Source organism: Rattus norvegicus, chromosome 7, assembly GCF_021556685.1.
Source record: "Rattus norvegicus strain SHRSP/BbbUtx chromosome 7, alternate assembly SHRSP_T2T, whole genome shotgun sequence".
Lineage (NCBI taxonomy): Eukaryota > Metazoa > Chordata > Mammalia > Rodentia > Muridae > Rattus > Rattus norvegicus.
Genome location: NC_141540.1, coordinates 98,463,342 through 98,535,430, shown reverse-complemented (window position 1 = coordinate 98,535,430; position 72,089 = coordinate 98,463,342). Strand labels below are relative to the sequence as shown.

At 39.0% G+C, this 72,089-nt stretch overlaps 1 long non-coding RNA gene and 1 pseudogene across 3 annotated transcripts; both read left to right on the top strand.

Moving 5' to 3' along the window:
- Window positions 1-20,567: 20,567 nt before the first annotated feature.
- On the top strand, window positions 20,568-39,020 carry LOC134479732 (uncharacterized). 2 transcript variants are annotated; one of them, XR_015625521.1, is made up of 3 exons: window positions 20,568-20,751; window positions 21,141-21,214; window positions 26,419-27,494. It is a non-coding gene; the product is annotated as an uncharacterized LOC134479732 (long non-coding RNA). The 2 variants fall into 2 exon arrangements; XR_015625522.1 differs by lacking the exon at window positions 26,419-27,494 and adding an exon at window positions 38,349-39,020 and having other exon boundaries at window positions 20,572-20,751.
- Window positions 39,021-46,137: 7,117 nt separating this feature from the next.
- On the top strand, window positions 46,138-47,143 carry Slc25a5l1 (solute carrier family 25 member 5 like 1; annotated as a pseudogene). The gene has a single exon (XR_015626150.1). The product of XR_015626150.1 is annotated as a solute carrier family 25 member 5 like 1 (transcript).
- Window positions 47,144-72,089: the final 24,946 nt, after the last annotated feature.

Here is a 72,089-nt window from a genome sequence, read left to right as displayed (position 1 = left end):
TCCCAAACCCTGTGGGGGGGCGGAGAGAGAGAGAGAGAGAGAGAGAGAGAGAGAGAGAGAGAGAGAGAGAGAGAGAGAGAGAGAGAGAGCTCATCTCCCAGATGTGTGGGAACTCCTGAGACTTCAGGGCAGGGGAGACCTCCAGTACTGCCCACCTTCGCCCACATCCCTGGCTCAAGAGGAATCTGTATAGGGCCTCTGGGAACAGGAAGATAGGGGCAGTCAAGCTGCAGGAGCCCTGCAGTCCAGACTGCACTTGGACCTGATGGGACCAGGTCAAACAGCTCTCTGCACCCAAATCCTGTAGGAGGGAGAGCTAGACATTCAGAGGGACAGACACACCTGGGAAACCAGAGGAGACTACTCTCTGCCCACATTTCTGAATCTGGAGGAAAATGCCTAGCACCATCTGGGCCTCCTATGCACAGGGACCCTGGAGAAGGAGGGGCATGCCCTTCTGGTTGCTGCCCTCATGGAGAGCTGAAACCTAGCCCCGAGGAGCGACTTCATGCCCGAGACCAGAGGTAAGACCAACTTTTCTGCTCCAAGTGACCTGCCTCATGGACTCAGGACACACGCCCATAGGAACAGCTGAAAGCCAGTGGACAGGAACGACTACATGCCTGAAAGCAGAACACTGTTCTGCTTAACTGGCTGAGAGAAAACAGGAAAACAGGTCTACAACACTCCTGCCACACAGGCCTATAGGACGGTCAAGCCACTGTCAGAAATAGCAGAACAACATTAACACCAGAGACAACCTGATGGCGAGAGGCAAGCACAAGAACCCAAGCAACAGAAACCAAGACTACATGGTATCTTTGGAGCCCAATTCTCCCACCAAAGCAAACACTGAATATCCAAACACACCAGAAAAGTGAGATCTAGATTTAAAATCACATTTCATCATGATGGAGGACTTCAAGAAAGACATAAAGTACTCTCTTAGAGAAATGCAGGAAAACAGAAGTGAACAAGTAGAAGCCCTTAGAGAGGAAACACAAAAATCCCTGAAAGAATTACAGGAAAACACAATCAAACAGGTGAAGGAATTGAAAATGGAAATAGAAACAATAAAGAAAGCACAAAGGGAGACAACCCTGGATATAGAAAACCAAAGGAAGAGACAAGGAGCCATAGATACAAGCATCACCAACAGAATACAAGAAATAGAAGAGAATCTCAGGAGCAGAAGATTCCATAGAAATCATCGACACAATTGTCACAGATAATGTAAAATGGAAAAAGCTACTGGCCCAAAATATACAGGAAATCCAAGAAGAGTCAGCAGCTGGGTGAGCCAACTAGGCCTGTAACACTGCCATATCACCAGGTCATGCCTGCTGGGGACTGGGATCATATCTGTGGTACATGTTACCACCAAAGACCATGCAGGCATCTGAGTTCTGTACTGCAGCCTGAAGCCACTTTAATGTCTGTAGGTCATGCTGATGCTGGGGTCATATTGGTGCAAGCGGCCTTCACTGCTACCCAGGATCATGGAGATGTCCTGGTCCTTGCTGCTGCATAGGGCTAAACACAGCCTGGGTCTTTGTTAACATCCGTGATCTGAGTTACTGCCAAAGGCCTGCCATGCTTCCAAAGTCTGTGCTATTACCTGAAGCCATGTCAGTGTCCATCGCCTGTGCTGCTGATGGGGCCATATTAATCTGAATGGCCAGGGCTGGCCCCTGAGGTAATGATGATGTGCTGGACTGTGCTGCCATTGAGGGCCATATTTGGGTTGAAGGCCCTACTATATCCAGGATCTCTGTTGATTTCAATGCTACAGCGATTGATTGGCTGGCCTGAAGGGAAATTATTTTGTTTGTGCTTTGCTTTTTGCTTGTTTGGGGGTGAGTGGTCACACTGGGGGTACTTGGAGGCACTGGGAAGGAATTGTGATCAAGGTCCATGATGTAGCACTCCCAGAGACTCTGTAGAGGTGTTTAGTAGAGAGAATAATAAAAGAGAAGACCACTGAACAATTTCAAACTTTAAATGACAACGCTTTCTAATCTAGTTCATTATATTCACAAAGCTAGAATTTGTAAGTGATGGTCAAAAAATATTCTATGATAAACAGAGACTAAAAGAACTCTTGACCACCAAGATACTATTATAGAAGATGGCAAAACTAATCTTCAAAGTTGAAATGAAGATAAACACACCAATGGAGTCACAGGAAAGAATAAATTGATTTCAATAGATGAGCAAGAAAAGATTAGAACAATAACAAGCACTGAAAAATAATTAATACTTATCTTTCAATAATGATTATGAATATTAGTGCCTTCAATTTATCTATTATCATTGCCTGATTTGATTCAGAAGCTTACATTTATATTTTGATTATATGAAACATTATTATAGTAATTCTCTTGAACTCTGTCTAAAAGAGAATATAAGTAAGAATAAGAGTAGAGAAGAGAAAATAGATGAAGGAAAGTAGATTGTGAGGGGAGGGACTTTGTAATATTGTTAAGATACAGAGTTTGTACATTATTGAAGCTGCAGAAAATATGTAGAATGTAGAAACCTAAAAAATATATAGAGTAGGTGATGGGAAGACAGAAAAATAAAATAAAAATGAGAGGGAAATATACTTTATATAAGAAAAATATTAAAGAGTACAGTGTAGATTAGATACAGAAACAGACAATCATAAAATCTAATTGGATAATATGTAAATTAAAATAAAATATTTAAATATTGATTCAATAGTCAACATGAACTAATAAAAAGGCAAAGAGAGATAAAAATAAAATGAAATATTATAGTATTGGACAATATTTTTATTACAGCAGCAATCAGTATCATTTCTCTCCATAAGTAGTTTTACTAATTAAACTTAATGCTGTGAAAAATCTGTGTTCTATGTTCAAACCTTCTGACTAGCTAGATCGGTATGCAATGTGAACTTCAACTATGTTGCCTAGGGTACCAGATTTCTGCCCCGGCATCACCAAGTATCCTTCATCAAATGTTACTGCCTCCACCAGGCTCCCATCTTCTGAATTTGATGAATATCCCACTATCTTCTCAGGGATTTCAAAGTCCTGGATTCAGATTTGGCTAAGCCCACACCTGTGTTTTCCTTTATAGCTGGGTATTGTGGCCTTAGCAAGCTTCAGGCTGCCTTTCACTCAGCATCCACGGTCTTAGTTTGAATATGTATGCTCTGAGTTTCAGCTCACATGAGTTCATGTAATCTTAGTGAGTAGAAGGATGGGTATCTATATTTCCTCTGTGGAGCTCCTATAGCATAATGGGTTAGCACACTGTGCAGATAAGAAGCTTAGTTGCAAGATTTCTCCCATTCAGTTTGGCATGACCATTGGTATCATTCTTGTCAGCTCACATTTGGGTAGTCATGTTGGTGAGACTTTATAGGTTTAGTTTCTGATATTGATAGAAGATACAGGCCTTCAATCCTACATAAGGAACTATAGTTAATTGGGAGAAGGAGAGGTAGCTTTCCCCTGGGAAAGCCCCACATAATAATTGTCCAGTACCAAATATTTAGCTGTGAAAACATACACACAAAGTAACACCATATGGAGTGAACAGATTGTACTTAAGAAGGTAGGCATCCAGTAGCAGTCAGTGAGAAAAGGGGCCATGAAATTGAAGGCAGAATGAATAGGTGTGTGTAGGAAAACTTAGAGGGAGGAAGGGGGGGAGAAATATTGTAATTAGATAACAACCTCAATAAAAGCAAGTGAAAAGTTTAATTGTAGGTTTTTACTCTTTCTGACGAAACAGCTCGATTTTAGTTTCAGATTCTGTTCCTTCCTTGACTCTGTGCAGTAGGCAATGGTTATGTAAAGTAATGTATTAGTAACTTGTCTTGTTGTTGCATTGAACTTCTGACTGAAAGCAATTTAAGGAAAGATTTTGTATTTTGCCTTACACTTGAGGGTGTACAGTCATTGCGGCAGGAAAAGTATGATGTCAGGAGCAGGATACAATAGGTCGCATCTTGTGCACAGTCACAAAACAGATACTGATGAACACTGTTGAAAAGCCAGCTTTCTCCTTTTTTATGCAGTTGAGAACTTCAAACAAGGGACCTGATCCACCCACATTTAGGATGGTTTTCCACTTCAATAAACCTAATATGAGTTAATAACCAAGATACACCATCACAAGTCCACCTTTTAACTTCTTACCTAAACTTACTACTTTCATCTATAAGCTTCCACTCTGTGTCTCCATAGCCTTATGGCTAGATCACCATAAAAATACATTCATTAAAATTTCAAGAGTTTCCTGTTATCTTTAATAATTCAACACTCTTTTAAAATCTAACATTTAATTTCCATCTAAAGCTCAAGGCAATGTCTTAACTGTGAAATCCTATAAAATTAAAAAGAATACCTATAGTATACAATGACATGGAATAAATATTCCCATTTCAAAAGGTAAGAGGGAGACATACCAAGGAATGGTGGAACAGTTAGACCAAATTAAGACCAAAAATCCAGGGGGACAAACACTAATTTTTTATTTATTATTATTATTATTATTATTATTATTATTATTATTATTATTATTATGCTGAGGACGGAACCCAGGGCCTTGCGCTTGCGAGGCAAGCGCTCTACCACTGAACTAAACCCCCAACCTCAGACACTAATTTTTATTAGCTTTATTTTTGGCATCTGGGACTCACTGTGGAAACATCTGGGTTCCACGGGGGTTGGGTAGCCTTGCCTCTGTTTTTATTGCCTAACACACACACATACAGCCTTTCCCTAGAGCTGGATCTTCTGTGTGCATGAACCTTTTCTTTTCAGAAATCCCATGGGTATAAAATTTCCAACATCCCTGAGTCTCCATTTTAACTTAGACTTCATCTTTCAGATTCATAAAGTGGTCACTTCAAGGAGTTTACACTACCTGAAGGAGCTGTAAACCTTCCCCATATTATCTGGCTTCAGTGACTCTCTTGGATTGTAGAATATGACTCCATAATCCCTCATTCTTGCAACCTTTCATGCTTCCAAGTCCCACTGCCAGCTAGTTATGAAATTTTGCCCAATTGGTCCACAATTTCAGCAGCCTTTGCGTGTTGACTCCAGGAGGACTCTTCCTTAGGCAATTGATTTAAAGAGGACAAAACCCTTTCAGTGAAATTCTTAGTTTAAAATTTCATCTTTCAAACTAATTTGAATATTAGTAAGTATAAGTATTAGGTGCATGGGTTCTTCTTCTTCAGACTTTATTATTGCCCTAGTATAGAGCAGAATGTATAATTTCAGCAATTACAACTTCTATTTGTCAGGAGTGCTGACTACAACTTTAAGCTCTTTTGATCCCTTTCCTTGAAAAAAACTCTACAATATAATAGTATATATTAATGATATTTACATAATAATGCTTTACTAATTACTTTTATTCAGTGTAAGAAGTGGCGAGTAATAGCAACACCACAACTTTAAGACTGTTTATCACTGAAATTGCCTCTACCAATCACAAGGAAAAATATGTGGATTGCTGGCACTGGGTAATTTTGCAACTTGTAACTATGTTATCCAAAAATATTTTTATCAGTTTCTGGTTAATAAGTATCAGCTCTGAGCCTCTTCATTGTTCTCTTACACAGCAAGTATACTCATAATTACATGGAAATAAATTTGACCAAAAAGGAAGGACTGAGTCTTAGGGACTGATACAGTTTTTAGGGACTGTATTAATTCATTTAACCTTTCATAAAACCAACAAAATTGCATGGATTAAGCAATGGACGTTTATTTTTCAAAGTTCTCAAGGTTTGGAAGCCCAAGATGTGGGGTGTTGGATGACTTAGTTTCTGCTGAGAGGTTTCTGTATTGCAGAAGCCACCATTTTGTCTTGTGTCCATATATGATAGAGAAAGATCGTTCTTTTGCCTTGGTTTTATAGGGTGACATTACTAATATATTAGGGTTTTGTGACTTTTTTTTTTCTTTTTAACTTAACTGTCTCCTAGTATATTGATTTTTGGATTAATAAAATTGAAAGTTAGGGCTTCAACAGAAGAATTTAGAGAGGCATGATTTAATCCATAACATGGACACATATTAGTTGAAGACTAGACATTATAGAAATGATCTACACTAGCTAAAACTATCCTCAACAATAAAAGGACTTCAGGGGGAATCACTATCCCTGAACTCAAGCAGTATTACAGAGCAATAGTGATAAAAACTGCATGGTATTGGTACAGAGACAGACAGATAGACCAATGGAATAGAATTGAAGACCCAGAAATGAACCCATACACCTATGGTCACTTGAATTTTGACAAAGGAGCCAAAACCATCCAATGGAAAAGAGATAGCATTTTCAGCAAATGGTGCTGGTTCAACTGGAGGTCAACATGTAGAAAAATGAAGATCAATCCATGCTTATCACCCTGTACAAAGCTTAAGTCCAAGTGGATCAAGGACCTCTACATCAAACCAGACACACTCAAACTAATAGAAGAAAAACTAGGGAAGCATCTGGAACACATGGGCACTGGAAAAAATTTCCTGAACAAAACACCAATGGCTTATGCTCTAAGATCAAGAATCGACAAATGGGATCTCATAAAACTGCAAAGCTTCTGTAAGGCAAAGGACACTGTGGTTAGGACAAAACGGCAACCAACAGATTGGGAAAAGATCTTTACCAATCCTACAACAGATAGAGGCCTTATATCCAAAATATACAAAGAACTCAAGAAGTTAGACCGCAGGGAGACAAATAACCCTATCAAAAAATGGGGTTCAGAGCTAAACAAAGAATTTACGGTTGAGGAATGCCGAATGGCTGAGAAACACCTAAAGAAATGTTCAACATCTTTAGTCATAAGGGAAATGCAAATCAAAACAACCCTGAGATTTCACCTCACACCAGTGAGAATGGCTAAGATCAAAAACTCAGGTGACAGCAGATGCTGGAGAGGATGCGGAGAAAGAGGAACACTCCTCCATTGTTGGTGGGATTGCAAACTGGTACAACCATTCTGGAAATCAGTCTGGAGGTTCCTCAGAAAATTGGACATTGAACTGCCTGAGGATCCAGCTATACCTCTTTTGGGCATATACCCAAAAGATGCCCCAACATATAAAAAAGACACGTGCTCCACTATGTTCATCGCAGCCTTATTTATAATAGCCAGAAGCTGCAAAGAACCCAGATGCCCTTCAACAGAGGAATGGATACAGAAAATGTGGTACATCTACACAATGGAATATTACTCAGCTATCAAAAACAACGGCTTTATGAAATTCGTAGGCAAATGGTTGGAACTGGAAAATATCATCCTGAGTGAGCTAACCCAATCACAGAAAGACATACATGGTATGCACTCACTGATAAGTGGCTATTAGCCCAAATGCTTGAATTACCCTAGATGCCTAGAACAAATGAAACTCAAGACGGATGATCAAAATGTGAATGCTTCACTCCTTCTCTAAAAGGGGAACAAGAATACCCTTGGCAGGGAATAGAGAGGTAAAGATTAAAACAGAGACTGAAGGAACACCCATTCGGAGCCTGCCCCACATGTGGCCCATACATATACAGCCACCCAATTAGACAAGATGGATGAAGCAAAGAAGTGCAGACCGACAGGAGCCGGATGTAGATCGCTCCTGAGAGACACAGCCAGAATACAGCAAATACAGAGGCGAATGCCAGCAGCAAACCACTGAACTGAGAATAGGATCCCCGTTGAAGGAATCAGAGAAAGAACTGGAAGAGCTTGAAGGGGCTCGAGACCCCATATGTACAACAATGCCAAGCAACCAGAGCTTCCAGGGACTAAGCCACTACCTAAAGACTATACATGGACTGACCCTGGACTCTGACCTCATAGGTAGCAATGAATATCCTAGTAAGAGCACCAGTGGAAGGGGAAGCCCTGGGTCCTGCTAAGACTGAACCCCCAGTGAACTAGACTGTTGGGGGGAGGGCGGCAATGGGGGGAGGGTTGGGAGGGGAACACCCATAAGGAAGGGGAGGGGGGAGGGGGATGTTTGCCCGGATACCAAAGAATTATTATTAAGTATTAAATAAATTAAAAAAAAAGAAATGATCTACACAAACTTAGGACAGGAGATTGATACTTCTTTTCTTCTTTTTCTTTATTTCTACTTTTATTTTTCTTGGGTATTTATATATTTACATTTCAAATGTTATCCCCTTTCCCCCTTCTCCCATACCCAATCCTCCTGCTTCTATGAGAATGCTCCCATTCCCACCCACCCACTCTGACCTTAATGCCCTGGCATTTCTCTACACTGGGGAAATGAGCCTTCATAGGACCAAGGGCCTTTCTTCCTATTGATGCTGAACAATGTCATCCTCTACTGCATAAGCATCTGGAGCCATGGGCCCCTCCCTGTGAACTCTTTGGTTGGTGGTTTATTCCCTGGGAGCTCTGGTGGGGTCTGGTTGGTTAAGATTGTTGTTGGATATTTCATTTTGAGTTGTTAGATATGATAACCCCTGATGTGTACCACAGATGTCACAGGACACATTAAATACGTTTTACTTAATTCTTACAACAACTGTTGCCGCATACTCATCATTGTGGGAAACTGATTCTTGATATTTTATTCTAAAATTTCTTCACTATAATTAATTTTACTTGTAAAATAATTGATTCATACAAAGGATGTTTTTCTTTTAAACTCCTTTTCTTATTTTAAGTATGCCTGAATGCTCACTGAGTGAAACCCAGAGTTAATGACTTACCTGTAGTGCTTGGGATGACAGTTCAATGTTTCCAACAGTACTTGAATCTACAGTACACAAACATGACTTTCTACAATAGCTATTTTAATAAGCATGGTCTCTGTTTTCCAGTGTGTGATCAAGCTCAATATGTGATCATAGTGTTTCAGGATTTGAGTAGAATTATTAAATGAAGATGTACCTAAATAGATGGTCATTTTTAACAATATTTGTGTAAATATGAGGCTTAATAATACAGTTCAGGGTTATAAATTTGTATGCTTATTTTTAGAAATATGGAGGATTATGTCTGCCAGCTTTCTCTCTCTCTCTCTCTCTCTCTCTCTCTCTCTCTCTGTCTCTCTCTCTCTGTCTGTCTCGATATTATGGAAAATAGATTCTTCTCTCATATAATACACCCAAATCACAATTTCTCCTTCCTCTTCTCTTCCTAACTCACCCACCTTCTCTATATCCCAGATCACCCCTGACTGTTTTCTTTTCCAAAAAAATCAGGATTCTAAAAGATGACAACCAAATGGGATTAAACAAGACACAATAAGTTGAGGCAAAAGCCCTTATATCCATAGTTGTTGATAGTTCTTAAGGACCAAGACACTATGTACACTTTTAATTGTATAATTTAAATATCTAGTTTTAATTCTGTACTTGTTAGGCAAACACTCTGCACTGGTATGTATTCCCAGCAATTATATTTTCTGTTTAAGGTTTACTTTCTGGTAGTGAGCATTACAAAAGTATTTTTTTTTGTTCTAGATTTTCACAAACACTCCTTAACCCAATATCCTTGACACAATTTAAAGAGTTCAAATGTGTTTCTAGTATAGATAAATATGCTTCTTAAGTAACTTTTCTAGATTTCTCCATCTCCTCAAGGAAGATTTTTTGCCATAGCACATCAAACTAGAGCACAGGATGTTCTGAGGAAAATTTAGCCTTAGTGTAAATTAGAAGACTTCAAAACAGACCTTTCTCTCTGACCAGATTCAGACTTGTCTCAAAGGACCAGGCTTCATAAGCAGTGGAATGGCTACATTTCCACATCTGGGCAACGCATTGCACAGTTCACTCTAGTTCTCCCGCCATGCTGCTTTCTTTGACTTTTGTTCCCTAGTAGAAAGTAACACAAATGATTCTTAGCCTAATTATGTAACTGGGTTCAGTGAGTCAATGGATACCTTTGGGGCTGTTTCAGTTCTTGCCAATGTTTGTACAAACACATATAAGTAGGGCAGAAGATGGATATTTCATTTTGAGGTGTGGTGTAAGCTTTAGTTGACCAGAGACCACAGTTCCTAAGAACGTTAATTTCTTTCAGGGTAGTGGGATGCTGAAATTGTTTTGTTGGGATAGACTAAAGAACTTCCCCTGTGCAGAAAGTATGTGCTATTCTAATCCTTCTCTGTCCAGAAACCAGTCTGATCACTGGGTCAGAGTGCATTTTGGGTAAATGTTGCAGCTCAGGTGAAAGAACACATTCTTCAAATGGAATGTCCTGCCACTTTAATGAATTAATTAGGAAGGTATGCATACAGGGTTTCTAGTTTTACCTCATGACATTTCTCTATTTATTTTCTTTAATTACTTCTGTATTTGTTCTCATCTTTATTTCTTTCCTAAGATTTTTGTCCCAATCTTTCTTTCAGTTTCTCCTGGAAATTCTAATGTTGTTATAGGTGAGGCAGCTTGGAATTGAATTTTGACAGAGATGCCAGAAACAGACTCTGGAGAAAAGTAGATTTTTTTAACAAATGTTCTTTGGCAAATTGAATGTCCACATGCAGAAAGATGCACATTTGTTGTGTATGTATTTTGTATGTGTGTCAGTAGTGTCAGCATATATATATGTATATATATATGCGTGTGTGTATATGTATATGTGTGTGTGTATGTATGTGCATGTGTGGTGTGGAGTACATGTTTTTCTGAGTGTTTGCATGTATCTATACAAGGAAATGTATATATCTATGAGTGTCTGTATACTTATGTGTAATGCATATGTGCATATGAACATGTAGAAATGTGTTTATATATGTGTTTGTGTGCGTGCATGCATTTACACATCTGTCTGAATGGACATGTGTGTATTTATCTTCACACATGTGTATAAGAGTACCTAGAGATGATAACTTTTGCTTTGCTTTTTTTCTGTATTCTATCTTTTTAACATTAGAGACTCTGTCATAATCTGCATCTGACTATTATTGATAAGGAAGCTTGGCTGATACTGGTCCATTGGTCTGGTCTCAGGTTCTATGGTACAGAGGATGGAGATAACCCTGATCATGGACACATACCATCTATCAAGGCAGACATCTCTTTAACTAAGTAATCAGGAAAGACAACCTGCTCTATGTGTAATGACCAGGAAAAAGACTTTCTGAGGGATTTTACATTAATGTTTATGATTTAGTAACATACTTTTTGGCTCCCATAACTGTTCAGGGATCAGACTGAAGGAGGACCACCACCCAGATCCCCATTTGGCACATGTCATTAGTGTTGGGCAGTACAGCATGACAAGCAATTAGGTCTTGACAGCTGCTGAGATGACAAAGCAAGTCACTCAGGAAACTTGGGCATTGGCCACAGAAATCACTGCCACTACAGTGTTCGAAAGACAGATTTCATAGGGATAAATGATAGAAAAAAGCCACACGTTCATCTTGTCTCTTTTCACACCACATACTGTACCTCATTGCCTCACTGCCAAGCAGTGCCAGCAATATGTTCAATATTTGTGTTGTAATCTCTCCCCCTTACCTCTCTCAATTCATTCAACAGATGTTTCCTAAGTACTTGTAATAAAAGCTCTTCACTGAAAACCAGGGAAATATAAATATAAATATAATTACTAGATGTGGAATTTACATTGGAATGCTCATTGTGGGTAGGACTAAGACTGCAAGCTATGAAAGGCTTTGGATATTTAATAGCTCATAAACTAAAGATACAATCTAGCTAAATTGTTTGTTGAAGATTTTGAAGAAGAATAAAATGTAAGTAAATTCTTAATGATAACAACAAGGCACATATCCATGACATGGGTGCCAACTCACAGAGAAACTTGGTATATCCGGGACTATTGAGAACAAAATACTAGACTGTAGAGAGGTAACAACAGTTAAATTAGTCGTCTTTTGATTCATCCTGATGATAAATAGCATCATCAATTTGCAGTGTGGTGGGGTTCCTCTTATGAAAAGGAGAGGTTTTGTTTTATTCTCAACTTTGTGTATATGTGTGTGCTTGTGTAAGTTTATGTGCCAATGTGAGTATAGGTACCCCATGGTTCAGAAGACGGCATCATTATCTAGTAATATACAAGCATGTATTAATAATGAACATTACCTAGATAATATACAAGATATGTGAGACATATGATCACCATTTTTAATCATAATGGAGTCTTTAAGGCAAAGTTCATTAATTAAATGCTTAGTCTAGTCAGATATTATCACAAGTAATGATATATTTGTTGTGTATGTGTGTATATCTAGACCAGCAGTTAACATCTAATGTTTGCTTTTATTGATATTTACGTTATTAATTCAGACATTGTTTCCTGGTGAACCCCATTGCTTCAGCTAGCCTGACTGGTTAATGTACTCGAGGAATCCTATTGTCACCTACCCAGGAATTTGGTATAGAGTATCCCACTGAGCTTAGACTTTAGATGGATGCTGGTATCTGAATTGAGGTCCTCACACTTACACGGAGGGCACGTTGTTGACTAAATAAGATATATCCTTAGCATGCTTTTGAAGTGCTAATTTGCCATAAGTAACCATTAGTAATTAATGCCTATTTAGATTTTAGCTCTTCTGTGCATGAAGTGGTGTCTAATTTCAGGCTTAACTCCCCTCCCCAATAACTAGTACTATTGAGTATACTTTCATTCACCTCATCATTTTCAGACACAGTCTTCAATACCTTTGAGCCAAGAGAAATGTTCATCATTCCACATCTCACTTACACTTGCAGTGTGTGCGTACATAAGATTAAAAGCAAGAATTGTACACAACAATTTCTGTAGACAACAAATTTCAGAATCACACCTTGATTTAATCTGTGTATCTCTTGGCTGGTTTTTAAATGTATTCCAGAATTCCTTGAAAATCTAAAGGGGAACTGGTAATGTAGTTCACCAGATAGAGTGCTTGCCTCACAAGCAAGAAGCCTTGGGTTTGATTGGTAGCCCCTTATAAAACTGGGTATAAAATCTTTTATGCAAAGTTCAACGTTCATCCACTATTATACAGTTTGAAGCTAGTATAGGATATAGGACAACCTAACTTAAAACTGAACAAAACCTAATAAACAGAATTCTTGGAGGAATAAATAACAATAGCAATAACAACTCCATTTTTCATTAAAGAATTTTCAAATACAGACGTTACAAAAGAATAAAGGCTACATGCCCACTGTTTCTTACTGTATCACAGAGTGTTGCTTTATATAAAGAACATGTTTTAGAAGTGTTTGATATCTTAATTGTGTAAGAGTTGTGCATGTGCATGCATGTATGCATCTGTGCATGTGTGCATGCATATGTATGTGCATGCATGTTTGTGTGTGCACACCTACACATCCGCACAGTTGCAAGTGTCATGCCTATACATGAACACATGAGTGAATGTGTGTGTGTGTGTGTGTGTGTGTGTGTGTGTGTGTATCTGCATGGGCACACATGTGTGTATTATCCTGAACTTGGTTCTTCCTTTTAAAACCATCACCGTATTTTACCATTAAGTGGAACCTACTCTAGGGATATGACAAAGGAAGGGAGAAAAATACACAACAATTTAAGTTAGCAGATACAGAGAATCTGGTAGTAGAGTGGATTAAACATGTCCAGTTCTTTTCTGTTTTTTCATTTCTCCTCCCTCCCTTCACCCTTCCTTCCCACTTATGCCTTTCTTTCTTCATTTTTTCTTAATAGTTCCTTTCTCCTTTCTTCTCATCCTTCTCTTCAATTCTTATTGAATACATGCACCATTTTATCTGCAATATTTGGGACAGCAACTCTCATTTTTACCTATAAATAGCATTGTAAGCCCCTGCCTTTTAGTGCTTATTCAGCTATCAAAAACAATGCCTTTATGAAATTCATAGGCAAATGGTTGGAACTGGAAAATATCATCCTGAGTGAGGTAACCCAATCACAGAAAAACACACATGGTATGCACTCATTGATAAGTGGCTATTAGCCCAAATGCTTGAATTACCCTAGATGCCTAGAACACATGAAACTCAAGACAGATGATCAAAATGTGAATGCTTCACTCCTTCTTTAAAAGGGGAACAAGAATACCCTTGGCAGGGAATAGAGAGGCAAAGATTAAAACAGAGGCAGAAGCAACACCCATTCAGAGCCTGCCCCACATGTGGCCCCATACATATCAGCCACCCAATTGTACAGGATGGATGAAGCAAAGAAGTGCAGGCAGACAGGAGGCAGATGTGGATCTCTCCTGAGAGACACAGCCAGAATACAGCAAATACAGAGGCGAATGCCAGCAGCAAACCACTGAACTGAGAACAGGACCCCTGTTGAAGGAATCAGAGAAAGAACTCGAAGAGCTTGAAAGGGCTCGAGACCCCATATGAACAACAATGCCAAGCAACCAGAGCTTCCAGGGACTAAGCCACTACCTAAAGACTATACATGGACTGACCCTGGACTCTGACCTCATAGGTAGCATTGAATATCCTAGTAAGATCACCAGTGTAAGGGGAAGCCCTGGGTCCTGCTAAGACTGAACCCCCAGTGAACGTGATTATTGGGGGGAGGGCGGTAATGGGGGGAGGATGGGGAGGGGAGCACCCATAGGGGAGGGGAGGAGGAGGGGTTAGGGGGATGTTGGCCCGGAGACTGGGAGAGGGAATAACACTCGAAGTGTGGATGGGAAATACTCAAGTTAATAATAAAAAAAAAAAAAAAAAGAAAGAAACCACTGTTCTCAGGGACACCAGTCACTCAGGGAATAGCTAGTGCTTGTGCTCTATTCTTAACTTTCTTTTGACATAAGAAAATAAGAAATTCTCAACAATTCTTATCTATAGGATTTCCCATTACATTAAACATTTAAAACTCAATAAAGGCTTGATACCTGCTTGACTTGACATTTGAGTTGGTAACTTCAACAAGAAAATGCCTCTATCTGGGGTTTAGTAAAAAGAAATCATTCCTCCTTTCCCACATTTGGGTCTCAATAACAAGATAATAAAACAAATAATACAGTCAGTAAACAGAGCACTAGAAAGAGGGGTGTGATGTGTTTTCCCTCTCTCTTGTTTTCATTTCTGCTCATTGTTGATGTGGTGAATATAAAGGGGATTTATGTGTCAAGTTTAAAACACATCTATAGTTTTACTTTATTTTTTTGAGAATTTCCTAAACAACTAGCTGTATTTTTATCACTTCCACCTCTTACTATCCCTCCTCCAATTTCTCTGGTGGTCTCCCTACAGTCTTCTTTCAATTTTATAACATTTCTTTAAAAACATTATTGTTATTACACACACACACACACACACACACACACAGAGAGAGAGAGAGAGAGAGAGAGAGACAGAGACAGAGACAGAGACAGAGACAGAGACAGAGACAGAGAGACAGACAGACAGACAGATAAACACATCCATGTGTGCACACACAATTTACTGAGTCCATCAAGTGTTGCTTGTATATTTAAGGCTGAACTCTCTTGGGATTGCATAGCCCTCTACAGGGCTTGTTCCTGGAAAAGACAGATTCTCCCTCTGTGAGTTGTCATCAAATGCCTGTAGCTTTTGATCTAGAAGGGGGCTAGGTGAGATTTTATCCCTTCACATTGCTGTGCTAGCTAGTGTTGTCATCATGTTAGTCTTGTTTACAGAGTTATACTGTTGAGGTTTCCTGAGTGCAGCTTCCATAGCATACACAGCAGACACTAGACAGTGGCAGATGTCTTGATCCCCTGGCTCTTATACACTTTCTGGTCCACTTTAATCAGGTTCTCTGAGCTTTAGCTATAGGGCTTGTGTTGTATCAATTGGGTTTGGGCACCGCTTGGTCAGTTGTGCTCTTCACTTTGACCATATGAACCTTTGCTATGGTTTCCATCAGCTACAAATAGAAACTTTTTTGAATGAGTATTGAGAGCTCCATTTACTATGGGTATAAGGGTACATATTGGAAAACAGTTTAAAATTATAGTAGTTTTGAAATCTACTTGTGAGCCTTCCTGTAGGTGGAACATTTTTAAATGGATGTTGAAAGATCAAGAGTAGCAAGGCAATAGCATACTACCAACAAAATGTGATTTTCTGTGTCCTTTTTAAAAAAACAATTGTATCTTCAGGTGTGGGGCAACCTGCAAATGAATCATATTATCATCTTAGCATGTGAATGTTGCTCTGGGAACATTCTCTTTATAGTACTCAAGATATTCAGAGATACATGTGTTAACCTGATAACTTCTCAGGCACAGTTTGCTGCCAGAAGAGGCTGCCAAGATACTGTAAGCCATTAGGACTATCTGACTCATAAAACAGCATCGCTTCATATTCTAGAGTGGAAGGATTTAATGTAATTCTGATGAGAAAAGTCTGTGACCAGAATACCTCGTCACATCTGAGCAGCCATCTTTAAATGAAGGTTCATGAAGCCTTTGAAAAAGAACCAGAGGCATTTGACCTTGAAACTAGAAACAGAGATGGATACAAGTCTAGGAATCATGATGCATCTTTGATAACCAGTATAATTCTTGACTCAAGTTTACAGATAAGTGGAACTCTCACTCCTCATCAGAGGAGCTTTGTTTTCCTATACCAGTTCAGTGCAGGAGAAGAGATTAATAAAAGTTATAAGAGTATGCGCACTAGATATATGTGTGGTGTCCTCCAGAAGTCAGAAGAGGGTGTCGGATCCCCTGGGACTGGAGTTTATACAGATGATGGTCAGCTGCCATGTGGAAGTCGGGGTTTGAACTTACACAGAGGTCAGACAGAGCCAAGCCCTCCGTGTCCTCTGCAGGAGCAGCAGGCGCTCTTAACTTCTGAGCTGTCTCTCTAGCCACATTCTGTTGTTTGTGATAGGGTCTCTCGTACCCCAGGTCGGTGTCAAAGTCATCATTAAGTTGAGAGCGATGTTGAGAAGGTAGGGATGATCTTCCAGTCCTAATCTTTATTGTACTTCCTGAGTATAGGTATTAAAGGTATTGGCCACTATATGTAGTTTATGCAGTGTTGAGGATAGAACCCAGGGCTTTACACATACTAGTCAAGTACTGCACCAACCAAGCTTAGCCCTAGCTCCTGCTCCAATTTTCTAGTTCTGGTCAGGCTGGGCTTGACCTCCTTCTGCCCGTGTCTCCTGAGTTCTGATTACAGATGTTTGCCACCACTTGCTTTGCTTTTGTTCTTTGTGCCTCCTATTTTAACTGTCCACTGTGAATGGCCTTGTTCCTGTTGATGACTGAATATGCCTTCCAGCATGTTCTTCATGCTGATAGGTCTTGGGTATGAGTCCCAACCTCACAGATTGAGGGAAGATTGAGGAAGTTGTCTGTCTTAGGGTTTCCATTGCTATGAAGAGACACCATGACCAAATCAACTCTTAGAAAATATTTAATTGGGGCTGGCTTACAATGTCAGAGGTTCAGTTCATTATTGTCATGATGAGAAGCATGGCAGCATCCAGGCAGATGTGGGGCTAGAGGAGGCTAAAGTTCTCCATCTTGATCCAAAGGCAGCCAAGAGAAAACTGCTCTTCCACACTGGATGAAACTTGAGCATAAGACCCTAAAGCCCACCCCTCCAACAAGGCCACACTTATTCCAACAAGGCCACACCTCCTAATAATGTCACTCTCTGTGGGCCAAGCAAACATGAGTCTATGGTGGCCAAACCTATTCAAAGCACCAATGAAGGTAACAGAATTCCATCAATATACCTAAGTAAAGTAACAGTTTTTCAGCTCTTTCAGAATATTCATACTTTTTGTTTGTTTTTTGAGACTCTGTGTGTGTGTGTGAGAGAGGGGGAGAGAGAGAGAGAGAGAGAGAGAGAGAGAGAGAGAGAGAGAGAGAGAGAGAGAGAGAGAGAGAGAGAGAGAAGGGAGAGAGAGAGGGAGATGGAGAGGGAGAGAGAGAGGGAGAGGGAGACGGAGAGGAAAGAGAATGCGTTTATGTCCCATGGTACACAAGTGGAACTCAGATGACAACTTGAAGGAGTTGACTCCTTATCATGCATCTGAGTGATTGAAATTAGGTCATTAGGTTTGATGGGAGGCTGTTTTTTTTTCTTTCTTGAGATTGGGTTTCACTATATAGTGCTCTGGCTGGCCTAGAATGTAGACTAGGTTAGCCTCAAATGCAAAGGTTCTACTGCCTCTGCCTTCTGAGTACTGGGATTATAGGCAAGAACCTCCACACTGGCCCCTAGAGTAAGTATTTAAGGTTAAGTCTGGAGTCCTGAGCTTGTGTGATTCCCCTGCCTCTTGTCTCTTGAATAGCTGGGATGCAGGTAGACTATCATTTTGGTTCTGGATTGGTAAACATGGCAGTTTGGTACACCATCAGAACCAGTGAGGGTGTGTAGGCTAGGGATAAGATTTATCATTGCATCTTCTGATTAAATGGCCTCTGGCTCAATTTGTACAGATTGCATCTAATTCTGGAGGAGGAAAGCCATTTCTCATAGTGGGGGTGTTTTTCTGAATTTCACAGTGAGGCTCACAGCTTCAGACACATGCTTTTCTCTTGATTTCTCGGGTTTGGTGCTGGAGTAGAACCTATTAGGCTCCTGATTTCCTTAATGTAGCTTTAGCATCTGAAGTGGAGCCTTTTGCTTATGCTGGGCTGGAGGGACTGCAAAGATCCAGGACTTTGTTGTTGCCCTGAGGGCTCCAGTGTGTGGATGCTGGGCTGATCACACAATGGGGAAAAAGTGTGAGTCTCATGTGGTAGACATGGAAAGCAGGAGGGTAGATAGGTGAAGAGTACTGGGGCCACAGGAGCGGGTGGGTACATGGTAGGGTGGGTGGCTGGGTGGATGGGGAGTGACTGGCTGATGGTGGGTGGATAGATGGATGTAATGGATTGATGAGTGGGAGGGTAAGAAGATCGGTTATATTGATGAGTGGATGGATGGATGGAGTGTGTGAAGAGGAAAATGGGTTGAGTTGATGAGTGGGCATGTGGAGGGTGATGAAATGCTTCTTGTTCAAATGTGTGAGCTGGAACAACCATTTTTCCTGAAAACCGCTTTCCTTTGGAAAGTACACTATGTTAAAGGTTTCAAAAACCTCAAATAATCTTATGGCTTATATAATACACACACCAGCATCTTAAAGATGGCCAGATGAAAGAGGACAGTTATCCAGTACTGATCTGATTCTAATGCTTTCTCCTCTGGTTGCTCAGGAGCCTCTGGAATCTTCCAGTGAGCTGTAGGATTGGGTGTTTGTTTTCGAATGTAACTCCCTAAACTCCCCAAGCAACAACAAAACTAAAACAGAATGCCATAAAAATTAAGTTGTTGGTTTCTTTTAATTTTTTAAATTAGGCAGTAGTATCTATAGATCATCAGAGAGCAAAAGTAAGCAAAGACACCCAAGCTTTTTGGTACAGTAGATGAGATGGCCTAGGCTTTCCTTGTCAAAGATATAAAAATAATTTATGTCCTAAGTAATCTTTGTGATTTTCAATGGATTTAATCATTGATAATATATTTTATTGCAAAAAGAACCTGTGTACTAGGCACCCAGTGAAACACCTTTCATAACAGATTCAAGTTAAAAACAAGTGCTACCTGTGATGGTTAGTTTTAATGCTCTACTTATTTGGAGGTAGGGCAACCTAAGTGATCCAGAAAGTGCACATCTAGGCATGCTGAGAAGGCATTTCTAGAGACACTGTTTCCAACATAATGAAAGGTTTGAGCCATTCATGAATTTGTACTTTGAACAGACTCTTATGCAGTAGTGGACCTGTGTATTCAGTTGGTATAAATAGGTCTCCAGAGGCATATCTTGGGACTCTATATCTTGTCCTAGATTCTTTCTGTTCTGTCTTCTCTCACGTTCCCAGCTGCCCTGAATCACCCCCACCCCCAGCCCCTTTGCTAAATTCTCCCACCACTCTCATGTTTTCTCCAGGTCCATGAGGTCAAGCAACCATGGACAGAAGCCTCTGAACATGGAAGCCAAAATAATCCTTTATAGCTCTGTGCTGTGTGGGCAGCAGCATATGTGTTGAGGTCATAGAAAAACATTGAGCAGTCAGTTTTCTCGTTTTACTGTAGTTCTGGGGATCAAACAGGTCATTAACATGCACGGCAAGTGCTTTGGCTCTCTCAGCCATCTGTCTAGCCCAGCATTTAAATTAAAAAATTCAGCCTGGTCACTCAATACCTCTGAGATCGACTTCTGCCCCTTGGAAGTAGGTGCGGTCATGATAGTGTTTAGTGATGTAATGTATATGGAGTTCGTATAAGTTATTTTGAGTAATTAGGGGCTCAAAATGTTAATTCTTGGGTTACAGTGGTTATTGTTTTAGGTATCATTGTTATTGTGAGAGCAGTGTATTGACCCATCTCCCAGATAAGTGTGCTTGTAATCATTTTATCATAAAACATGTGTTGTTCAAACATTTTGATAAATAACAGAGAAATACACACAAAAGGAAGTGAGCGATGAGAGACCAAGAGAGAGAAAGAAGCCAGCCATGCAGTTTGGACGAGTCTTGGAGTTCAAATAAGGTAGAAAAATTAACTGAGAGCAATTATTCTGGTTAATGCTTAGAAAGAAATCCCAAGGCATTTGTATTTATCTTACGACTGTGCAGCTCTTTGCACAGTGTCCAGTGCTGTGAAGCAGTCTTTGATTTTACAGAAACAAGCTGAGGTCACAGTCAGTTTCAGAGCCGGATGCCAGTGTTCAAGCTTGGTGCTCTTCTGCCATCTCCTACTCCATGGCTACTTGATTTCCTTCTGCAGTGTTGAGAGTGCACAGAAAGTTTTAGTGAAAAACATAAGGTGAGTGCATTATGGAATCGCCTATGTGAACAACTGCAATCTTCTATCACTTCAGAAGTTCTAATTAAGTAAAAATTGTTTGGCTTTGCCCTTGTTTGAATAAAGAGTAAATTTGTGCCCAATCCTTTTGGGCACATTATTATTGTTCAGGATTGTTGCTAAGATATGAACCATCTCTCTGAGACTGGAAAGCTGACCCTTGATGCAATAGTGTTAAGGCATAGTGCAAGTTACTGCAATCGTGTTGCTTGTGCACACAAGCATGCATGCAGAGGTCACAGGACAACTTTCATGGTCTACCACAGACCTAAAAGCAATGAGACCCTCTAGCCAGCCAAAAATAAAGTTTTCATTCCTTAACATGATTTTTCTCATGCATTTTGTTACAGTAGCAGCAAGCTGACTAACACAGAAGGGATACAAACAAGATATTACAGGAGGAACTGCTAGGCTGCCTGAGAATGTAAGTTCAGTTGCTTGGATTGATCACTCATTAGAAGCTGGTTTCCTTCCTTCTCCCAGATAAGCACTGACCAGGATAGAAGGGGAATATTCTTTCAAGTCCTATCTGTGGCCTGAGCTGGTTAATATTTATCCTGCAACTCATAGTACATTTATTATTTCATCATCCAGTTTGCATGATGTGATGAAGTTTGGCTGAAGCACTTCCCATACAGTGAGAAACGACTTTAGAACCTGGGAATGAGTTTGCTTGGATGCTACTAAGTGATGTCCCATAGTATTGTGACATGTTTGACAATGGACAAAGCCTGAAACTTGTTCTTTCAGATGGAGGAGTGAGGGGAGGAATTCACATCTGGTTTCACTCTTAGGCAGTGCCAATTTGGATACTTTTACTTTATTTTGAAGTTATTTGCCCAGATTTAAAATCCCAGGAGCATGTGTATTATGTGTGCAAATGTGTGTGTGTGTGTGTGTGTGTGTGTGTGTGTGTGTGTGATGGGTGTGTGAGAGATAGTCAGCAGAGAAAATGTGTCTCCCCAGGCTTCACAGATAAAACAGCAACAATGAGATTTGTTTATTTGTTGATGTGTAAAAGACTTCTCAATAGACAGAAAGCCTCTTTTTTTTTGTGGATTGCTCTGTAGATGGCTGCTGAAAACTTATCTATTAGCACTGATTATCATGATTCACACACATACACACACACACACATGGACACACACATACACACACAATTTAAAATGTATATTCACATATGAGAGAAAGTATTTGTCTCATTGAGTCTAGTTTTTCCTCCATTCCCCTTTAATTGGCCCTTTCTTCCTCCTCTTTGCTGCTTCCCTTTTGTATCACTCCCATCACAGAGACTGTTTCAATGTTTAACTGTATCAAGGTTTAACTGTATCAAGGATTAACTGTATCAAGGATTAACTGTATCAAGACTTAACTGGTTTTCAAAACACTGTCTCCTGAATATTGTGTTTTCAATTTTTTTCTCAGGAATATTTATTAACTACATTTTTGCTGAAAAATAAAAATTATGTAAACTTGAAAGTGCAATTTGATATTTGTATATATGAATTCAGTGTGCAGACATGGAATTAACCCAATATAATTAGTCCTCTTGCCTTTCCTGCCATTTCTCATGGTGAGCTACTAGGAATTTAGTTATTTGACTTATATTTCTTTGATGTTTAACTTAAGACAGCTTAAAAATGATTATTTCTGTCAAACACACACACACACACACACACACACACACACGCACGCTGGTTTTTAGTAATTTTATGCCCCCATCCACCATTCCTTTTCTGTCTCTTCTTTCCCAAAGAACTCAAACATCTCTTCTTTCCAAGCTGTTTCCTACACTGATGCCTTTCTCTTTGTGACCTACTGAATTTAATTGAGCATGATTGGACAATTATTTACTTGCGCTCAGATAATTATCAGTGGCTAAATCACATCCTTAGCATCCAGTAAACCCTCAGGGTTGGATAAAGCCTTGTAGGCACTTCTTAACAGATGATGGAGTATGCACGTTCACAGCATTGCACAGCTCTCCTGTAGGTAACCACAGTTGTGGTGAATTTGTGAGTATAAAACTATGCCATGTCCAGAAACTACTGGATCCCCTCATCTTCTGGCTGTTTCTTTCTGTTCTTTCTTCCACTATTCTCCCTGAGCCTTGGAGGGAGTGACCTAAATGCTCTCTTTAGGGTCCAGCACCCCACAGTTCACTTATTCTCTGTACTGTGGCCATCTGTGAGTATCTGTGTTAATTGATGTCCACTGGTAGGTAGAGATCTTCTCTGATGAAAAATGACAACAGCTCTAATCCATAGGCATAAACATTTGTATTTAGGGAGCATTTTCACAACATGTTCATTCTGAACAAAATTGTTAAGACAACTGTTCTAGGACTAAGTTTTACTGGCTGATGTTTTTAAGGTGAAAGAGATAGCAGTCCCCTCTTTGAGGACAAGCTGTTGTATATACTCCAGAGGAGAGAGACAACCAAGAGTACTATAGAGTTATGATGCTTTGGAACCACATCAACAGCCAGCATGGCATGACAAATAAGGATGCAGTGGTGGCGTACATTCCATAGTGGTAGCCAACAGCTCTTTAATTGGACTCAAGGCACAGCATATGAGAGAGAGACCATGTCTGACACTGGGACCCTACTTGACTACTAAGTGTTACTGGAGTCATTTTTACTGATACATAATAAACAACCACTAATTTACTAAACAAGCATAATCCCTTACAGCTGTATGATCATTTGTCTTTATACCTTCCTTGTCACTCTTAATTAGCCTCTCTTTATCTTCATTAACAGACTTAGTTTAATGCATGCAGGAAACTTGGCTGTCCATCAGGAAAATTATATTTACTTTAATTTTTCCCCTGCATGATCCAAACTTCATTGAAGAAGAGTCCATCCAATTGAGAGATCAAATCTCTGTTCCTGGTGATTTCAATTTGCATAAGTGTACTTTTCATTATGGGTTGTATTTATTTATTTGTTGATTGACTCTCAGTAATACTGTATAAGCTTCATGGGAATTCAGACCTTGCTCCGTGTGTTAACCATTAACCTACAGGACACTACTTGACATGTGACAAAGCATGGAGACCTGATCTTAGAGTTTTGATGCTTACATAGTTGTCTGAGGTGCAGTGCATTGTGCCATGGAGGACTTGTTTGCCTCAGACTTTTCTCTGGAGTACAAAGTCCCAGGCTGACCTTTGTGCCCCACATTAAAATTTAGACCCTTTGCCCCAGAACAACTGTCTAAAGCTGCAACGACAGTCATGGGGTTCAGCTGCCACAGCCAGAATGACATTCAAAGACAGAGGGGTAGAAATGATGTAAATATGGTACTCATGTATTAAATTCTCAAATGATAATAATAAAGTTCAGTATAAACACTAAAAGATGATTCAGATAGTCTCTGCCACTGCCTTTTCTTTTATTAAGAGTGCCATAAAAGTCAGCAACATAGAAAAATGTTCAATTTAGTAGCTTTGACCTTTATAATTTACTGTACAGCATAGATCTAAAACATTCTCACATCCTGACACTCAATTTATATACTTACTGAAAAATTTTTCTTCTGTCTTTCAGTTCTAGAAATCAGTGGCCACTGGCATGCTTTATTTTTTTTAACCATTTGACTACTTTCAGTGTTTTATGTGAGGAAATTCATGTAGCATGTATCACCCAGATGCTGATATTTATTTCACTTAGCATTACATCTTGAAGATTTATCCATGTTATAGCATACAGCAAGCAAAATGAAATCTCCAGGAATACATATTTGATTTTAAAAAATTCTATTATATAAGTCATATTTTCTTTATTCTTATACTCCTAGATATCCTATTGTTACACATTTCATACACACATATGTTTTGGTAAAATATCCTACATTCTATCTTCTCCAATTTCTTCCCTTCTTCCTTACCACTTTTCTCTCCCAATCTCATGAGCTCTTTTCTTAAACTCACTGAGTCTACTTACTGCTATCTGGATGTTCATGAGTGTGGGGCCATCTACTGGAGTATGGGTAGCCTCCCAGGATCAGTATTTCTGAAGAAAACTGACCCTCCTCCCAGTAGTCATCAGTTGGTAACAGCTCCTGGGCTGGGGGTAGGAACTAATGAGTTCCTTCCAACCCATGCTTAAAATTTGTGTTGGTTGATCTTGTGCAGGTCTTCTGTATGCTGTTCCAACTGCTGTGAGTTCATGTCTGTACAACAGCCCTGTTATGTCAAACAATACAGATACCTGCTATTTCTGGCTTTTACCATGCTTCTGCTACTCTTTTTTTTTGATTATCCATAAGTCTAAGGGAAAGATGATATAATATAAATGTCTCATTTGAAATTGAGTATTTCATACTCTTCTATTCTTTGTGTGTTGATTAGTTGTGGGCATCTGTATTAATCTACTGCATAAAGAAGTTTCTCTTATGATGGCTGACAGGTACAAAAGTCTACACATATGAATATAAGAACTTAGTGGGTAGTTTATTTACTGTGCATATTTACTAATACCATGTTTTCTTCTGCAACCTATGGCCTAGCAAGCCACAGGTTTTGGCTAACTTAGTGGTACTAGGCATAGTCTTACCTGTAGAATGGGGCATGGGTCCATAATGGTGCATAGGTTTTGTGCTATTGTTTGCACCATTGGGTAAGGCATTTCTGAAGCTTACAGAGTTCACAGCTGAGTACCTTTTATGACTTTTCTACTCTGGTAGTGTGCATAGCATTTTGCAGCATTATAAGTGGTAGCCACTAGGGATGAAGCTTCCAGGTAGTTACCACCTTCATTTCTCCATGTTCTATGACACAAGTATATGGTGCCTTCAGCAATAAAGTCTATACTAAGATTCTGAAAGGTAACTAAGAGAAATGGCGATATATTGAAATATTTTTAGAAGGTTCATTGAACTTCACCCTTCTATAAGTTGAAAAGAGGTAGTATGTATGACCCACGGCTTCTCATTTGATAGCATGTAGTATCTTGGAGAAACATTATTCCACTGCTGGGTAACTTCATTTAGGCTGCTTTGATATATGTACATGTATATATTTCATGAATCTCTACACCAGTAGGTTTCTATATAGCTTTTTCCAAAGACTTTATTGTTTGACTTTTCACAAGACCTTCTTCTGTCTTGACCTCCCATTCCATACCCCATTTAACCCTTCTTGTTCCATTATTTATTTTCTCTACTTTATACCACATTTTTTCTATCTGCTATCCCTTGAATTCCTTTCCCCAACATCCCATTACTAGTTATCTGACATGTATGAATATTCCAACTTAAACAGTATGTGTACAGATCCAAAGGCAGCATATGAGAGAGAGAGAGAGAGAGAGAGAGAGAGAGAGAGAGAGAGAGAGAGAGAAAGAGAGAGAGAGAGAGAGGTAATTTGGCTTTCCAAGTCTTGGTTTTATCCCAGCCATAAAGATTATTTCCAATTTCATTAATTTATCAGAAATTTTCATAATTTCATTTGTTTTTATAGCTAATTAATATTTCCTTATTATATGTACCACATTTCAGTTGTTGGATTATTTCCATTTCTGGATGATTGTAAATAGAGGCTGGCTAGAAGAGCAAGTTGTCTGTAGAAGGTGTGTTATGTCTCTTCAGATAAACTCTGATCTCTTTTTTTTCTTTTTTTCAGAGCTGAGGACTGAACCCAGGGCCTTCTAGGCAAGCGCTCTACCACTGAGCTAAATCCCCAACCCCAACTCTTACCCTGGTTCTATTAGCCCATTGCCTTAGTCATGCATGCTTTAACGCTGAGAGAAAAATCCTTTCATTTTCTCAAGATTTGTAAAAACCTTACCAGTATACTTGGAAAGGCCAATAAAAGATTTGTATCATTATATAGGATCAAAGAGGCCCAATGGACTTTGTTAAATGGTGGCCTTAAATTGCATCCTTTCATGACTGTCTGCCTAGTTTCTCCCGTTTTCCCTGCTCACTTGACTAATTCTCCTCTGAGTAATTTCTCAATAAATGTTTGCCACATACACCTTTTCTTTAGGCTCTACTTACAAGGAGATATCCAAAAGCACAGAGAACTTGTTTGAAACAGCCAAGAAAGATCTCCACTCATTTGTAACTACTTTCCATAGTGATTTATTAAAACTTCCAGTATGTGGTCTGCATAACTTCCTGCTTCACGCATAACTCCAATGCTTCAAATTAGAAGAATAGAAACTATTTGCTTTGGTCACAGACACTTTGTTAATTAGTGCTTGTCAATTACAAGTTTAATATTCTCTAGATTTTTAGAGGAAGAAATCAGGCTAGTTAATTGCTTTAGAATCTTCATTCTTGAATGGAAATATTTTTATGCTTTCCTTGTATATTTTTGTTTGTTTTTAACCATTATATTTCTTTTAAAAGTAATTATAATACTATTAATAGCACTGATATCTTTATGTGATCTACCAATTTGACAATGTACAGATACTTCTATTCAATAATGTTTCTTGTATAGTGGTTATAAGATGACATGAAATGGATTTTTAATTAGCTGACAAAATTAGTTTTTATACTTGTTTGTGTTTTCACATAAATGTTCTTATTCCACAGTTCAATTCACAGAGTTAGATAAAGCAATGAACTCAAAGACATAGAACCTATTATCTTTTCCCACAAGAGACATATGGGCTATTTGAATTCATGAGTTACCAGTTCCGTCTAAAGTCAGTTTTGATATTTCAATTTTCAATTCAATTATACTATGTCTAAAAAATTAGATTAATATACTGCTTTGGGTCAATTTCTATATAATTTTCTAATTTCTTGCCTTCTCTTTCTCACTGTGTTGTACTCAGTCTTCTTTTCATTTACATAGTTACTTCCTGATCTATCCAGCCTTTCTATTCCATTTTTATTCAATCCCCTAACTGTACTGAGGATGCCCCAACATAGATCTCCAAGTAGGTCACACATTTCCCCATCTCCATCACTCCATGTTGTATCTAACTAGAAGTTCCTAAAAGTCTCCTCCCCCCAAATAACCATATTAAAAATGGGGTTCATAGCTAAACAAAGAATTCACACCTGAGGATTGGCGGATGGCTGAGAAACACCTAAAGAAATGTTCAACATCTTTAGTCATAAGGGAAATGCAAATCAAAACACCTGAGATTTCACCTCACACCAGTGAGAATGGCTAAGATCAAAAACTCAGGTGACAGCAAATGCTGGCGAGGATGTGGAGAAAGAGGAACACTCCTCCATTGTTGCTGGGATTGCAGACTGGTAACATTCTGGAAATCAGTCTGGAGGTTCCTCAGAAAATTGGACATTGAACTACCTGAGGACCCAGCTATACCTCTCTTGGGCATATACCCAAAAGATGCCCTAACATATAACAAAGACACATGCTCCACTCTCTTCATAGGAGCCTTATTTATAATAGCCAGAAGCTGGAAAGAACCCAGATGCCCTTCAACAGAGGAATGGATACAGAAAATGTGGTACATCTACACAATGGAATACTACTCAGCTATCAAAATAAATGACTTTATGAAATTCATAGGCAAATGGATGGAACTGGAAAATATCATCCTGAGTGAGGTAACCCAATCACAGAAAAACACACATGGTATACACTCATTGATAAGTGGCTATTAGCCCAAATGCTTAAATTACCCTAGATGCACAGAACACATGAAACTCAAGAAGGGTGATCAAAATGCGAATGTTTCACTCCCTCTTTAAAAGGGGAACAAGAATACCCTTGGCAGGGAATAGGGAGGCAAAGATTAAAACAGAGGCAGAAGGAACACCCATTCAAAACCTGCCCCACACATATACAGCCACCCAATTAGACAAAATGGATGACGCAAAGAATTGCAGGCCGACAGGAACTGGATGTAGATCTCTCCTGAGAGACAGCCAGAATACAGCAAATACATAGGCAAATGCCAGCAGCAAACCACTGAGCTGAGAATGGGACCCCTGTTGAAGGAATCAGATCGATCCATTCTTATCACCCTGTACAAAGCTTAAGTCCAAGTGGATCAAGGACCTCCACATTGAACCAGACACACTCAAACTAATAGAAGAAAAATTGGGGAAGAATCTCAAACACATGGGCACTGGAGAAAATTTCCTGAACAAAATACTAATGGCTTATACTCTAAGATCTAGAATCTAGAAATGGGATCTCATAAAACTACAAAGCTTCTGTAAGGCAAAGGACATTGTTGTTAGGACAAAATGGCAACCAACAGGTGTGCTGTCAAGCTGTTAGTGTATGCTCTCTCCAATTTCTTTTTGGAGATACTTGGGCTATGAGTTTTTCTCTTAGCACTTTTTCATTGTATCCCATAAGTTTGTGTATATTGTACCTTCATTTTCATTAATTACTTTTTTGCTTTTTCTAGGGTACAGTTTCCCTCTGTGCATTGGACTTTTTCATCCATTATCCTTTGTAGGGCTGGATTTGTATAAAGATATTGTGTAAATTTGGTTTTGCCATGGGATATCTTGGTTTCTCCATCTATGTTAATTGAGAGTTTTGCTGGATACAGTAACCTGGGCTAGCATTTGTGTTTTTTGGGGGTCCGTATGACATCTGTCTAAGATCTTCTAGCTTTCATAGTATCTGTTGAGAAGCCTGGTGCAATTCTGATAGGTTTGCCTGTATATGTTGCTTGATCTTTTCCCCTTACTGCTTTTAATATTCTTTCTTTGTTTTGTGTATTTGTTGTTTTGACTATTATGTGATGTGGATTTCTTTTTGGTTCAGTATGTTTGGAGTTCTGTAGGCTTCTGGTATGTTCATGGGCATCTCTTTCTTTAGGTTAAGGAAGTTATTTTCTTCTATACTTTTGTTGAAGATATTTACTGGTCCTTTAAGTTGGGAATTTCCTTCTCTTCTTTACCTATTATTCTTAGGTTTGGCTCTTTCATTTTGCCCAGGATTTCTCGGATGTTTAGGGTTAGGAGCTTTTTTGCTTTCTGCATTTTCTTTGACTGTTGTGTCAATGTTTTCTATGGTATTTTCTGCCACTGAGATTCTCTTGTATTCTGTTGGTGATGCTTGCGTCTATGACTCCTGATCGCTTTCTTAGGTTTTTTATCTCCAGAGTTGTCTCCCTTTGTGATTTCTTTATCGTTTCTATTTCCACTTTTAGATACTAGATGGTTATCTTTGTTTCCTTCACCTATTTGGTTGTGTTTCCTATAATTCTTTAAGGGATTTTTGTGTTTCTTCTTTAAGGGCTTTTGCTTGTTTACCTGTGTTCTCCTATATTTCTTTAAGAGAGTTATGTCCTTCTTAAAGTCCTCTATCATCACGAGATGTGATTTTAAATCCAAATCTTGCTTTTTTGGTGTCTTGGGATATCCAGTATTTCCTGTGGTGGGAGAACTGGGTACTGATGGTGCCAAATAGTCTTGGTTTCTGTTACTTAGGTTCTTGTGATTGCCTCTCAACATCTGGTTATCTCTAATGTTTCTTTGTCTTGCTGTCTCTGACTGTGGCTTGTTCCTACTTTGGGCCTGTGAACCTGTGAGCCTTGTGATCTTTGGAGCGAGAGTGCTCCTGGCACAACTGCTCTCTGATGGCAAATTCTCCTGGCAAGATCTGTGGAACAGCCCCAGCTTTGGGCACAGATGGAGACTGGAAGTGTCCTGTCCCAGATTGGACTGTGGCTCTTGAGTACTGTTCACTCCCAGTGGGTCTCTCTTTGGAGAGTCAATGGAAAGAAAATGGAGTCCCACCTGTTGACTGTGGGCTTAGGAAGGAGAGTGCTCACGGCAGACCAGCTCTCTCCAGGCAGGTTTTGTTTTCTAGGTCTGTAGTGTAGCTTCGGCTCTGTGCACAGATGGATGCCCTTTTCGATCTCTGATACCTTATGTTAGTATTTTCATTGTGTCCTCAATTCCCTGGATGTTTTGGGTTAGGAGCTTTTTGCATTTTGCACTTTGCTTGACTGTTGTGTCAATATTTTCTATGGTATCTTCTGCCTCTGAGATTCTCTCTTTTTTTGTATTCTGTTGGTGATGTTTGCATCTATGACTGACTCCTGATCTCTTTCCTAGGTTTTCTATCTCCAGGGTTGTCTCTTTTTGTGACTTCTTTATTGTTTCTATTTCCATTTTTATATCCTGGATGATTTTGTTCAATTCCTTCACCTGTTTAGTTGTGTTTCCTCGTATTTCTTTAAGGGAATTATGTTTCCTCTTTAAGGGCTTCTACTTATTTACCTGTGTTCTCCTGTATTCCTTTAAGGGAGTTATCTATGTTCTTTTATAAGTTCTCTATCAACATCATGAATGTGACTTTAAATCAGAATCTTGCTTTTCTGCTGTGTTGGAGTAACCAGGACTTTCTGTGTTGTGAGAACTGGGTTCTGATGATAACCCTTCTGGCTTCTGTTACTTATGGTTTTGTGCTTGCTTCTTACCATCTGGCTATCTCTGGTGTTAGCTGGTTTTGCTGTCTCTGACTGGAGCTTTCCCTCCTGTGTGCCTGTAAGCCTGTGAGTCTGTGAGCCTGTGGTCTTAGGTGTGTCAGCATTCGTGGGAGACAAGCTCTCTCTGAGTGGGATTGGGGTACTCTTAGCTGTGATCCTAGATGTGTCAGCACTCCTGGGCACTCTCTGTGGTCTTAGAAATGTCAATATTCCTGGGAGACTTGTTCTCTCAGAATGAGATTGGTGTGCAGATAGTTGTGGCAAAGGGTCAGTTTAGGGATGCAGAACCTGAAGGATTGTGCCCCAGCTGCTCTGTGGTTCTTGGGTCCTGTGGGCTCTGGGCAGTTCCTCCTTGGGTCCAGTATTTGGGCAGCAGTGGTGGTCTCACCTGTGATCTTTTCACTTTCTATGATATCACTAAATTTCTATGTTTGAAATATTTGTACAACATCCTCCCTACACCTCATGTAATCAACCATTGTAGTCTTTTTTCTCACTTCACATTCCTCACACTTTTTCAGATAGTCTCTATTTCTGTGTTATAAAAATGGTAAAGAATTTTAATAAAAAACATTTTATAATCTAGAAATAAAATTTTCTAATCATATAAAAACAATGTGAACATTTTCAGTTTTCTGGAACCTCTGATTTTCTTGCTAGGAACAAACATTGACAGTATGTTTCCAGACTAGCAGAACATCCACCTTTTGGAAAGGGTTGGAGAAAATGTCCATTGTTATTGAAAAGGATAACTACGTAGAAGGTGCATGCTTCTTTGACTCCTCTTTAACCAGAACTACTCTTATTTGTGAAACTTCATAGCAAAGTAATGAGGTCATTTTTAGTGAGGCATGTGAATCATGGAACACTGGTTCAAGGAAACAGAAGTTAGACATTCACTCATCCACTGCCTTCATTTATGTAAGTGCATTGTGGCAGAAAAATTTTATAATTAATTTGCTTATTCATTATAGTAGTGTGAAAACACAAAAGGGTTACAGGTTAAACTGCTAAACTCTAAAAGTATTAAAAAAACACTGGAAAGTCTATGTGACTTTAGGTTTGTGATTTGTTTAAAATCTATAATCCATGAAAAAGGAGGAAGCTAAACTTTCTTTTTATTTATTTTTTATAACTTATAGCAATTTTAAAACTTTAATTATAATATATTTGATGATATTTTTACCTCCTCCAAATTCTTTCAAGATCCTTTCCCCATCTCTACCTAGCCAACTTTTAAGGTATTTCTCAAAAACTAAAACTAAAATATTCCCAATACATCAACAATTCCCTTGCACAAGAAACCACAATAAATAAAACCACACCCACGTTGAAAAGCAAAACAATAGAAAACATCAAAGTATAACCAAATAAAAGCACACAAAGATATCATGGAGTCCATTATACTTTGGTCAACTACTCCTGAACATGAAGCCTGCCCTGTGTTATTCTGGGAGAAAACAGATATTACCTCTCCCAGCAGTTATAAATGAAAGTAAAGTTATTACATTTTACATTCATTCATTTATTCACTCATTTAAAAGTATAGCAAAGTAAAATATATAAGAAAAACAACTATCACATAGTTGTTGGACAAAGACAAACCAACAGAAAGAACAGACCCGAAGAGAAGATACAAGGATCAGAGACTCATTCATATACTCAGGAATCCCATAAAAACACTAAGCTGGAAGCTATAATATACATGCGGTAGATGTGGTGTAGACCGGTGCAGACCCCATGCAGGACCCTGTGCATAGCTGCTTTAGTGTCATCTTTGTCTCAGTGGGTTTGTATGAGCTTTCCTCATATTGTTTTAGGTAGCCTTTTGTTTTGGTGTCTTCTATCCCCTATGGCTCTTACATTCTTTCTGGTTATATTTTGATGTTTCTATTCTTATATTCCTTCTCTTCTGTGTGGTTTTGTGAGCTCGAAAAGGAGAGAGTTGTTGGGGACCTCCCATTTAAGTTTGAGTGTTTCAGGGTCTCTCACTCTCTGTATAAGGCCTGGCTGTGGGTCTCTGTATTTTCTTCCTATCTTCTGCAGGAGAACGTTTTTCTGATGATAAATGAAGAAGGCACTTATCCATGAGTATAGCAAAATATCATTAGGAATGATTTTTATCACTACATCTTTTATTATCAGTATTTGAAGCAGAAAGTTATAGTTCTTTGAAGACATAACAAATTATGTTTTGCTAAGGTGCATAGATGAAAGGATGTCTTGCTAAAGCAAACACATGAAAGACTGTTGTCCTGAAACAGACACAGGTAAAAAGATGTTTTGATATAGCAAACACATGAAAGGACCCAGGATGAAGGATTATAAATATGACCCCACAGACAGTGTGGCACAAGCACTGAGACTTACAGTTTGCTTTTCCTCACTATTATTCACTAAAGACACATATGTATTGGTGTGCCTTATTTAGCATTGTTGAGTTCAACTTGTGATTATGCTACCATTGCAAGAAACTTGTCTAAGAAGTGCTTGTGAGGCTCCTGTGGCAGCTTGCTGCTTCAGTGGCCTCCCTCAGGTGGTTGGTAAGCCTGGCAGTTTCTTCAGGACTTAGCTATAGCTGCCTAGGATATTTTTGCTTAAAGGACTGGACCGTAGCTGCTGGTTGGTTTCTGGTATCTTCCTGCCTAGAGGACGGGTCTGCAGTTGCCAAATAATGTTTGGTGCTTGCTAACGGACCAAATTTCTCCCAAGAAGCTTGCCCCAAATGACTATTGCTGAACAGGTCCAATTTCCCCATATCCTAATAACTTTTCTCTTCTACTACCTCTGTTGGGTGGTAGGCTGGAGAGGAGTTTGAGCGTAAGATGGAAAGACCTCCCATGCTCATGGATTGGCAGGATTAATATAGAAAAATGACCATTTGTTGAAAAGCAATCTACAGATTCAACGCAATTCCCATAAAATTCCAACTTAATTCTTTATAGAGTTAGAAAGAGCAATTTTCCAACTCATTGGGAAGAACAAAAAACCCAGGATAGTGAAAACTATCCCCAACAATAAAAGAATTTCTGGGGGAATCACCATCCCTGACCTGAAGCTGTATTACACAGCAATAGTGATAAAAACTGTATGGTATTGGTACAAAGAGAGGCAGGTAGATCAATGGAATAGAATTGAAGACCCAGAAATGAACCTACACACGTATGGTCACTTGATCTTTGACAAAGGAGCTAAAACCATATAGTAGAAAAAGGATAGCATTTTCAACAAATGGTGCTAGTTCAACTGGAGGTCAGCATATAGAAGAATACAAATTGATCCATTCTTATTGCCCCATACAAAGCTTAAGTCTAAGTGGATCAAGAACCTCCATATCAAACCAGATACACTCAAACTAATAGAAGAAAAAGTGGGGAGGAGCCTTGAACACATAGGCACTGGAGAAAATTTCCTGAACAAAACACCAATGGCTTATGCTCTAAGATCAAAAATCAACAAATGGGGCCTCATAAAACTGCAAAGCTTCTCTAAGGCAAAGTACACTGTCATTAGGACAAAATGGCTACCAACATATTGGGAAAAGTTCTTCACCAAGTCTACATCTGACAGAGAGGTAATATCTAATATATACAAAGACCTCAAGAAGTTAAACTTCAGACAGCCAAAAACCCCTATTAAAAGTGTGGTACAGAGCTAAACAAAGAATTCTCAGCTGAGGAATATTGAATGGCTGAGAAGTAGCTAAAGAAATGCTCAACATCCTTAGTCATCATGGAAATGAAAATCACAACAACCCTGAGATTCTACTTTATAGAAAGGCTAAGATCAAAAACTCAGGTGACAGCAGATCCTGGCAAGGATGTGGAGAAAGAGGAACATTTCTCAATTTTTGGTGGGATTGAAAACTGTTACAACACTCTGGAAATCAGTCTGGAGGCTTCTCAGAAAAATTGGATATTGTACTACCTGAGGACCCAGCTATACCACTCCTGAGTATATACCCAAACAATGTTCCAACATATAACAAGGATACATGCTCCACTATGTTCATAGCAGCTTTATTTATAATAAGCAAAAGCTGGAAAGAACCCAGATGCCCTTCAACAGAGGAATGGATACCGAAAATGTGGTACATCTCCACAATAGAGAACTACTCAGCTATCAAAACCAATGACTTCATGAAATTCATAGGCAAATAAATGGAACTAGAAAATATCATCTTGTATGAGGTAGTCCAATCCCCAAAATACACACATATTATTCACTCACTGATAAGTGGATATTAACCCAAAAGCTCAAATTATTCAAGATACAATCCATAGACCACATGAAGATGACCAAAGAGTGGATATTTCAGTCCTTCTTAAATGGAGGAACAAAAATATTCAAAAGAGGAGATATGGAGACAAAGTTTGGATCAGAGACTAAAGGAATGGCCATTCAGAGCCTGCCCCACCTGAGGATACAGCCCATATATATACAGCCACTAAACCTAGACAATATTGATGTAGCCAAGAAGTGCATGCCAACAGGAGCCTGATATAGCTGTCTTCTGAGAGTCTCTGCCAGAGCTTGACAAATATAGAGATGAATGCTAGCAGCAACCTATTGAACTGAGAACAGGATCCCCAATGAAGGAGTTAGAGAAAGGTTGGAAGGAGCTGGAGGGGTTTTCAACCCCATAAGAACAACAATACTAACCAACCAGAGCTCACAGGGACTAAACCACTACCCAAAAAGTACACATGGACAGACCCATGGCTGTTTAGAGGATGGCTTTGTTGGGCACCAATGGGAGGAGAAGCCCTTAGTCTTCCAAGGCTAGACCCCCCACCCCCAGTGTAGGGGAATATCAGGACTGGAACACTGGAAGTGTGAGTGGATAGGGAGAGGGGACACCCTTACAGAAGAAGGGAGAAGGGGATGGGATAAGGGGCTTATTGATGGGAAACTGGTAAAGGGAATAACATTTGAAATGTAAATAAAAAATATCCAATAAAAAGTACGAAAGGAGGTTGCAAAAATTTATGCCTACAAATATTGTTTTGTTTCCTCTTAGGTTCCTGTGATATCTAGTCTCAGGTTATAGGTTCCAAGCATTGTTGAGTATAGGTTCCATCTCCTGGAGTGGGTCTTAAGTCAAAGCAATTATGAAGTAGCAGCAAAAATAAATTTTTTGGTTGGGGGTTCTCCAAAGCATGAGGAATTATATTAAGGGGTCATAGTATTAGGAAGCATGAGAGCCATTATTCTAGGTACAAGTGATTATAGAGAAGAGAAAATTGCTGTTATTCTCACTATGTTTATGTTACCATTACCCTAGTATATCTTGCAGACAGCACATTACTTGCAGATTAAGGATTGGTGGCTGGTTTCGTGTTTATCATTTTTCTTTGAGAGCATGCATAATATGTTCCTTTACTAAAGATGTAGAAACATAGAGATGGAGGCTCCATGTAGGCACTGATTCAATACCTCCATTTTCAGTGTAGTTGTCTTTATCAATGGGTTCCTGATATCAGTTTGTGGATCAGAAAAAACAATCCATGTCAGTTTGCTTTAAAATTAAGAAAATGCATTTGTTTGTATAACTTAATAAAGTGTTAGGGTGTTTCTGAATATGGGTGGACCCAGAGGTTTTATTATTTACTGCTGCACAAGAGGATGAGAGAGCTCTGCCTCTTCTCTCCACAGATCTGACTTTGTCTTCTCTTTAGGAATCACTCTCACATAGGTTCTTAAAACACAATGGCAAAGGTGACTGTAAATAACCATCCTCTTGCTATGTGTTGTTAATTCAGTGACCTAAACAAAAGCAATATATTAATAGTTCCTGTATGGTGCTTTGTTTGTTTGTTTGTTTCAGCCTGTGTGTTGTATCACCTTTGGAATCAGATGCTGCAATCAACCTTGCTTGAAATTTTTGGGCTGCTGATGCAGAAAGAATGAATGCATAACACATGCATATACACCCAATGCTCACCAACTGAAGACTTTATGAGAAATTGAGGCTGTTCCAGTCTAAGTGAATTAAACATATTGAGTGCTGAATTGCCATACAGTTATAATACATAGTACTTTTCCATGGGTCTCAAATATTATTTGTTATATTCTATCCTACGAGTTGTACCAACTATTGCCAAAAAGTATAAAATAATGTTTCATATTCAAGCAAAGTAAATTTTTTAGTTTTACATTTAAAGAGTATGTAAGACATTATGCAGATGAATGGTTTCTTACATTAGAAATTTTTTCTGGTAATCACTTTAACTGACCTTTTTTTTTTTTGTCTTATAGGACATATTTTCCAAGTGTTAAAATAAGTCTAAAACCTGTTATACAGTGAGGCTCAACTTATTGTTTTCAATTATACTGTGATGGATTAATGAACCGCACTGTATAACAGATGCTTGACTTCAATATCTACATATTACACAGATATTAAAGCTTTTCTATTATTCAGTTGCTTGAAATATCTAAAGTTGTCTTTAGTTTATTGATAGAAGTTTCAGGCTTATGATCTCTTTCATTAAAAACGGTGTTCTTTATGGAATCATTCATTTCCCTTGGAGATAGGGCAGGGCTTTTCTTTGTAATCCTGGCTGTCCTGGACCTTGAAATATAGACCAGGCTGGGGTCAAACTCACAGAGGTCCCCCTGCCACTGTTTCCAGAGTACTGGTGTTAAAAGTGTACTCTAGCACACCAAGCCTTGTTGAAACAATTTTAATATTAAGAGGTGTTAATAAATCAGGAGTAAAAAGACACTCTTATAATATAAAATCTTAAAATCATATAAAATATAGAAGAATTTTTATTTCTATATTATTATTTAGTGAAATGTACTTGTGATGGTTGATTTTGATTATCAAATTGATTTAATTTAGAAATACAGAAATAAATCTCTGGGTATGTCTACAGGGGGTTATATAAAATTTAATGAAGATTGGAGAACTCTTCCTAAATGTGAGGTATGCAATCCCATGTGCTAGCCCCTCAGGCTGAGCATAAACATTCATTGTTCTCTGAGTCCTGAGTGCCCATGCAATGTGTTCAACCAGCTACCTGCTCTGGCTGCCATACCTTTCTCACCATGGTGGAACATAGGAACTGTTAACCCCCTTAAATTGTTGTTAGATAGTCTTTCCACGGAACTTAAAGCTGACTAATGCATTAATAATGTTTTTGATATGCTTGAATTACCCTAGATGCACAGAACACATGAAACTCAAGATGGATGATCAAAATGCGAATGCTTCACTCCTTCTTTAAAAGGGGAACAAGAATACCCTTGGCAGGGAATAGGGAGGCAAAGATTAAAACAGAGGCAGCAGGAACACCCATTCAGAGCCTGCCCCACATGTGGCCCATACATATACAGCCACCCAATTAGACAAGATGGATGAAGCAAAGAAGTGCAGGCCGACAGGAACCGGATGTAGATCTCTCCTGAGAGACACAGCCAGAATACAGCAAATACAGAGGCGAATGCCAGCAGCAAACCACTGAACTGAGAACGGGACTCCCGTTGAAGGAATCAGAGAAGGGACTGGAAGAGCTTGAAGGGGCCGGAGATCCCATATGAACAACAATGCCACCCAATCAGAGCTTCCAGGGACTAAGCCACTGCCCAAAGACTGGACTCTAACCTCATAGGTAGCAATGAATAGCCTAGTAAGGGCACCAGTGGAAGGGGAAGCCCTTGGTCCTGCTAAGACTGAACCCCCAGTGAACGTTATTGTTGGGGGGAGGGTGGTAATGGGGGGAAGATGGGGAGGGGAACACCCATATAGAAGGGGAGGGGGAGGAGTTAGGGGGATGTTGGCCCGGAACCGGGAAAGGGAATAACAATCGAAATGTAAATAAGAAATACTCAAGTTAATAAAGAAAAAAAGAAAAAAAATAATGTTTTTGATAATAGTTGCTGTAAACTCAAGCCCTTCAGAAGCCTAGCAGGTAAGTATATGTTTAATCTAGACAATATGCAAACACAACCACATAAACTTTATGTAACAAGAATATCAGAGATTGTAACAGATCAGAGTTGTAATCACAGTTTTAATAAGGGTTTATTTTATTTTATTTCTGGTTGTGTGAGTGTTCCTGTGTGGATATATATGTACATTGTACCTGTGGATGCCAGAAGAGAACAATGAATCTGTTGGAGCTAAAATTCTGGTGTTTTTAATCTGCCCAAAGTAGGTGCTAAAAATCTGAATTTTAAGCCACTGAGTTGCATTTCCAGACCTTAAAAGTTAATTTTATTAAAGATTTACTGAACATACATTTGACATTCTTTTGTGACTAATTCATCTTTAGTTATGTTAGATTCTTGTAGAAGAAAGAAGTTATTGAAGAGAATAGACTTCACTACCTTCTCCCACATACTACATCCTAGATTCATGAAGTGGTTCTTGCTTTCACTGAAATTTACATGCTTGGCTAGTCTACATTTGGAAATTTTGTTTCTTCTTATCTCAGTCAAACTCTTGTATAAATGCAAGATAAATCACTGTTTTTCTTCTCTCATTCTATCATCCAAAGACATGACTCTAATATAAAAGGGTGGTGCAAGTATGTTTGAAAAGTCCTGGAAGGTCAGTACAAGACTGAACCTGATGGTGGAGCTCATGGATTGGGTAATTCAGTGAAGTCAAAATGAAAGAATGTCTTCCAGGGAAATGGGTTCCTCAAGGCCAATTCAACAAGTTTTTACTTCTGCATTTAGGGTGAGAATCATTAATTTCCCCCCAGATTTTCCCCAAAGTTGATGGGTGCAAAAGGATACTTTGTAGAAGGCATTTCTTGTTATAGAAAACCGTCCTCTTATCCACTGCCCTCTGAGAAACATTAACAGGCTTGTGCATTTATAATATTTATGCAATGGTTACATGCCTAGAATTTTGAGTCAAACAGAAGTGGATTTGGGTTCTAGGTAATCTTGACAGATTTACTTCTCTTCTTAGTGACTGATTTACTTTTCTTTTTAGTCTGTGTTGTCTTTACATACAATAAAAATTATATTAGCACTTCTTTTACAATGAAATGCATTCTGTGACAAGGGAATTGTTTAGTAACTGCTAGTGATTTATAACCATAAGAATTCTTCAGAAATGGGAACCACACCAATCCCGACACAAACCCTGGTCAAATAATGAAACTTCTGAGCAACAAATACCTTTTGTTGAGAACTAATTTTTATTCATTAAATAAAATTATGCATTTTAAATACTTGTTAAACATCTGTGATAAATAAAATGTAATATTTGTCACTGCCTATTCAATACTAGCACAAGAGATGTCAAGAAAGTCTATGTTGGGTGGATAGTGGAGGTATATAGGGCGAGTAATAGCCTCATCCTTCTTTCTAAAGGGAAAAGAACAGTGGGTAGCCCTCCTTGCTATCTACTGCAATAGAATATAAGCTTAGGTTTGAGGGTAACACTGAGTTTAAAGGAAGTAGCAAGCGTACGCTCTCATTGTTGTACAGTTTTATTTAGCAAGTGAAGAGTCAAATAAAAGTTAGACACAATCTCACAGTAAACTCCACGGTCCTCTTCTATTACAATCACTCTATCCTTTTCCAACATGTTCCATTAGATTTAAGTAAAGGAATGTTTTGCAGATGTATCCATTGAGACTGGGCTCCACAACTCTGTATTTTGATTGGTTATGATTTTTCTGTATGATAACTATCTGTTTAGAGGAGAGGTTTCCTTGGTGAGCAGTGACAACTATACTTACCTATTGGTATAAGGAAAACTGTTGAGATTATTATTAAGGATATACTGTTTAGGTCATTAGTGTTTGGAGAGTCTCCTCTAATAACCATGACTTCCCTGGAGCTGAGTAATTAGCTAGGTTTTCAGTACCAGTAACGGCCACCTTCTTGTTGAGCCTATCTTATGTCCAACTAGAGAGCTGTTGGTTACTCTCAAGGTATGCGTGCCACTACTGTATCTGTAGGGTTATTGTGCCATACTGGTCACTAATGTGGTTCAAAGGCCGCATACTTGAATAGAACTGCTAGTTGTTCCTTTCCTTTGGAAGTTTGGATGGTGCCTTCTGTTACCATGAATGTTAGTCTTTGGGAGGGAACATTAAATCCAGTTCCAGTTCAAGGGTCTCGGGGACCTGTTTCTGAATTGCCTGATGTCTTCAGCAATAGGAATTTATCTTCCATTTCTAGGGCAACTGCAATAGGCGGTATGTTTTGGAGTCCCTCTTGTATTTTTAATTATTTATTAATCATTTTATTCATTTACATTGCAAATGTTATCCCCATTCCTGGTCTCCCCTCCACAAATACCCCACCCCATCCCACCCCTTTTCCCTCTAAGAGGGTGCCCCAACACCCATTCTGACCTCACCCCTCTGGCATCCCTTTCTTGGGCAGTTCTTGTCAATAGCTTAAAAGAGTAATTTTCATATATGGCATTGGAGTTTTGTTTCCTTGGTCTATCAGAAACTATGCCCATAAAAAGTCTCACCAACATAACTGCTCAAACATGATCTGAACAAGACCAGAAACAATAGACATGCTGAAGAGGATGAGCAAAGGCCTCAGAGGCCTCAATCCCACACAAAGAATTACAAGCAACTTGGGAGAGGACATTTCCCAGGGAAGAGCATACCAATTGGTTGTTCAGTGCCATATATATATGGAATAACAATTAGTAAAAAAAGAGGCCATGTATTTGAGGAAGAATAAAAGGGGGACAATCAGGTAGTTAGAGAGAGAAGGAAAGAGAGAAATGTTATAACTTCATTATAAGCTCAGAAAATATTAAAAATACTGAGATAAAATAAAAGAAAAAGTAAATAGTTCTACAATAATTCCCTTAATTATTTAATTTAATCTCCTTTAAATTTTTTGCGATATGAGCAACCTGATAAACCTGAAATTATCATGATTTGACTGAAAAGCACCCAGGTGCTTGGTTCGTCCGCATATATGTCTATTCCAGATCCCCAGATATTTAAGAAACCGATTTAGTCTTTTTTCAAGTCCTTGAAACTCAATATATGCCCAGACTTAACAATCTTTCAACAACATGAATCCTAATTTGTCTCCAAATATATTGGTTTTTTAAAAAGTATTTGTTGGTTGTATATGTGTAGTCACTTGCTTTTGTGAAGCATTTAAGATTAGTGACTGAATTCTCTGTCCTTCTTGCCAATGGGCACTTTCAAACCACTAAGTCATCACAGCTAAATATTCAGATCGTAAAGCTAGTGGTTAGAGTGCTTATTTGCCAACTGGTAAATTTAATACAAAGGCCATACAAAGCACAAAATAGCTTTGTCAGCCAAAGATAAAGGGATTCTATTCATGAAAACTGCTTCTTTCACAGCAGTCTCCAGTCCAGACTCCACTCAGAGGTCCCACCAAAGGAGGCAGCTTTGATTTTCCTTCAAGCAGGCAATAAAGAGTAAGTAATGGCCTTCTGTGGGTCATTACTAGAGCAGGTGTTGATACACTGTGGTCCGTGAGCTACCTCGGAGCCAGTCCCTTTTGGCCTATAAAATTGAGACCATTTCACATAATTTTAGATGGTTAAAGTTGAAAACTTAGTATATCCTTTGTTATGGATGTTATAAAGATGATATGAAATTAGAATTGAATTGTATACAAAATAAAATCTTGTTGGAATACAGTAATTCATTTGAGATTAAAGATGATTTTTTAAATGAAACAATTACATCAGAGCTGTGGAAAATACTCTATGACCTGCAAAATATGACATTCACTGTGTTATCCTTTACAGAGAATTACTGCTACCTCTGTACTAGACAATGCTTGGGATGTCTACTATCCTACTACTACTGGAAATGGGACTTTACCCCAGCCCAAGCCACCTTGCATATGAGATAGAATGTAGGGCAGAAGAAACTACTTAAGAGAGTACTACATTGTGATGTACTATTCAAGTATAATGTAAACCAACTTCTAAATAGCTGGATTTCTGAGTGTTCCCTTTTATAAAATGAAAATGATAATTCATAATCTCTTCCTTCTTTATTTCAGCTCTGTCTCTATCTTTCCTATCATTTTGACACATGACTAATAATCCTAAGGGAAACTTATCTCTTTTCATTTTTTCCCCCTTCACAAAATGGAAGTTTACAATATCTGTTGGAAATATTGCTTTTGCTCACTTTTGGATATCTATAATAAAAATAGAATATAAATATTAGTTTCACTTTTTCATTTCTCTGCATATTCATAATGAATATAAAGAATATGCTTGGACAAGAAGTTTATGTAATCAGTCAGTTATGGGGACAGAGTGTTCTGCTTTCGGTAAAGTACCTCGGAGTGACTTTAACAAAGCAAGTAAAAGATCTGTACAATAAGAACTTCAAGACACTGAAGAAGGAAATTGAAGAAGACCTCAGAAGATGGAAAGATCTCCCATGCTCATGGATTGGCAGGATTAATATAGTAAAAATGGCCATTTTACCAAAAGCAATCTACAGATTCAATGCAATCCCCATCAAAATACCAATCCAATTCTTCAAAGAGTTAGACAGAACAATTTGCAAATTCATCTGGAATAACAAAAAACCCAGGATAGCTAAAGCTATCCTCAACAATGAAAGGACTTCAGGGGGAATCACTATCCCTGAACTCAAGCAGTATTACAGAGCAATAGTGATAAAAACTGCATGGTATTGGTACAGAGACAGACAGATAGACCAATGGAATAGAATTAAAGACCCAGAAATGAACCCACACACATATGGTCACTTGATTTTTGACAAAGGAGCCAAAACCATCCAATGGAAAAAAGATAGCATTTTCAGCAAATGGTGCTGGTTCAACTGGAGGTCAACATGTAGAAGAATGCAGATCGATCCATGCTTATCACCCTGTACAAAGCTTAAGTCCAAGTGGATCAAGGACCTCCACATCAAACCAGACACACTCAAACTAATAGAAGAAAAACTAGGGAAGCATCTGGAACACATGGGCACTGGAAAAAATTTCCTGAACAAAACACCAATGGCTTACGCTCTAAGATCAAGAATTGACAAATGGGATCTCATAAAACTGCAAAGCTTCTGTAAGGCAAAGGACACTGTGGTTAGGACAAAACGGCAACCAACAGATTGGGAAAAGATCTTTACCAATCCTACAACAGATAGAGGCCTTATATCCAAAATATACAAAGAACTCAAGAAGTTAGACCGCAGGGAAACAAATAACCCTATTAAAAAATGGGGCTCAGAGCTAAACAAAGAATTCACAGCTGAGGAATGCCGAATGGCGGAGAAACACCTAAAGAAATGTTCAACATCTTTAGTCATAAGGGAAATGCAAATCAAAACAACCCTGAGATTTCACCTCACACCAGTGAGAATGGCTAAGATCAAAAACTCAGGGGACAACAGATGCTGGCGAGGATGTGGAGAAAGAGGAACACTCCTCCATTGTTGGTGGGATTGCAAACTGGTACAACCATTCTGGAAATCAGTCTGGAGGATCCTCAGAAAATTGGACATTGAACTGCCTGAGGATCCAGCTATACCTCTCTTGGGCATATACCCAAAAGATGCCCCAACATATAAAAAAGACACGTGCTCCACTATGTTCATTGCAGCCTTATTTATAATAGCCAGAAGCTGGAAAGAACCCAGATGCCCTTCAACAGAGGAATGGATACAGAAAATGTGGTACATCTACTCAATGGAATATTACTCAGCTATCAAAAACAACGACTTTATGAAATTCGTAGGCAAATGGCTGGAACTGGAAAATATCATCCTGAGTGAGCTAACCCAAACACAGAAAGACATACATGGTATGCACTCACTGATAAGTGGCTATTAGCCCAAATGCTTGAATTACCCTAAATGCCTAGAACAAATGAAACTCAAGACAGATGATCAAAATGTGAATGGTTCACTCCTTCTTTAAAAGGGGAACAAGAATACCCTTGGCAGGGAAGAGAGAGGCAAAGATTAAAACAGAGACTGAAGGTACACCCATTCAGAGTCTGCCCCACATGTGGCCCATGCATATACAGCCATCCAATTAGACAAGATGGATGAAGCAAAGAAGTGCAGACCGACAGGAGCCAGATGTAGATCGCTCCTGAGAGACACAGCCAGAATACAGCAAATACAGAGGCGAATACCAGCAGCAAACCACTGAACTGAGAATAGGACCCCCTTTGAAGGAATCAGAGAAAGAACTGGAAGAGCTTGAAGGGGCTCGAGACCCCATATGTACAACAATGCCAAGCAACCAGAGCTTCCAGGGACTAAGCCACTACCTAAAGACTATACATGGACTGACCCTGGACTCTGACCTCATAGGTAGCAATGAATATCCTAGTAAGAGCACCAGTGGAAGGGGAAGCCCTGGGTCCTGCTAAGACTGAACCCCCAGTGAACTAGACTGTTGGGGGGAGGGGGACAATGGGGGGAGGGTGGGGAGGGGAACACCGATAAGAAAGGGGAGGGGGGAGGGGGATGTTTGCCCGGAAACTGGGAAAGGGAATAACACTCGAAATGTATATAAGAAATACTCAAGTTAATAATAAAATAAAATAAAATAAAATAAAAAAAGAAGTTTATGTAATAATTTTAATTTTTCTCAGTAATTTTCAAGATTTGTTTTCATGTGTATTTGTGTGTGTGTGTGTGTGTGTGTGTGTGTGTGTGTGTGTGTGTGTTTGGATGCATTTGTGTATGTAAAGTACAATGTTCACAGAGGACAAAAGAGAGCATCAGATCCCCAAGAACACACCGGAAAAGCAAGATTTGGATTTAAAATCACATCTCATGATGATGATGGAGGACTTTAAGAAGGACATAAATAACTCCCTTAAAGAAATACAGGAAAACACAGGTAAACAAGTAGAAGCCCTTAAAGAAGAAACACAAAAATCCCTCAAAAAATTAGAGAAAAACCCAGAGTCCGGGAGTCAAAGCCGGTTGTCCACCCAGTCCTGTCCTGTAGTCACCTGCCTCGTCTTTTTTGCTTTCAATATGACAGATGCCGCTGTGTCCTTCGCCAAGGACTTCTTGGCTGGTGGAGTGGCCGCGGCCATCTCCAAGATGGCGGTAGCACCCATCGAGCGGGTCAAGCTGCTGCTGCGGGTGCAGCACGCCAGCAAGCAAATCACAGCAGACAAGCAATACAAGGGCATCACAGACTGTGTGGTTCGTATCCCCAAGGAACAGGGAGTCCTGTCATTTTGGCGTGGCAACCTGGCCAATATCATCAGATACTTCCCCACCCAGGCTCTCAACTTTGCCTTCAAAGATAAATACAAGCAGATCTTTTTGGGTGGTGTGGATAAGAGGACCCAGTTTTGGCAGTACTTTGCAGGGAACCTGGCATCAGGTGGTGCTGCTGGGGCCACATCCTTGTGCTTTGTGTACCCTCTTGATTTTGCCTGTACATGTCTAGCAGCTGATGTGGGCAAAGCTGGAGCTGAAAGGAAATTCAAAGGCCTTGGTGACTGCCTGGTTAAGATCTACAAATCTGATGGGATTAAGGTCCTGTACCAAGGCTTTAATGTGTCAGTACAGGGCATTATCATCTACCGAGCCGCCTACTACGGTATCTATGACACTGCAAAGGGAATGCTCCTAGATCCCAAGAATACTCACATCTTCATCAGCTGGATTATTGCACAGTCTGTCACTGCTGTTGCTGGCCTGACTTCCTATCCTTTTGACATGGTTCGCCATCGTATGATGATGCAGTCTGGACGCAAAGGAACTGATATCATGTATACAGGAACGCTTGACTGCTGGCGGAAGATCGCTTGAGATGAAGGAAGCACGGCTTTTTTCAAGGGTGCATGGTCCAACGTTCTCAGAGGCATGGGTGGTGCCTTTGTACTTGTCTTGTATGTTGAGATCAAGAAGTACACATAATTATGTCCTAGGTGTTCTCCCCGAGAACAGGCATGTTGTATAATAGACCATATTCTTGAACATTCTGGACAGATTCTCTGGGCTTGTCTGTTTTATCAATGGCAACTATTTACCAGTTGAAAAATGAGAAGCAATAATATTCATCTGACCAGAATATTAATATTTAATATTCTCTTAAAGCCATTTCCATAAAGACAATAATGATGGGACTCAATTATATTTTTTATTTCAGTCACTCCTGATAATAAAAAATTGAAGAAATAAAAATATCCAAAACCAAAAAAAAAAAAAAAGAATTACAGAAAAACACAGCCAAACAGGTGAAGGAAATGAACATAACCATCCAGTATCTAAAGATGGAAATAGAAACAATAAAGAAATCACAAAGAGAGACAACCCTGGAGACAAAACCTACAAAAGAGATCAAGAGTCATAGATGCAAGCATCACCAACAGAATAAAATAGATAAAAAGAGAATCTCAGGGGCAGAAGATACAATAGAAAACATTGACACAACCGTCAAAGAAAATGTAAAATGCAAAAAGCTCCAAACCCAAAACATCCAGGAAATCAGCACACAATAAGAAGATCAAACAAGGATAATAGGTATAGAAGAGAGCGAAGATTCCAAATGTAAAGGGCCAAGAAATACCTTCAACAAAATTATAGAAGAAAACTTCTCTAACCCAAAGAAAGAGATGTCCATAAACATACAAGAAGCCTAAAAACTCTAACTAGATTGGACCAGAAAAGAAATTCCTCACATAACATAATAGTCAAAACACCAAATGCACAGAACAAATAAAGAATATTAGAAGCAATAAGGGTAAAATGTCAAGTAACGTATTAAGGCAGGCCTATCAGAATTACATCCGCCTTCTCACCAGAGTCTTGAAAGCTAGAAGATTCTGGGCAGATATCATACAGACCCTAAGGGAACACAAATGCCAGGCTACTATACACAGCAAAACTCTCAATTACCATGGACTGAGAAAGTAAGGTATTCCATGGCAAAACCAAATTAACACAATATCTTTACACATGGGCACTGAGAAAAATTTTCTGAACAGAACACCAATGACTTATGCTCTAAGATCAAGAATCAACAAATGGGACTTCAGTAAATTTCAAAACTTCTTTAAGGCAAAGAACCATGTCATTAGGGCAAAACAGCAACCAACAGACTGGAAAAAAACTTCACCAATCTTACATCAGATAGAGGACTAATAGCCAATATATACAACAAACTGAAGACATTAGACTCCAAAGAAACAAATATACTTATTAAAAATGTGGTACAGAGCTAAACAAGGAATTCTCAGCTGAGGAATATTGAATGGCTGAGAAGTATCTAAAGAAATGTTCAACATCCTCAGTCATCGTGGAAATGCAAATCACAACAACCCTGAGATTCTACCTTACACCAGTCAGAAAGGCTAAGATTAAAAATTCAGGTGACAGCAGATCCTGGCAAGGATGTGGAGAAAGAGGAACATTTCTCCATTGTTGGTGGGATTGCAAACTGCTACAACACTCTGGAAATTAGTCTGGAGGTTCCTCAGAAAATGAGACATTACACTACCTGAGGACCCAGTTATACCTCTTCTGGGCATATACCCAAATGATGCTCCAACATACAGCAAAGAAACATGCTCCACTATGTTCATAGCAGCCTTATTTATAATAGCCAGAAGTTGGAAAGAACCCAGATGTCTCTCATCAGAGGGATGGATACAGAAAATGTGGTATATTTACACAATAGTGTACTACTCAGCTGTTAGAAATAATGACTTCATGAAATTCATAGGCAAATGGATGGATCTAGAAAATATCATCCTGAGTGAGGTAACCCAATCACAAAAATATAACATGATGTGCACTCTCTGATAAATGGATATTAGCCCAAAAGGTCATATTACCCAAGATACAATCCACAGACCACATGTAACTTAAGAAAGATGACCAAAGTGTGGATGCTTCAGTATTGTTAGAAGGGGGAACAAAAATATTCACAGGAGGATATACAGAGACAAAGTTTGGAGCAGAGATTGAAAGAAAGGCTATCCAGAGACTGTCCCACCAGGGGATCCAGCCCTTACACATATAGCCACCAAACCCAGACAATATTGTTGATGCCAAGAAGTGCATGCTGACAGGAACCTGATTTAGCTGTCTCCTGATAGGTTCTGCCAGAGCATGACAAATACAGAGGTGGAAGCTACCAGCCAACCATTGAACTGAGAACAGGGTCCTCACTGGAGGAGTTAGAGAAAGGATTGAAGTAGCTGAAGGTGTTTGCAACCATGTAGGAACAGCAGTAACAGTCAACCAGAGCTCCCAGTGACTAAACCACTACCCAAAGAGTACACATGGACAGACCCATAGCTCCAGCTGCATATGTAGCAGAGGATTGCCTTTTTGGACACCAATGAGAGTAGAAGCCCTTGGTCCTGCCAAGGCTGGACCCCCCACTGTAGGGGAATATCAGGGCATGGATGTGTGAAGGTTTGGGTGGAGAACATCCTCATAGAAGAAGGGGGAGAGTATAAAGAGTTTATGAATGGGAAACTGGGAAAGTGGATAACATTTGAAATGTAAATAAAAAATATCCAATAAAATAGGAAAAAGGATCAAAACTAAGAATAATTGGAATAGAAGAGAACAAAGATTCCCTGCTCAAAGTACCAGAAAATATCTTCAACACAATCACTGAAGAAAAATTTCCCAACCTAAAGCAAGTGATGGCCATAAGAAGTCTGCAGAACACCAAATAGACCCAGCCAGAAACAAAAATCCTCCCATCACAAAATCATCAAAACACTAAATGCAAAGAGTATAGAAATAATAATAATAAGAGACGTAAGGAAAAATGTAAATATACATATAAAGGCAGACCTATCAGAAATACACCAGATTTCTCAACAGACTCTAAAAGCCAGAAGTTCCTGGATGGATGTCATGCAAAACCTAATAGAGCACAAATGCCAACCCAGGATACTATATGTAGCACTCTCACCACTAAAAGATGGAGAAACCAAAATATTCAACGAGAAAAACAAATTTAAACAATATATTTATCTAACAATCCAGTTCTACAGAAGATTCTAGAAAGAAAGCTCCAACACAGAGTATCTACACCAAAAATTTAAAAAAAAACCAAAAACACCAAAACAAACAAATCCAAGAAACTCTTCTCACAACAAACCCAAAAGGAAAGAATCACACAGACATAATATCACCTTTAAGAGCAAAAATAACAGGAACCAGCAATCATCTGTTTTTAGTATCTCTCAATGTCAGTGGACTCAGTTTCCCCATAAAAGACATAAGGTAACAGACAAGATGTGCAAGCATTGGCCAACATTGCTTGCTGCATACAAGCAACACAGTTCAGTGACAAAGACAGACACTACCTCAGAGTAAAAGGCTGGAAAAACTTTTCCAAGCAAAAGCAAGCAAAAATATTCTTCCCAAGAAACAAGCAAGAGTTGCCATTCTAATACTCAATAAAATAGACTTTCAACCAGAAGTTTTCAAAGAAAATGGGAAAGTTCAATTTATTTTCATCAAAGGAAACATCCACCAAGATGAGGTCCTGATTATGATTATCTATGCTTCAAATGCAAGGGAAGACACATCTATAAAAGAAACCTTAATAAAGCACAAAACACACAATGTAACCTTACACAATAATAGTGGGAGATTTCAATATCCCACTCTCACTAACGGACAGGTCATTGAAACAGAAACTAAGTAGAGACACAGTGAAACTAATAGAAGTTGTGAACCAAATGGATTTAACAGAGATATGCAGAACATTTCACCCTAAAACAAAAGAATATAACTTCTCAGCACCTCACAGACCCTACTCAAAAATTGACCACATAATCACCACAAAACCAGCCTCACCAGAAACAAGAAGATTGAAATAATCTCATGCATTGTATCAGATCACCAAGGACTAAGGATAGACTTCAATATCAGCAGAAACAACAGAAAACTCACATATCCATGGAAACTGAAAAAGTCTATACTCAGTGCTAACTTGGTCAGGGAAGAAATAAAGAAATAAATTAAAGACTTTTTAGAATTCAATGAAAATGAAGGCACAGCATACCCAAATTTATGCGACACAATGAAAGCCGTGCTAAGAGGAAATTTCACAGCACCAATTGCCTCCATAAAGACGTTAGAAAGTTCCCATATCAGCAATTTAAAAATACACCTGAAATTTGTATGAAAAAAGAAGCAAGCACACCAAAGAGGAGTAGAAGGCAGGAAATAATTAAAATTGGATCTGAAATCAATCAATAACAAAGAAAACCATACAAAGAATTGAAGAAATCAAGAGCTGGTGCTTTGAGAAAATCAACAGAACAGACAAACCCTTAGCCAAATTAACCAAAAGACAGAGAAACAGTATCCAGATAAACAAATTCAGAAATGAAAAGGGAGCATAACAATAGACACTGGTGAAATCAAAGAATTATTAGGTCTTGCTTCAAAAGCCTGTACTCCACAAAATTGAAAAATCTCAAAGAAATGGACAATTTTCTAGACAGATGAAACTTACCCAAGTTAAATCAAGATCAGGTAAACTATTTAAACAGCTGTATAACATCTAAAGATATAGAAGCAGTCACTAAAAATCTCCAAACCACAAAAACTGGACAGGGCTAGATGGTTTTGGTGCAGAATTCTACCAGATCTTCAAAGAAGATCTAATACCAATACTTTCCAAACTATTCCACAAAATAGAAACAGAAAGAACACTGCAAAACTCAATCTTATGAGGGCATAGTCACCCTGATATCTAAACATTACAAAGACTCAACAAAGAAAGAGAATTTTAGACCAATTTCTCTAATGAATATCTATGCAAAAATACTCAATAAAGTACTTGCAACTTGAATCCAGGAACACATCAAAAACATCCACCATGATCAAGTAGGCTTCATCCCAGGGATGCAAGTATGGTTTAGTATATGAAAATACATCAATGTAATAAAACATATAAACAAACTAAGAGAAAAAAAAACACATGATCATCTCATTAGTTGCTGAAAATCCTTTTGACAAAATCCAATGCCCTTTATGTTAAAAGTCTTAGAGAGACATGGATATTAAGTGCATACCTAAACATAGTCAAAACAATATATAGCAAGCCAATAGCAAACATCAAATAAAATGGAGAAAAGCTTAAGCAATTCCACTAAAATCAAGGACAAGGCAAGATTTCCCACTCTCTATCTATTTGATACAGTATTTGAAGCTTTAGCTAGAAGAATAAGACAACTAAAGGAGATTAAGTGGATACAAATTGGAAAGCAAGAAGTCAAAGTATCACTATTTGAGGATTATAAAATAGTAAACATAAGTGACCACCAAAGCTCTACCAGAAATATCTGATAGCTGATAAACACCTTCAGCAACTGACTGAACACAAAATAAATTAAAAATCAATAGTCTTCTTTTATATAAATGATAAACAGGATGAGAAAGAATTTAGGGAAACAATCCTCTTTATAATAGCTATAAATAATATAAAAATATCTTGGTATAACTCTAATCAACCAAATGAGAGACCCATATGACAAGAACCTCAAATCTCTGAAGAAAGAAATTGAGGGAGATATCAGAAGATGGAAAATTCTCCCATGTTCATGGATCAATAGGATTAACAGTGATAACAGCCATCTTACGAGAAGCAATCTTCAGATTCAATGCAATTGCCATCAAAAATTCCGAAACAATTCTTTAAAGATCTTGAAAGAACAATTTTCAACATCATATGGAAAAACAAAATGCCCAGGATAGCTAAAACAATCATGAACATTAAAATAACTTCTGGAGGTATTGCCATCTTTGACTTCAAGATGTACAAAAACCTGCGTGTTATTGGTATAGGAATGTGCTGTTTCATTAATGCAATCAATCAATCGAAGATTCAGAAATAAACCCACACACCTATGGACACTTGAGTTTTGACATAGAAGACAAAACCATAAAATGGAAAAAAAAAGAAATAATCTCCAACTAATGGTGCTAGTCTAACCGGATGTGTGCATGTAGACAATTGCAAATTGATCCATATTTATCACCCTGCACAAATCAAGTCCAAGTGGACCAAAGACCTCAAAATAAAACTGCACACACTGAATTTAATAGAACAGAAAGTGGGGAATAGCCTTACACTCATTGATACAAGAAACGACTTCCTGAATAGAACACTGATCACTCTAAGATAACCAATTGTTAAATGGAACCTCATGACACTATAAGGCTTCCGTAAGGCAAAGTCGACTGTCAATAAGATAAACTGGCAGGCTACAGACTGGGAAAAGATCTTCACCATCCCTACATATGACAGAGGGCTAATATGCAAAATGTATGAAGAACTCAAGAAGTTAGACATCAACAATCCAAATAACCCAAATAAAAAATGGGTTACAGAGCTAAACAGAGAATTCTCAGCAGAGGGGTCTCGGATGTTCGAGAAGCTCTTAAAGAACTGTTCAAAGTCCTTAGTCATTTGGGAAATGCAAATCAAAATCACCTTGAGATTCCAACTTACACCAATCAGAATGGCTGAGATCAAAATTCAAGTCTTGATCTTGCACGTGCTGGCAAAGATGAGGAGCAAGGGGAAATACTCTTCCATTGCTGGTGTGGGTGCAAATTTGAATAACCACTTTGGAAATCAATTTGGTGGTTTCTCAGAAAACTTGGAATAGTTCTACCTGAAAATTTAGCCATAGCACTCCTGGGCATATACAAAAAGGTGGTCCAATATGCCATAGGGACACTTGCTCAACTATGTTCATAGCAGCTTTAGTTGTAATAGCCAGAAACTGGAAACAGCTTTGATGTCTCTTAATTGAAGAATGCATAAAGGAAATGAAATTCTATTCAGCCATTAAAAACACGGACATCATGACTTTTGCAGGCAAAGGAATGGAACTCGAGAATATTATCCTAAGTGAGGTAACCAGACCCAGAAGGACATCCACAGCATGTATTCACTTATGAGTGAATATTAGACATAAAGTACAAGATACACAGGATACACTCCACAGACCCAGGGAAACTAAACAAGTTTCCTTGGAAGCCCCAAGTGAGGATGCTTGAACCTCACTTAGAAGGGGGGAATAGAATCATCATAGGAGGCACATGGAGGGAGGAAACTGGGTGGGAGAAAGAAATAGGAGTTTCAGAGTCAAGTGTGGGGAGATACAGGAGAGAGGGCCAGAGTGCCAGGAGAATGAATGGAAATCTGCAGCTGGTGGGCATTAGGAGAGGGTGGCATCTCAAGGACTTGGTAGCGACCTGGGATGGGGAAGGCTCACAGTAATCAAAAAAAGGTGACCTTAGCTGAGACAGCAAAGGGGATGTGAAAACGTGAAGAGACCACCTCCTGTAGCCTGACAGGAACCCCATTGTTGCAAGAGGGACACCAACTCATCCACAAATTTTTTGACCTCCAAATTATCCTGTCTACAAGAAATGTAGGAATGGGAGATGGGGCAGAGACTGAGGGAACAGCCAACCAATAAACAGCCCAAGTTGAGACTCATCCCAGGGGTAAGCACCAATCCCTAGCACTGTTAATCTTACTCTGTTATGCTTTCACATAGGAGCCTAGCATGGCTGTACTCTAAGAGGCTCCAGCCATTAGCTGACTGAAGTAGATGCAGAGACTCACAGGCAAACATTGGATAGTGCTAAGGGACTCTTATGGAAGATCTGGGCTGAGAATTGTGGGCCCCAAAATGAATAGGAACTTCACATAAATACCAACAGAGTCAACTATCCTGGACTCTTAGGTCTCTTTGAGACCGAATCACCAACCAAGGAACTTACATGGGCTGGACCTATGCCTTCCCACACATATATAGCAGATATGCAGCTTGGTCTCATGTTAGTCCAGCCAAAACCGTAGTATAGGGCTATCCCTAAAGTGGTTGTCTGTCTAGAATATGTTTGTCTAATTGGGATGCTTTGCCTGGTCTTAGTGGGAGAGGATTTGTCTAGCCCTGCAGAGACTTACGGTGACAGAGTAGGGGGATACCCAAGTGGAGCCTCCATCTTCTCATAGTAGAAGCAGAGGAGAATGGTGCAAGAAACTGTGTGTGAGGGGAATATGGGGGCAGCAATCAGAATATAAATTGAATGCAAATAAATATGATCTTCCTAAAGCCAAGATCACTAGGGTGGAAAGTGACAGTTTATAACCTAGTTCCAGTACTACTTCTGTTTCAGAGAAAGGTGCTTCTTCTCTCCCGAAACTTCAGTTTATTTGTTTTGTAGAAGGAGGCAAAATTACCCACTATGAGCTTACAGATTTGTGTGATTAAAAGAGGAAAATGAAGACAAAATTCCCTGAAAACTGAAAGCATATGGAATATTATTATTGGGAAAAGATTTATGGCACACTGCTTAAGAAACAAACATGGTAGATGGGTGGAACTTCCTGATAGTACCATATATAGATTATGACTCATAGAAATTCAGTAACTGATTTTAATGGCGCCCAACATTTTGGTTACCAAAAAAGACATACTTTATTTCATCCAAATATATTACATTTAAATTGAAAAAAATGAGTAAGATGTTATAATTTGGTAAAGAAGGAAATTGTATACCTAAGGGGTGTCTTGGGATAAGAGAAAAGGAACGAAGATATAACTCAACATATCAAATTGGTACATACCTAAAAAATTATTGAGTAATGTTGGAATGGTACTTAGAGTTAAATTAATAAGTATTTTCTTTCCTTATTAGTACTGAAAAGTAAGTAAGACCTCCAATAATATGATAGTGTTCAATGAATGACTAGAACTTACATCTATTCATGGTCAGGTTCTGTTTCTCTACATAGACACATATGATGACCTAGCACAATATGTTTTTTTACCCCATCATCTAAGGAAATGAAAATCACTCTGAATTTATCTCCCAAAGGAGTTTGTTCAAATCTGGTCATACCTTGCAAGTATAATAAAAATGAAATGCAAGAAGTTATTTTCATCTGATTAGAGCTGTTTAATAGTCCCAATCCTACACTACAGAAATTCTATAGAAACTTCTAACAGCAAGTCACAAGTAGTTGAGGTAAGCTAGTTTCATTTAACGTATCTTAGTTTAGATGCCCACTTCATGGCTGGCAGGAGAGTACTTTTTAATGGGAAATTGTGTACTTAGTTGGCTTAGTGACTACAGAAGAATGTATTTCTGGCCATCCACAGTATATGGGAGTTCTAAAATTGATGCTGGCATTCAATTGAAGATTCACAGCCCTCTGCACAGTGAAAACAGGCTCCCTCCATCCTGTATTTCCCCAAAGCCATGGGAATCTGGTCCACTAGGCAATAAATCATTACAGAGTTGGAACCGTCATTATGGAGAGTGGTGCTATGGATGGAATGAGTTATGCATTACCCCTATGGGACTGATTGCAAAACAGAAGCCCCTTAAAGGAGAAACTTGGCTGATGAGATTGTGGGCATCTTGTGTATAGATTCAGAAGCCATTACTATTTTCTCTCTAAACATTCTCAGGGCTTCCCTCATTTGTGTGTTAGACTGCCTGATTCTCTGCTTCAGGGGATAACAAGTGGGAAACAGATGGAGATTCCAAAGGCAGTACATCCTTCCCCTACTCTTGTTCCTCGCCCATCTGAGACTGCAGGACGATTTCAAGGGTAAATCTATCTATTCAGTCCCACTGGTAGCAGATTTTGGTAGCAGATTAATTGCTTCTGTCCAATAATAACATAAGGATTAGTTACTTTAGTATATGATCTTTAAAAACAATCAAGACATTCCATTTCTTTAAAATCTTAGAAGTTTATTTTGTTATCCCCATGTCCCAAATCATTACTCTCATACTTAGTTTATGAGGTATAATTTGTATACTGTGAAATGTATGACAGATGTCAAGACCACTGTCCAGTTGATGCTGACAAGTAATACCTAATTATAGAACATTTCTATTGGTCCAGGGAGTTTCTTAGGCTGAATTGAGTGGGTGTAGAAGTTAAAGCTAATGTTTGTTGATATATGAGAATGCTAGTGCAGAACTTGGACTTATTAGCGGAACTGAATAAATCCCTTCAAGAAATACAGGAAAATATACTCAAAGTGTAACGGTGAAGAAAATAAGTAAAACTACTCATGACCTTAAAGTGGAAATAGAAGCAATAAAGAAATCACAAATAGAGGCCACCCCAGAAATGGGAAACCTAGGAAAGATGTCAGGAGCTACAGATCCAAGATCACTAACAAGAGATAGAAGAGAGAATCTCAGATGTAGAATAAATTGGTAAATACTCTTCCAGTCAGCCAGGGATACAGGAAGCAAGCTACAGAGCACCCAGGCCAGCTAACCCCAGAGATAACCTGATGGTAAGAGGCAAGAGCAAGATCAAAACCAACAGAAGCCAATGTACTTTGACACCATCAGAACCCAGTTCTCCTAACACAGCAAGACCTCGCTACCCCAGCACACCTGAAAAGCATGATGCTGACCTGAAATCCCGTCTCATGAAGATAATAGAGACCTTTAAGGTGGACATAAAATAATTACAGGAATTTATAACAATTTATGATTTTATAGGGTGAACTTATGTTTTTAAGTCTATTATTATTATTTTTTGCTTTTCTACTGAAATCTTAATGTTCCAAAGCCTTTCTTTTTGCTATTGCTCTCACCTTTGGAGTCCATCTGTCTACTAGTTTCCTAATGGTAGGCTCTGGTAAACACTCGGAGCAGTCACTATACTCTTGTGGGTACCAGGGAGGAAATAGAGGCAATGAAGATCCCTTTCTTTTCTGATTGACCTCTTCTCTATCACAAAGTCATCTGTTTTCAGATTATTTGATAACCTTGTCAAGAAAACTACATCAGAACATATGATTATCATTATTCCCAAACTTTCATGAAATAATAAGAGAGTCAAATGAATTTAGTTGTTTCAGTAATGTAATGAGTTGTTTGTTTCTTTTGAAAAGTACATCTTCAAAGATTTATAAGAGCTGAGTGGATAGAAGATATTTGGTACTTAGCCAAAGTAAACTCTGGGTGATATTAATGTTAGGTTAGGTTTTCATTTTGTAATGATAAACTGCCACCATTTATCCAGCTGATTTCATATGTAACAGTTAAGGCTATAGAATATTGTCCCTCCATGTGATTTTCTTCCCTCTGCAAAATAAAATTCCTCTCTTTGATTTTAGAGTCTGTCTTCAATAGTGGCTCATCTGAATCATGGAAGAATTTAACATCTCTGGTAACTTCTAAGAACAGCTTCGCAAGTTGTTATATATTGATGGCACATTAATAGATTTCAAATGGATTCTCTTGATAGAACAGATTCCCAGTACTGTTATAAAAGTTATAGGCACTTGGTAGTGGAGAAATTGCAAAATGTGAGTTAATAATGAAGTAATATCGATGGCATGCCATGAAACCTAACGGCACAGCACGTACCTCTGGAAATCTTCAATATATAAATAATCATCGAGTTCATTCTACTTTGTCTTGCTGATATTCAGAGAAGGGAAGGCAGTGTTCTTTATGTACTCATCATGGTTTGAATGCCAGCACATTTTCCCTATGTTTTATCTCTTTACCCTATCCATGTAATGTTCATATTCGTTGATTTGTGAAACAGAGTTCCTCACATTGAAGTAAGCTTGTGTTTTGTTTTTCAAATTGACAGCCATTTCAGAGTTGAAAGAAATAACTTCCTCCCCCCCTCCCCTTCCTCCCCCTCCTCCCCCTCCTCCCCCTCCTCCCTCTCCTCCCCTTCCTCCCCCTCCTCCTCCTCATCATCATCAAGTATATCATACATATGTTTGAACTACGGTGATTAATCAAAGCACAATAGTAGTCATTCTATTTAAACACACTCATTTATAAATCTGCTTCTGGGGTTGAATTTTCTGGAAAATCTCAGATTTTGTTTTAGTGTTGGTATAGCCATCTGTAAGCCTATGGCTTATAAGTTTTGAATATGCTACAAATTTATTCTGTATCACGCTTTTTTTTAGGAGAAACATGGAGTGAAGTGTATGGATAACATTTAAAATGGTGGTTGAGAACCTGGCCTATCAGATCAAATAGGAAAATTTGATTATGATATATTCAGTGATTGACTAGGAAATTGCTTCAACTGAATTCATGGAAATATCCACATTTTCTTTCTTTCTTTCTTTCTTTCTTTCTTTCTTTCTTTCTTTCTTTCTTTCTTTCTTTCTTTCTCTCTTTTGATTTCCCATGCTTTTTCCTTTTATTGGATAATTTCTTTATATTTCAAATATTATCCCCTTTTCAGGTTTCCACTCCAGCAACCCCCTATCACATCCCCCTCCCCCTGCTTCTATGAGGGTACTCCTCCCTACCCACTCCCTCTTACCTCCCCACCCTGGCATTCCCCCACACTGTGGCATCAAGCCTTCCCAGGACCAAGGGCCTCTCCTCACATTGACAATCACAAGGCCATTCTCTGCTACATATGTGACTGGAACCATTGGTTACTCCATATGTGCTCTTTTGTTGGTGATTTAGTCCCTGGGAGCTCTGGGGGTTCTGGTTGGTTGATATTGTTTTTCTTCCTAGGGGGTTGCAAACTGCTTCAGTTCCTTTAGTCCTTTCTCTAACTCCTGCATTGGGGACTCTGTCCAGTGGTTGGCTATGAGGATCCATCTCTATATTTGTCAGGCTCTGGCAGAGCCTCTCAGGAGATAGGTATATCAGACTCCTGTTAGCATGCACTTCTTGGCATCTGCATCCACAATATTGTCTGGGTTTGGTGACCATATATGGGATGAATCCCCAGGTTGGGCAGTCTCTGGATGAACTTTCCTTCAGTCTCTGTTGCACATTTTGTCTCTGTATTTCCTTCTTTGAGTATTTTGTTCCCCCTTCTAAGGACTGAAGCATCTACACTGTGGCCTTCCTTCTTCTTGAGCTGCATGTGGTTTATGAATTGTAATCCGAGCTTTGGGGCTAATATCCACTAATTAGTGAGTACAACCATGTATCTTCTTTTGTGATTGGGTTACCTCATTCAGGATGGTATTTTGTAGTTCCATCCATTTGCCTATGATTTTTATGAAGTTGTTTTTTAATGGTAGAGTAGCAATCCACTGTGTAGATGTATCACATCAGTATCCATTCCTCTGTTGAAGGGCATCTGGGATCTCCAATTTTCTAAGGAAGTGCCAGACTAACTAGCACAATGGTTGTGCCAGTGCATCTTTTTTATTAGATATATTTCTTTACTTACATTTCAAATGTTATTCCCATTCCTAGTTTCCTGTGCATAAGTCCCTATCCCCTTCCCCTCCCCTTATGGGTGTTCCCCCATCCATCCTCCTTACAGCCCCCTCTCCATTCCCTTGCACTGAGGGTCCAACCTTGGCAGGACCAAGGGCTTCTCCTTCCACTGGTGCCCCAACAAGGCTATTCTCTGCTACATATGCAGTTGGAGACCTGGGTCAATCCATGTGTGGTCTTTTGGTAGTGGTTTAATCCCTGGAAGCTCTGGTTGGTTAGCATTGTTGTTCTTATGGGGTTGCAAGCTCCTTCAGCTCTTTCAGTCCTTCCTCTAATTCCCTCCAAGGGGGTCCTATTCTCAGTTCCATGGTTTGCTGCTGGCATTGACCTCTGTGTTGGACATGCTCTGGATGTGTCTCCCAGGAGAGATCTATATGGCCCTTTCAGTATGCCTTTTTTTTTTAAGCTTCATCAGTCTTACCTAGTTTTGGTGGCTGTATAAGATATAGGTCACATGTGGGGCAGGCTCTGAATGGCCATTCCTTCAGTTGTTGCTCTAAACTTTGCTTCCATATCCCCTCCTATGGATATTTTTCCCCTTTTAAGAAGGAGTGGGATCATTCGCATTTTGGTCATCCTTATTGAGCTTTCTGTGGTCTGTGGATTGCATCTTGGGTAATTCGAGCTCTTGGGCTAATATCACTTATCAATGAGTGCATACCAAGCGTGTATTTCTGTGATTGGGTTACCTCACTCAGATGATTATTTTCTAGTTCCATCCATTTGCCTATGAATTTCTTGAAGTCATTATTTTTGATAGCTGAGTAGTACTCCATTGTGTAGATGTTCTACATTTTTTGAATCCATTCCTTTGTTGAAGGGCATCTGGGTTTTTCTAGCTCCTGGCTATTATAAATAAGGCTGATGAACATAGTGGAGCATGTATCTTTGTTATATGTTGGAGCATTTATGCCCAAGAGAGGTATAGCTGGATCCTCAGGCAGTTCAATGTCCAATTTTCTGAGGAACCTCCAGACTGATTTCCAGAGTGGTTGTACCAGTTTGTAATCCCACCAACAATGGAGGAGTGTTCCTATTTCTCCACATCCTCGCCAGCATCTGCTGTCACCTGAGTTGTTTTTTTTTTTATCTTAGCTATTCTGACTGCTATAAGGTGGAATCTCAGGATTGTTTTGATTTGCATTTCTCTGATGACTAAGGATGTTGAACATTTCTTTAGGTGCTTTTTGGCCATTCGATAATCCTCAGCTGAGAATGTTTTGTTTAGCTCTGTTCCCCATTTTTTAATAGGGTTATTTGGGTTTCTGGAGTCTAACTTCTTGAGTTCTTTGTATATTTTGGATATTAGCTCTCTATCAGATGTAGGATTGGTAAAGATCTTTTCCCCATCTGTTGATTGCCATTTTGTCCTAATAACAGTGTCCTTTGCCTTACAGAAGCTCTGCAGTTTTATGAGGTCCCATTTGTTGATTATTGGTCTTAGAGCATAAGCCATTCATGTTTTATTCAGGAAATTTTCCCCAGTGCCCATGTGTTTGAGACTCTTCCCCACTTTTTTCTTCTATTAGTTTGAGTGTATCTGGTTTGATGTGGAGGTACCGGTGCACTTTCTTATAGATTATTCTTGAGTTCAAAGAGTGAGAGAGACTAGAGTAGGACCAGGTAACGAAGTAGCTGAGTTGTGATTCAGTGCAGTTGTGACTTCTACTGATCCCATCAGATCCTTTGGAACTTTAGAGGCCATTAAGGGCAGATATGAATGGAGGATTAAGCCTGTACCTCTGTAATATTTCAGTGAGAAGTCACCAGACATAAACATCTAAGAAGGAGTCCGTTAGTGAGGTTGATATCTGTGTCACATATTCCTGAGTTGATTCTTCTTAGTTACTGCTCCTGGTAGAAATGAGTCTAAGACTAGAATAGATTGAAAAGTGAAGGATTGTTGAAGGCTGGTGGTGAGAACTACATAAGGAGTCTGGGAAGGTAGCATAGGACTGACACTCTATTTCTGTTTTGTTTTGTTTAAGCAAATTTCAGGTCTGTTCTTTTCCAGACCTTCCATTTATGTTCTTGAATTTTATGATTTGGCTTCTGAAGTCACTGCTACAAGTGACTTCACTGGAGATATATGTTTCTTCCCCAGTATTAGCTGCATAACAACTCCCTTTTATCTGGTAGGTTGGCAGAGTCAGCGCATGTATATATGTGTGTGTGTGTGTGTGTGTGTGTGTGTGTGTCTGTGTCTGTGTGTGTCTCTGTGTGTGATTCTCACTGTTAATATAATGATTAATGTTGTGATTCTGTTTTTATTTGTAAATGAATGACAATAGTTCACTCATTATGATTAATAGAAAATGTAAAACTTTTAATGCATGATAATGAGAGTCAACAATCTTTAGTCATAGTATTCATTCCTTGTTTTATATGATGGCTCAGCAGTTACAAATGCTTGTTGCCCTTTCACTGAACTCCAATTTGCTTCCCAGTAACCACATCATTGTGAACAAACATTTATAAATCTAGTTTCATGGGATCCAGTGTCCTTTCTTTTTTACCTCAATGGACACCAGAAAGTTATATGATACACATAAAAGGACTGAAGGAGCTGAAGAAGTTTGCAAGCCTCTAGGAAGAACAACAATATCAACCAACCAGATACCCCAGAGCTCCCAGGAACTAAACCACCAACAAAAGAGCACATGTGGAGCGATCTATGGCTCCAGTTGTATATGTAGCAGAGGATGGCCCTGCTGGGCATCAATAGGAGGAGAAGCCCTTGGTTCCATGAAGGTTCATCTCTCCAGTGTAGGGGAATGCCAGGGTTGTGATGTGGGAGTGCGTGCGTGGGAGTGAGAAAATCTTCATAGAAGCAGGGGGAGGGGAGAGGGGGTATATGAGGAGGGGAAAAGGGGATAACATTTGAAAAGTAAATACAAAAAAATTCAATAAAAATAATTTCTCTACTTTCTCCTTCTGTGCCTTGTCCTGATCTTTGGAGTAGATACAAAACATCAGAACAATCAGCATGGAAACAATACAGTTTAGTAAACAGACTTTAAGAATTTGACTGGAGAGTTAAAAATAAATGTACTCCTTTGACTGGAAATACTAAATGACCATTTGAAATGAATGTGTATCTGGACTCCATTCTGTTGATTGCCTTTCTTGCACATGTAGAGCACTCTCTCTATTCATTGTTCCTTCTAACATGCCATTTATTTTGAGCCATTGTTCCATTGAATTCCAAATATTCTTGCCTCCAAACTTTTCTGAAATTAGTAATTCATTGAGTCCGGTTTTGGGGTAGGAGAGGGAATTTGTGTTTTAAAGTTCAATTTTCTTATCCATTGGCATGTCGGTGAAGGTTCTGTTAGCTCTTCTCTCAAATTTTGCTGGAAACTGTTGTTGAGACTCACTTTGGGTGTCTTCTGTAGATATAAGCTCATTATATCACAATCAAATATTTATCCAATTAGTGATATGGGGAGATGATGGGAGAAATAACAGTAAATCTTCCAGAAAAAAAACTGTGGTGATCATGTCAAGTAATTCATTGAGTGTTTTGGAAACCTTTTTTTATTCAACTTACATAGTAATAAGTGGTAAATATTTCTTCCCCAGTGAGAACAAATGAGTCTTGTAAGGTGACTGAAACAGCTGCTACAGGGCTGGAACTAGAACACAGGTGTATTCAGTTCCCAAGGCCATGTGTACTCTTGGCACAAGTCTATATCCCAAGAGAAATAGACTACAAACAGCTCTCTCCACCCATTATTTAGATTGGACCTCTAACCCAAAGTAGTGATGGTTGTGATTTAATTGGCTCTTAACCAGTGTCTAGGGATCCCTTTCTGTAATACATCCAGAAACAAATGAAAATCATATATTTCCAGTCTCTCCTTGAAATCTTCATGCTGTTTACAGTCTTTGTTTCTCTGACATGCCATTTGTTTTTCTTTATAAGTACACGTCTGTTCTCAGGCAATGAACTAGTCATCTTGTTTTAACCTGTCCTAAAATAGAGTTTAGAATATTTATAGTCTATACTTTCAGATTTGACTACCATTCAAATACCATTCCATAATACCAACCATGTGTCCTTGAAACATGGATTGCTTCTTTTGTATATCAGCAGTCAATAATATTAACATGAGTTTTGCCCTCTTGTGTTTTATGCATGTCCACTATTGATCATGCTCTGAAGATAAAACGCTTTCCAGAAAACATCTATGAATATGTTAATATCTCATTCCTGCAAAGAAACATCTGGCCAATCTGGTGACAAAGTAAAATATTAAATGGGGCAGCCATCTATAAACTTATTATCTGTGAAGGGAATATGAAATGTTTGAGGTCAAAGGAAATGCAAGTAGCCATTAGAGACAAGAGTCCTTTCATTTTGGCAGTGATACTTGGCAGAAAAGTGGTCTCAGACACAGGTAAACACCTTTCAATACATTTTAGCAGAAAACTCAAGGTATGCTGATAATGTTCCCAGTGTGTAAATTCTTCTTCACTATTAAATAGTTTTACTATTAATTTATTCACTAACTCAAATGAATTATCCATCTCACCAGGATCATCAAATATTCAGAATGTAAAATTTGGTCTAGCAGAGAATTTCACCACTGCCCAGAACTCTTTAAGCACACAGAATCTATGCCTTCTGTGGCAGTACATATCTCGCTGGGCTTACTGCATATTTTTAGCCTCTGTCTTAGTCTGCTTCTGTGCAGGGATGAGGGATCTTGCTAATTAGTTTGTGCTTAGCAGTGAATAAACATTAAATAATTTACGCAGAATTTACACATATATTTTATTTTGAGTTTATGGTAATAAAAGTCATAAATATTTATTAATTAAATATCATAACCATTGTGAGTTGGAACTTAAGGGACAGTAAACATTTCTCAAAAAACCCTCTTCTATTTATTAACTGGTTAATTATATGTCTTTCCATGCTAACCCATAACTTAATTATCAAACATGTTTACACTCATTTTCCTTGTATACAAAAGAGGCTTTATTTAGGCTGCCTCTTTTCAATAATAATCACATAGAAACTTTTATGTGTATAGGTATATATATTGTATATTTATGAATGTATAACCAAGAAAGCATGATATGCACACATACTTATGTATACCGTATCTCTCCTTTGTTTTTTAATATCTAATGGAATTTACTAGCTATACATACAGATTACATACTTTGACAAAAAACAAACAAAACCTCCAAATTAAACTATGAAACAGATTAGAAAGTTCTAGATTCAAAAGCTACCAAGCTTTCTAAACTTAGCTCAGCATTGTTCCTTCAGAAAGGCTGCTTTGATTTCTCCAATTTTCCTAACTTAGAAAAGCTAAAGACCTGTAAGTTTACTCAGAAACTCCCATTCCCTTGAAATGGTGTGTGCGTCTTCCACAATAAACTAACATATATAATTATTATTAATGGTAAGTATTTCCTCCACAATAGTTTATAGCTCCTTGGGACTGAATATATAATTCTCTTTGATTATACCTCTGATAAGTATTAACTCTCTAGATTTGGGTGGCTCATATTTCCTCAATACGTTAAACAAAGACTAAGCTTTTACAAGTCCAAGCTATTCGTAATTCCTAAGTCCCTCCCAGTCTCTCACCCTTCTCTTTTCTTATTTTCTTTTTTTAGGAGAGAGAGGGCTTGTTATGGTACCTGGAGGATACGATCCATCATGGAAAGTAAGGTGACATGCAGGAGGTGAGGAAGGCATAATGTCAGGAACAGGGAGGTTGCTCACACTGGATTCACACTTAGGATGTCAAACTTGGCTAACCAGCCTGAGGGTTTGTTTCCAGTAATTCACATACTCCAGTTGGGGCTCTATATTCTAGGACAGGTCCTTAATCTTCCCAAACAGTAGCACCAATTGGGGAATAAGTGTTCAAACATGTGAGCCAATGTGGGAACATTTCACATTTGTGGTACTTTGAATAGAAACATGTCAGTGTGCCCATATATTTGAACGTTTGGTTCCTGGTGGACTGTTTAGGAAAGATTAGGAGATATGGCATGGTTGGAGGATGTTTGTCACAGTAGTGGGCATTGAGGCCCATTAAGACTCTCTCTTCCTCTCCCCCTTTCTCCCTCTCCCCTTCTTCTTTCTTCTCCTTCCCTCTCCCTCTCTCCCCTCCCCCTCTCTGTCTCTATCTTTCTGTCTCTGTCTCTCTCCTCTCTCTCTCTCTCTCTCCCTCTCTCTCTCTCTCTCTCTCCCTCTCTCTCTCTCTCTCTCTCTCTCTCTCTCTCTCTCTCTCTCTCTCTCTCTCTCTCTCTCTCTCTCTCTCTCTCTGCCTCTGCATGTGGATGAACTGTACTGTTCCAAGCCATGCCTGGCTGCCTGTTGCCATGCTTCCCACCATGACAGAAATGGACTCACCCTCTGAAACTGCAAAGCAGGCACTTATTAAATGGTTTCTTTTATAAGCTTTCTTGGTCATCATGTCTCTTCACAACAGTAGATCAGTAACTAAGACAACATTCAAAGTCAAACAAGCATTAATTATCCAGAGCCAGTAAATTGGAAAACCAAACACCATAACACCATACAATTCTCTGTTGTCATCTGAAAATTATTGGTGCTACCTTCTGAGCATGGCTGAGAAATGACCTGGGTATCCAATATAATAAACTATTTTTAGCTTATTGCTCCAAATTTGAAAAACTGAAGCATGTGATTTTTAAATTCTTTCTCTATATTTTCAAATAAACATGTGCTTTTCCAGCCTTGTCATTCTGTTTCTATTTCTAAGCACCTTGTAGGTAATTCTGTCCAGTCTATTCACGTTGCAAACATTGCTTCCAGAAATTGCATTACTTACATTTGGTGCAACTCACTTTTAATGGTTGCAAAGATGCCTTTTTCTCATTTTATTCCCCGCAGGCCACAGGTGTCTTTGAGGCAGGCACTTACTAGTCTCCTTTAGAGTTAATCTTCGTCAATAGTTTCTCCAAACGAGCTATTGAGCATACATTCTCAAACTTAATAATGCTTACTGGATGATTTCCCAGGAAGGGCTTCCAAACTTAAACAGATATTGTGTACGAACACTAATACACATTAATAAAAATAGATAAAGTTGGAGTTGGCTCTTTGCCAAGATAATGAAATTGAATGTGACCTCTTTAGAATTAAACAAAGAGAGGATGAAAGTCAGTAATATTAGACATGCTCTAGGCTGATATATTTCAGAAACAGCAGATACTATTGCAATGTAAAGGTATATAAATATTTTACTACTAATATTAAGTATCTATAAGATATAATTAAAATATTTATTTAAAAGACTATGCAATACTATATAAGTATTATAGTTGGTTATTTATGTGGTTACAAAGTAATTAAATTGTTAGAAAAATTGTAAGTTACCAAAATCGATTTATGAAGTATAGAAAAGTTGTCTTAATTACTTTAAAGAAGTTTAATACATAATCAAAATATTTCACCCCCTGAATGACCCATATTCTGGTAGGTATCAGTAATGAAATCATGAGTTCATCTAGTTAGATTTAGGTGACAGCTCCTTGCGCTGTCATGGACTACTGATTCTAGAATGAACAGAAACAGTCTCTTGAAGAAAAGCAATGAACAGCATTCTAAGTAAAATTTATTAATAGTTATCGTTATAAGACACAAATGTGTAACTAGTACCATTTTCCATCTTTATTAACTTGAGTATTTCTTATTTAAATTTCGATTGTTAATCCCCTTCCCCTACCCCTCCCCTTCTATATTGGTGTTCCCCTCCATATACTCCCCCCATTATACCCTCCCCCCAACAATCCCATTCACTGGGGTTCAGTCTTGGCAGGACCAAAGGCTTCCCCTACCACGGGTGCTCTTACTAGGCTATTCATTGCTACCTATGAGGTTGGAGCCCAGGGTCAGTCCCTGTATAGCCTTTGGGTGGTGGTTTAGTCCTGGAGGCTCTGGTTGGTGGGCATTGTTGTTCATATAGGGTCTCAAGCCCCTTCAAGCTTTTTCAGTCCTTTCTAAGATTCCTTCAATGGGGGTCCTATTCTCAGTTCAGTGGTTTGCTGCTGGCATTCGCCTATGAATTTGCTGTATTCTGGCTATGTCTCTCAGGACAGATCTACATCCGGTTCCTGTTGGCCCGCACTTCTTTGCTTCATCTATCTTTTTTTTTTTATTAACTTGAGTATTTCTTATATACATTTCGAGTGTTATTCCCTTTCCCGGTTTCCGGGCAAACATCCCCTTCCCCCTCCCCTTTTTTATGGGTGTTCCCCTCCCCATCCTCCCCGCCTTGTTGCCCTCCCCCCAACAATCTAGTTCACTGGGGGTTCAGTCTTAGCAGGACCCAGGGCTTCCCCTTCCACTGGTGCTCTTACTAGGATATTCATTGCTACCTATGAGGTCAGAGTCCAGGGTCAGTCCATGTATAGTCTTTAGGTAGTGGCTTAGTCCCTGGAAGCTCTGGTTGCTTGGCATTGTTGTACATATGGGGTCTCAAGCCCCTTCAAGCTCTTCCAGTTCTTTCTCTGATTCCTTCAATGGGGGTCCTATTCTCAATTCAGTGGTTTGCTGCTGGCCTACGCCTCTGTATTTGCTGTATTCTGGCTGTGTCTCTTGGGAGAGATCTACATCCGGCTCCTGTTGGCCTGCACTTCTTTGCTTCATCCATCTTGTCTAATTGGGTGGCTGTATATGCATGGGCCACAGGTGGGGCAGGCTCTGAATGTGTGTTCCTTCTGTGTCTGTTTTAATCTTTGCCTGTCTATTCCCTGCCAAGGGTATTCTTGTTCCCCTTTTAAAGAAAGAGTGACGCATTCACATTTTGATCATCCGTCTTGAGTTTCATTTGTTCTAGGCATCTAGGGTAATTCAAGCATTTGGGCTAATAGCCACTTATCAATGAGTGCATACCATGTGTGTTTTTCTGTGATTGGGTTAGCTCACTCAGGATGATATTTTCCAGTTCCATCCATTTGCCTACGAATTTCATAAAGTCATTGTTTTTATTTAAAGGTAAAATACAATTTTTATTTATTTATTTATTTATTTATTTATTTTTAAATTTATTTAATACTTAATAATAATTCTTTGGTTTCCAGGCAAACATCCCCTTCCCCCTCCCCTTTCTTATCGGTGTTCCCCTCCCAACCCTCCCCCCATTGCCGCCCTCCCCCCAACAGTCTAGTTCACTGGGGGTTCAGTCTTAGCAGGACCCAGGGCTTCCCCTTCCACTGGTGCTCTTACTAGGATATTCATTGCTACCTATGAGGTCAGAGTCCAGGGTCAGTCCATGTATAGTCTTTAGGTAGTGGCTTAGTCCCTGGAAGCTCTGGTTGCTTGGCATTGTTGTACATATGGGGTCTCGAGCCCCTTTAAGCTCCTCCAGTTCTTTCTCTGATTCCTTCAACGGGGGTCCTATTCTCAGTTCAGTGGTTTGCTGCTGGCATTCGCCTCTGTATTTGCTGTATTCTGGCTGTGTCTCTCAGGAGCAATCTACATCCGGCTCCTGTTAGTCTGCACTTATTTGCTTCATCCATCTTGTCTAATTGGGTGGCTGTATATGTATGGGCCACATGTGGGGTAGGCTCTGAATGGGTGTTCCTTCAGTCTCTGCTTTAATCTTTGCCTCTCTCTTCCCTGCCAAGGGTATTCTTTTTCCTCATTTAAAGAAGGAGTGAAGCATTCACATTTTTTTTTTCATTTTATTTTATTGGATTTTTAAATTTGTATTTCTTTATTTTTTTTTTGACTTTTTTTTTTTTATTAACTTGAGTATTTCTTATATACATTTCGAGTGTTATTCCCTTTCCCGGTTTCCGGGCAAACATCCCCCTCCCCCCTCCCCTTCCTTATGGGTGTTCCCCTCCCAACCCTCCCCCCATTGCTGCCCTCCCCCCATAGACTAGTTCACTGTGGGTTCAGTCTTAGCAGGACCCAGGGCTTCCCCTTCCACTGGTGCTCTTACTAGGATATTCATTGCTACCTATGGGGTCAGAGTCCAGGGTCAGTCCATGTATAGTCTTTAGGTAGTGGCTTAGTCCCTGGAAGCTCTGGTTGCTTGGCATTGTTGTACTTTTGGGGTCTCGAGCCCCTTCAAGCTCTTCCAGTTCTTTCTCTGATTCCTTCAATAGGGGACTTATTCTCAGTTCAGTGGTTTGCTGCTGGCATTCGCCTCTATATTTGCTGTATTCTGGCTGTGTCTCTCAGGAGCGATCTACATCCGGCTCCTGTCGGTCTGCACTTCTTTGCTTCATCCATCTTGTCTAATTGGATGGCTGTATATGTATGGGCCACATGTGGGGCAGGCTCTGAATGGGTGTTCCTTCAGTCTCTGTTTTAATCTTTGCCTCTCCCTTCCCTGCCAAGGGTATTCTTTTTCCTCATTTAAAGAAGGAGTGAAGCATTCACATTTTGATCATCCGTCTTGAGTTTCCTTTGTTCTAGGGATCTAGGGTAATTCAAGCATTTGGGCTAATAGCCACTTATCAATGAGTGCATACCATGTATGTCTTTCTGTGATTGGGTTAGCTCACTCAGGATGATATTTTCCAGTTCCAACCATTTGCCTACGAATTTCATAAACTCGTTGTTTTTGATAGCTGAGTAATATTCCATTGTGTAGATGTACCACATTTTCTGTATCCATTCCTCTGTTGAAGGGCATCTGGGTTCTTTCCATTTTCTGGCTATTATAAATAAGGCTGCGATGAACATAGTGGAGCACGTGTCTCTTTTATATGTTGAGGCATCTTTTGGGTATATGCCCAAGAGAGGTATAGCTGGATCATCAGGCAGTTCAATGTCCAATTTTCTGAGGATCCTCCAGACTGATTTCCAGAATGGTTTTACCAGTCTGCAATCCCACCAACAATGGAGGAGTGTTCCTCTTTCTCCACATCCTCGCCAGCATCTGCTGTCACCTGAGTTTTTGATCTTAGCCAATCGCACTGGTGTGAGGTGAAATCTCAGGGTTGTTTTGATTTGCATTTCCCTTATGACTAAAGATGTTGAACATTTCTTTAGGTGTTTCTCAGCCATTCGGCATTCCTCAGCTGTGAATTCTTTGTTTAGCTCTGAACCCCATTTTTTAATAGGGTTATTTGTTTCCCTGCGGTCTAACTTCTTGAGTTCTTTGTATATTTTGGAAATAAGGCCTCTATCTGTTGTAGGATTGGTAAAGATCTTTTCCCAATCTGTTGGTTGCCGTTTTGTCCTAACCACAGTGTCCTTTGCCTTACAGAAGCTTTGCAGTTTTATGAGATCCCATTTGTCGATTCTTGATCTTAGAGCATAAGCCATTGGTGTTTTGTTCAGGAAATTTTTTCCAGTGCCCATGTGTTCCAGATGCTTCCCTAGTTTTTCTTCTATTAGTTTGAGTGTGTCTGGTTTGATGTGGAGGTCCTTGATCCACTTGGACTTAAGCTTTGTACAGGGTGATAAGGATGGATCGATCTGCATTCTTCTACATGTTGCCCTCCAGTTGAACCAGCACCATTTGCTGAAAATACTATCTTTTTTCCATTGGATGGTTTTGGCTCCTTTGTCAAAAATCAAGTGACCATAGGTGTGTGGGTTCATTTCTGGGTCTTCAATTCTATTCCATTGGTCTATCTGTCTGTCTCTGTACCAATACCATGCAGTTTTTATCACTATTGCTCTGTAATACTGCTTGAGTTCAGGGATAGGGATTCCCCCTGAAGTCCTTTTATTGTTGAGGATAGTTTTAGCTATCCTGGGTTTT